This window comes from Haliotis rubra, unplaced genomic scaffold, assembly GCF_003918875.1.
Source record: "Haliotis rubra isolate DU_JTF1 unplaced genomic scaffold, ASM391887v1 Scf785, whole genome shotgun sequence".
Classification (NCBI taxonomy): domain Eukaryota; kingdom Metazoa; phylum Mollusca; class Gastropoda; order Lepetellida; family Haliotidae; genus Haliotis; species Haliotis rubra.
The window spans coordinates 283,401-355,489 of record NW_025767507.1 but is presented as its reverse complement, the minus strand read 5'-3'; the positions used below and the strand labels follow the sequence as shown (position 1 = coordinate 355,489).

General features: G+C 41.9%; 1 protein-coding gene across 2 annotated transcripts; it reads right to left on the bottom strand.

The window, feature by feature from the left end:
• Positions 1-40,185: 40,185 nt before the first annotated feature.
• On the bottom strand, positions 40,186-71,369 carry LOC124261021 (SIN3-HDAC complex-associated factor-like). Of its 2 annotated transcripts, none has more exons than XM_046695337.1 (5): positions 71,140-71,369; positions 69,765-70,019; positions 51,759-51,918; positions 48,725-48,899; positions 40,186-48,391 (listed from the first exon to the last, which is right to left on the bottom strand). In XM_046695337.1, the coding sequence occupies exons 2-5, from the start codon at positions 69,990-69,992 to the stop codon at positions 48,067-48,069; spliced, it is 888 nt and encodes a 295-aa protein (XP_046551293.1). In that variant the 5' UTR covers positions 69,993-70,019; positions 71,140-71,369; the 3' UTR covers positions 40,186-48,066. The 2 variants fall into 2 exon arrangements, with proteins under 2 accessions (XP_046551293.1, XP_046551292.1); XM_046695336.1 differs by lacking the exon at positions 71,140-71,369 and adding an exon at positions 70,393-70,540.
• Between the last annotated feature and the right edge of the window lie 720 nt (positions 71,370-72,089).

Sequence of the window (72,089 nt, the reverse complement as noted above, 5' to 3'; positions counted from 1 at the left end):
TGCGCAGGGCAAAACAAGCAAATGCACACACGGTGGAAGTGAAGCCACACCCAGATCCGCCTCTCTGGGAGATTTTAACTAACTTCGTAAACACCACGGCCTTGGAGAACGTGAAACCCAGAACAATCGATCCATAAAGGAAGTGCAACTTTTTAAACTTGTAAATGTGTCGCCGGAACATCATCCGCCGCTGTAACAAATGTCCGAATGTCCTTGGCGGACTGATAAAAACTGATTTCAATGCATGGTTGTCGACATCTGGTATTTATTCGACGTACCAACCTGTCAGACACATTGATTTCTTCTCCATTAAGTGGAGAATCATAACAACGAACAGCATCGTCAAATAGAACCTGTTTTGTACAGTGTAAGTACTTACAGACGGACACTGTCGGAGGTTGCATTCAAATAAAGTCTAATCTTAAAGTCTTAATGTCGCAGCTGTATACATGCCTAAACAAAGCACGGCGTAATCTTTCATTTTCAAAGACAAGATTACTGAAAAATAAACTTCTTAATGGCTTACGATATCTCAAGTATTTACATACTTTAACAATGCATGGCGTAACCTTTTATTTTCAAAGACAAGATTACTGATAAATAAACTTCAATTTCCCGAGCGTTTTTGTGATGCTCTGATCAATAGGAAAGCAGTAAACACAGTAGATTTCCGTTGAAGAAGAGTATGTTTCAACTGGTTGAATGTGCAGAGAATGAGAAAGGTATTTCACCGTACTGTCCATTATGTGGTGATGAAAGACCGGTTTAACAGCGAATATGTAGCGACGTATGACATTAACCCAGCAGGTATGGTAGTCAAGAATGGATGTGTTCCATTAGCCCTTTACGTTGATACATGTGCAAAACGTACAAACATGCACAAACATGTGCAAAACCTACGTAACGTAATTTATTACTGTATGTAATTGTATACTGACGGGCAAAAGAAACTTCCTCCTCGTTCAGTTTGATCTATCTTAAAAACAACAACAAGAAATCGAAGTTTGCAATTTATAATTGGTGAAGCAATGACATAGGCCCGTGCTAAGTACAAACGTTCGATTTTTAACAAGGCTGATAACTTATTCAACAGGTTATGGTCGACATGGGGTCAAACTAGAGAATTCACGATCAGTGGGTCCATTCGGGAAACACAGCAAAGCGTGAACAGAAGTTTCTAATAGCGAGTTTGTCCACCTCTGGATAGAATACATGCAAACACACGTCTTCTGAATGAAGTTGTGAGGCGTCTGATGACGTCAGCTGGGATTCGCCTCCATTTTTCGACAATGGCTTGAGTCAATTGCTGTACTGCAACTGGTGGATTCTGTCTCCGTTGAATAACTCTATCAATGTGGTCCCATACGTGTTCGATTGGCGATATGTCAGGAGAGCGTGCAGGCCATGCCAGGACGTTGACGTTGTTGGCGTGAAAGAAGTTCTGGACAACCGCTGATACCATAGGCCTGTAGTCTCCTTAATTTTCTCCATAATTTCTTGCCAACAACCCCGACCCGCCGATGGCATCAATGCTGTCGTCAGGAGCAAAATGTCGGTAACCAAATGAGGATCGAAAAGTTACGACGTGGGACCCTGCTGATCACGTGTCGCCTTGTCTATCCACGATAGACCGTTTATCCTGCTGTCAAACATGCAAGGTTTCTGTGGTCCAGACTCGATCATAACCGTGACATAATTACACTAATGCAGTTGCGTAACACGTGACCCAGAATACCCGACATCTACATAACCTATTCAATCAAGTTATGTATTGCATAGTGATTGAAAGTATATTCTTTTGCGCAACTTGTATAATAGTGTATAACTAGTTTAACTACTATACTCATGCCAATAATGGTTGTCACCCCCTTCAATGTTTTTAATTGGAGAAGGGGTGTGGGTGTGAGGTGTGTGGGGGGTTGGGGTGGGGAGGGGGGTGACAACCATTATTGGCATGAGTATATTCACAGTTGGTGATACCAGTGATTATAACGCATCATGTCAGTGCGGGAACTGAACAAGGTAAAGGGGGAAGATTTGAGTTTTGGACCAAATAATCCAGTGGTTGACATCATGAAGAACGATCTACACAGTTGGGATACGATGACAGGTGTCAACCAAGTCAGCGAGCCTGACCACCCGATCCCGTTAATCGCCTCTTACGACAATCATGGGTTCTGTAACCCGGTCAATTAGATCAATTCTAACCCGGATCTTCACGGGTCAACGGGAGATAGAAGAACCGTTACAAGCAATCTCCAGCAGCAGGGTTCATGATCTCACCTGGACACGGTAAACCAGTGATGAACAGCATGAGCAACGATCGACGCAATTGCATCAGCATCAGCTAAGTCAGCGAGCCTGACCATCCGATCCCGTTAGTCGCCTCTTACGACAAGCATGGGTTGCTGCAGACCAGTTATTACCCGGATCTGGATACGGAAAACCAGAGATCGATCAGGTGAAGGTCGAACTACGTCGACGGAGTAAGAGTGAGTGAGTATGGTTTTACGCCGCTTTTAGCAATATTCCAGCGATATCACGGCGGGGGACACCAGAAATGGGCTTCACACATTATACCCATGTGGGGAATCGAACCCGGGTCATCGGTGTGACGAGCGAACGCTTTAACCTCTAGGCTACCCCACCACCCCCGACGGAGTAGGAAGTGGTACGAATACACTGAAGGTGGCACGTGTGTTCGTGAATGCCATTTTACATTCAGTCGCCGTTGCCCTATGTCACGATGCTGCTTGAATATTGTTAAGGGTTGTAGAGTGAATTTTGTTTTAAACCGCAGTGGGTTAAGAGGAACACGGGACCCCAATAACTGACTTCAAGAAGCCCCATTACTGCTGTCGGGAATCGAACCAGTGCCCACATGCACAAAGCGATCTTAGAATTACGATAGTCTTATCTCCCATACTACCATACTCTAACACACACAGTCGTACCGCTAAGATCGCTTTGTGCAAGTGGGCCCAAGTCTTCAGCGTGACAAATAGTACGTGTTTGATATCAACAATGTTCCGTCGGGATAAGAGGTCCCACATCTTGACCACCCGATTCACAGTTTGGTCCACGCTTTCAGGGGAGCTGATGAACTAGAGCCTCTATCGGAAATCGATCTGGACATCGTTACTAGCGATAACGTTCCATTTTGTGTGGGGATATTGTCAAACCCGGAACTCACGGGATCAGCGGTGTAAATCAAGACTCACTCACTGTCAGCTACCCGATCCCCCCAATACCCCCGTCCCTCCAATCCCCGAGGAGGAAGTGTAGGTTCACGGTTATAAGTAGAACGTTGAACTGGACTCGGTCAAAACATGAATAAACAGAGCAACTCGACAGTTTGGCCTTTAGATCGCTGAAAAATAAACTCTGATTAATCGTTTCGGTATGTTTGGGGTTAAAATTATCACAAAGAATATTTCCACTCGGCAGTGACAGGCACTATCAGTCAATATCATAGGCCGGGGCTGAGTCATGGTTATGTGTGTCAAAGAGGACAAGCCAGGGACAGCATGTACTTTAAAAAGCAGGTACTCGTCCGTAACTTTGTGTTCGAGAGTTAGACCCACTTGTGGACAAGTTTCATAAACACACTGTCAAGCTGTGGGTGTATACTGATAAACACCAATTTTGGGCCGTCCAGTATAGATATTTGAAAAATGTGTTGGCAGATATAAGTATTTATGGAATGTGTCGCCTAGATGTGGTACACAAGTCAAGAAGGCCTTGACTTTCTCCTCTGTTTAAGGCACCACACACACCTCCAATCACGTGTCTCTCTACTGACCCATCCTCTCCCCACGTGGTCGACGACACCCACATGGTTGGGGCAGCTAGGCCAGCCCTTCGACTTAACCCACTTGTACACACAGTTACTGAAATATACTCAAGCTACAGTCACGCTTTAAAATAAGCCGATTAATGACGGACATGGGGGAAAGAGATTGATCTCTGCATTGTCCTGACGACTACACATATCTACATGTATACCACATCCCTCTGCCTCTACTATAGACGCCATACCTCAACCGCTTGTCAATAACTTCACACTGCGTTACCTACAAATCATTCCCATGAGTATGTATGGAGTCTACAATTGCTTACGTCTATGAATGGAATGTTTGCGTAGCTCTTCCCAGCCCGCTTACGGGCAACGTCAGAGGGCGGAGCTACTCAATCTCACAGCCTTCTACGTCATTGTACTGTTCATCAGCCGCAGCGGCCCGCGCATGACAGAACACTACAGTACAAGTAGGTCGCCCTCAGTACCGTCGGGCGTCTGACCGCCTACGTAGTGACCTAGATACTTTCGCCGGGTTACATCACCATGCGGCACTGCGGCCCGAGCCGGTAAGGCTAAAATGATCGCCTGTCGTGAAGTTATAGGCACATGTAGACAATCTGTTCCTCGGGAATGCCAGTAAGGAGAACGAGCAGGGCACCTGTCACCCGTTTTCGTGATACAGTTGAAACACCTCGTTGAGACAGTTTCACGTTGTGTTTATCAGAACCATTGATCTTCCCAGTATCGCTTTATTTCAAAACTGGCCCCAAGATGGAGACGTGAGTCGAAATCAGCTTTCCCCACCTGGGCGTTAAGATCAAAGTGATCACCAGCGTTTCTCGACAGGTGTGTCCCAAGATCACGCCCCAGGTGTCGGGACTGGCGTGTTATGCCCGGAGTTAGCCTACGTGATCAGAACGTATCCCCGGGGTACAGCGCTGTGTCCGGCCGCCTCCCAACTATGGAGGAAATGTCTACTATCTATGCACATTCCTTCGACCGTGATATTGTCGCGCCTTAAAGACGCTTTGTGGTGTAACATATTGGAGGGGATGAAGCGTATTACTTCCTCGATATCGGGGAGGTGTTGCCTCTGCCTGGGCGGTGTTTAGCAGGTCAATTATGTGTATGGCTGACGAGTGACTATTTATACACGGATAAGCGATATTTATGTTTACTTGTTTGAATATACTATTATTTGTAATTGTCTGCATACACTTTATCACATGGAGATAAATTATGAATATTTACGCATGTATGACCGCTTTATTAAGTAAATCTCATGTGTTTACAATACTCACTGTAACCACCGTGAGACAATACTCACTGTAACCGTTGTGAGACAATACTCACTCACTTTAAGCGTCGAACCAATACTCACTCACTCTAAGCGTCGTTACTCACCAAGTCGATTATTTACACGATAGTCGTTTCCTGCTGACTGGGTTCAGTCCTGTGCTCAACTAAGTACAATAGCCAGTCCAGGTTTTGCCAACTTATTCAACTGGATATATAAACACTAATCAGTGATTACACATCTAATCACTTATGAGACTAAGCGTGTGAGACAATTGCACTTACTTAAGCCTCGTGAGACAAAACTCACTCAAAGCGTCGTGAGACAATACTCACTCACTCTAAGCGTCGTGAGACAATGCCTGCTTGGCCGAAGTGTCCCATGTAACCTGTCTGTCCGAAGTGTCCCCTGTAACCTGTCTGACCGGTGTCCCATGTAACCTGTCTGACCGGTGTCCCCTGTAACCTGTCTGACCGGTGTCCCCTGTAACCTGTCTGACCGGTGTCCCCTGTAACCTGTCTGACCGAAGTGTCACCCTGTTACCTGTCTGACCGAAGTGTCCCCTGCAACCTGTCTGACGGAAGGTGTGCCCCTGTAACCTGTCTGACGGAAGTGTCCCTGTAACCTGTCTGACCGGTGTCCCCTGTAACCTGTCTGACTGAAGTGTCCCCCCTGTAACCTGTCTGACTTGGAAGTGCCCCCTGTAACCTGTCTGACCGAGGTGTCCCCACTGTAACCTGTCTGGACTGAAGTGTCCCCTGTAACCTGTCTGACCGAAGTGTCCCATGTAACCTGCCTGACCAGAAGTGTCCCCTGTAACCCTAAGTTCCTGACCGAAGTGTCCCCATGTAAGCTGTCTGACTCGGTGTCCCTGTAAACTGTCTTGGACTGAGTGTCCCATGTAACCTCTCTGACCGAAGTGTCCCCTGTAACCTGTCTGACCGAAGTGTCCCCTGTAACCTGTCTGGACCGAGGTGTCCCATGTAACCTGTCTGACCGAAAGTGTCCCCTGTAACCTGTCTGACCGGAAGTGTCCCCTGTAACCTGTCTGACCGGTGTCCCCTGTAACCTGTCTGACTGAAGTGTCCCCTGTAACCTGTCTTGACCTGAAGTGTCCCCTGTAACCTGTCTGACCGGTGTCCCTGTAACCTGTCTGACGGAAATGTCCTGTAACCCTGTCTGACCGGTGTCCCCTGTAACCTGTCTGACCGGAAGTGTCCCTGTAACCTGTCTGACCGAAGTGTCCCCTGTAACCTGTCTGACCGGGTGTCCCCTGTAACCTGTCTGACCGAAGTGTCCCTGTAACCTGTCTGACGTAAGTGTCCCCTGTAACCTGTCTTCGACCGGTGTCCCTGTAACCTGTCTCTGACCTGAAGTGTCCCATGTAACCCCTGTCTGACTGGTGTCCCCATGTGACCTGTCTGACCGAAGTGTCCCCTGTAACCTCCGTCTGACCGAAGTGTCCCCTGTAACCTGTCTGACCGAAGTGTCCCCTGTAACCTGTCTGACCGAAGTGTCCCATGTAACCTGATCTGACCGAAGTGTCCCCTGTAACCTGTCTGACCGGTGTCCCCTGTAACCTGTCTGACCAGTGTCCCCTGTAACCTGTCTGACCGAAGTGTCCCATGTAACCTGTCTGACCGGAAGTGTCCCCTGTAACCTGTCTGACCGTTGTCCCCTGTAACCTGTCTGACGGAAGTGTCCCCTGTAACCTGTCTGACCGAAGTGTCCCCTGTAACCTGTCTGACCGAGGTGTCCCATGTAACCTGTCTGACCGAAGTGTCCCCTGTAACCTGTCTGACCGAAGTGTCCCCTGTAACCTGTCTGACCGAGTGTCCCCTGTAACCTGACTGACCGAAGTGTCCCCTGTAACCTGACTGACCGAAGTGTCCCCTGTAACCTGTCTGACCGGTGTCCCCTGTAACCTGTCTGACCGAAGTGTCCCCTGTAACCTGTCTGACCGGGTGTCCCCTGTAACCTGTCTGACCGGTGTCCCATGTAACCTGTCTGACCGGTGTCCCCTGTAACCTGTCTGACCGGTGTCCCCTGTAACCAGTCTGACCGGGTGTCCCCTGTAACCTGTCTGACCGGGTGTCCCCTGTAACCAGTCTGACCGGTGTCCCCTGTAACCCTGTCTGACCGTGTCCCCTGTAACCAGACCCACCCTGTCCCCTGTAACCTGTCTGACCGAAGTGTCCCATGTAACCTGTCTGACCGAAGTGTCCCCTGTAACCTGTCTGACCAAGTGTCCCCTGTAACCTGTCTGACCGAAGTGTCCCTGTAACCTGTCTGACGGAAGTGTCCCCTGTAACCTGTCTGACCGGTGTCCCCTGTAACCTGTCTGACCGAAGTGTCCCCTGTAACCTGTCTGACCGAAGTGTCCCCTGTAACCTGTCTGACCGGTGTCCCCTGTAACCTGTCTGACGGAAGTGTCCCCTGTAACCTGTCTGACCGAAGTGTCCCCTGTAACCTGTCTGACCGAGGTGTCCCATGTAACCTGTCTGACCTTGAATTGTCCCCTGTAAGCAAAAACCCCTAAGTGTGTCCCTGACCTGAAGTGTCCCTGTAACCTGTCTGACCGGTGTCCCTGTAACCCTTGTCTGACGGAAGTGTCCCCTGTAACCTGTCTGACCGAAGTGTCCCCTGTAACCTGTCTGACCGAAGTGTCCCCTGTAACCTGACTGACCGAAGTGTCCCCTGTAACCTGACTGACCGAAGTGTCAGCTGTAACCTGTCTGACCGGGAAGTGTCCCCTGTAACCTGTCTGTACCGAAGTGTCCCCTGTAACCTGTCTGACCGAAGTGTCCCTGTAACCTGTCTGACCGAAGTGTCCCCTGTAACCTGTCTGACCGGTGTGTCTGACGGCTGTGTCCCCTGTAACCTGTCTGACCGAAGTGTCCCCTGTAACCTGTCTGACCGAGGTGTCCCCTGTAACCTGTCTGACCGAAGTGTCCCCTGTAACCTGTCTGACCGAAGTGTCCCCTGTAACCTGTCTGACCGAAGTGTCCCCTGTAACCTGTCTGACCGAAGTGTCCCCTGTAACCTGTCTGACCGAAGTGTCCCCTGTAACCTGACTGACCGAAAGTCCCTGTAACCCCTGTAAGTGTCCTGTAACCTGTCTGACCGAAGTGTCCCCTGTAACCTGACTGACCGAAGTGTCCCCTGTAACCTGTCTGACCGAAGTGTCCCCTGTAACCTGTCTGACCGGTGTCCCCTGTAACCTGTCTGACTGAGTGAGATTATCTCATCGTTTCCGACTTTCTCAGTGGTACATTTTAAGGCTATTCACCTCTTCAAATGTTTTCCAATGTATCACTGATGACTTCTGAAACATTTTCAAGATCTAAGTCGTAAACATTTCAACCACATGACCAATGTCTATCTGATTAAGAGCGGACAATCACCAAGTACCACGCCCCTCAACTGGAGATTTACAACACTACCCCGCCTGTTACCGCTGTAATTCATCATTTGGCTTCACACCTAACAGGCGCTCATGGTCTGTATCGCAGTCCCTGATCCTCTTTGTTTTCCCTTCCACTCAGCCCTCTGAATGCTCTAAATGTAGCCAGTCTAGATAGTCCGCATGTTTAGGATCCCACTGAGGCTCCTTTTCAATTTAAATGAAATTAACTGTTTCTATCAAAATGATTTATATTCAGGGACTAAGTGTTACTCTAAGCGCTCTCCGTACACGGGAAGCCATCTTGCCCGCTATGAATTGTCGCCTTCAGATGCGACTCTCGGCCGTCTCGGATGTCCCATCGGAAATATGCATCTCTTGATGTGCCCTGCCACTTCGGAGACCAGTTATGGAATTACTAATGTCTCTGCGTGTGTTTGTGTGTACATACACAACGGGGCTCATCAAATCGCTAGGTCCCCTTTTCCCTCGCATGAGTGAGTGATGTAAGGTTTGCGCCTGAATCACACACACACACACACACACACACACACACACACACACACACACACACACACACACCACACACACACACACACACCGTCTGTCAGCGTATGTATACGGTGAGAGTGGCAAAGGAAGCAGACATTGTAAAGTAGGAACTGAACCTTGGTCTGCAGTGACCTCGCGGGGCGGTGGGGTAGCCTAGTGGTTAAAGCGTTTGCTCGTCACGCCGAAGACCCGGGTTCGAATCCCCACATGGGCACAATGTGTGAAGCCCATTTCTGGTGTCCCCCGCCGTGATGTTGCTGGAATATTGCTAAAAGCGGCGTAAAACCAAACTCAGTCAGTCAGTGACCTCGCAGAACGCACTCTGTGCTTGACTAGCTGTCGCCTGACATTGTCTCCACTTTGAAACCCTGTAGAATTCCTGAGTAAAGCAATGTTTAAGGCATTTGACTCAATACGTACTATTCTTCGTACCATCGTACCCCGACGGAAGTTGCTGGTAACCCCAATCGCAGGATTGTCTGGTCCAGACTCGATTACGAGATGTCCGCCGTGAATTAGCTAGAATATTACGCGTTGCCATTAGCTGGAATATTACTCGTTGCCATTAGCTGGAATATTACTCGTTGCCATGTAAAACAACAAACCAATTTGACAATAGATCTTGTCTATCCAGTTTGGGATAGTAATAGCATATGTAGCTGGAGTGTGCTGGGTATCACACCGCATTACACAATATGTGCGGAAATAACTCGACGCCGTGTGCGAGGTATGGTTGAAGTGATGCAGGCCTGGCACGTTTCCTACTGTGGTGATACCCACGAGCATGGTCCTCACAAAACCAGAACATAGCCAGGCGGACCGGGATTCGAACCCCCGATCACACCGCGCTCGAATCTCATATATAGCTTCTTACTGCCAATATAAGAGACTTTAGCGCCTGCCACGGTAACAATAAATAACGTCCGTTTCTTTTTTGACAGGGATCGAACCCACGACCTTCCTCTCTACCAGGAAACTCTCTGCCCACTACACCTTTGGTTGGTTGTTGTGTAAAGCCGCACTCATCAATACCCCAGCTATATAGCGGTACACTACACCTTTAGTATATAATCAACGTATTAAACAACACGTACTAGTAATTGGCCATGAGTGCTGGTAAGGTTGTAAGCATGCATACGGGCACTTGAGTTGTGATATACCGACGCCATGTTGGATTGCCACAACTCCAGTGTTAAGTGGGCATGACGAGGCACGGGTTTCTATTGTACAAGTAGAGACAATCTGTTGCAGGTTATTGCCGATAAAGCAATTTGGAAAAGTCAAAAGTTCACTCACACCAGCTGAAACAAATGAACCATGAACGTTTATACCGACACCCACCATGTTGTACGGATGCACGGTTTGATCTGTACAATATGGGAAGAGTGCCTCTTTCCATTACATACAGCGTAGTTAATCGGCAGTCATTAGCACGAAACATTTAAACCTCGTTAAAAGATGACTTGTAAATATTGATCACGTTCCCCTTGAGTATAATAAGACCCCTTCGATACAAGCCTAGATCACCATTCGGAAATCTTCGTCATTTTCCGTGAAGCATCAAAAGCTCGACATGTCTCAGTATGGTGCGTTCACGCACCAAGACACATATCGACACATTAACACATGAAGTTTATACATCGAAAAGACACATGCGTAGGGTAATTAATACAAAATATTATTTCAAAGTCTATATAATAGTGAAAGTGGTATACATGCGTGAGGTTGTTGATATAAGATATTAGTTCCATTAGCGGGTTGCAGGTTTATTCAGCCGTCATACTGATTATTAACATAAATATTAAAACCATTAACTATTGTAAAATACATGACTGGTTCTCAGTCCCATTTACCCTAGGTGCAATTGTCAAGCTGCTGATAACCTGGATCTGTATGGTTCGGTTGTTATATAGTGGGCTTAATTGGCAAGAGGTCTTCGTAACCTTCGTATTGATTCTCCCGATGATTTAGCTGAGCTTGGAAACCATTTACAACCACTACGAAAGGTCGTCAGACAGTCCAGGGTGTCTAGAACCTGATATTCTGGATGGTGATGAGTTGCTGAACACGAGAAATTCCTGGAAATGTAGCCTCCTCCTCAGTTATATCCGATTATATTGACGGAATAGCTAGTTAAATGTAGATGTGTTAATACTCACAGAAACCTTAACCAGATTTGTTATTTTCGTGACAGTAGTACGGATTCATCTTTTATCAGGGCTTGTTTGTTTGCTGTGTAACGCCGCACTCAGCAATATCCTAGCATGGCGGCGGTCTGTAAATCAACGAATCTGGACCAATCACTCCAGTGATCAACATCATGAGCATCACCCTACACAATCGGAATACGATCAACCAAGTCAGCGAGTCTCATCACCCGATCTCGTTAGTCGCCTCTTACCAGAAGCATGGATTGCTGAAGATCAATTCAAACCGGATCTTCAAGGGTAAAGCGTGAACCAGGGGCCATGCCCCAGCAGTCCCTGCGTCCCACACTGGAAGATGCCATGTTGGAAAACGGGTAGACTAAGGATTAGTCTCTGAATATATATAATTTTGATAGTAACAAACAAGCCCATTTAAATTGAAAAGGAGCCCTAGGTAGACCAGAGATTCAGAACCTGAGGAAATCTACACTTGCTCTATTAAGGGCTGTAGCATTGCAGAGAGGGCTTTATAGGGAAAATAATGTGGTTCAGGGACTGTGAGACAGACAGTTCTCTAAGAAAGACACGTCAAATATTTTCATCGCTCCTGAGGTTCAGGTGTCCATTTCCGGCTATGGAAGCTGAGAAGATTTCTTTTTGAAGATGTGTATTTCCATTATGCAGTCTACATACGGACTTGCTGCATTCTCCGACAAATACAGTGAATTAGACTCTCAGGTCCACATTAATCCACAAGTAACACGCCCTCTCCAGATCCTAGAGAACGAAAGGGTGGAGGCTCTTATTGGTCCGTTGGAATCATAGAGGTTTGAGGTCATATTACATTTTGATTAATGGCGTTGAATTTATGAGATTTCTTAAATTGGTTATCATCTAGCCTAGTTTGTCTTCCTTTCACTGCAAGATTTTTCCGTCTTGAATGTTAATTGCAGAAAGTGAAAAAGGTCCGTTTTTCTATTTCAAGACAAAATGTAACACAGCTAATTCTGAAGAGCTGAAGGGAAGTGATTGTCTTGATATTTGAATATGACTTTTGTCTGTGACCCAAGTTGCCGCTTCATGTTACATTTCAAAATTCATTTTCCCTACAAACATTGGTATTTTCAAAGATAGTTGAAACTATTAGTCTGTCTCACAGTCCCTGAACCACATTACTTCCCCACAGACGAGCCCTCCTAGTCTGTCTCACAGTCCCTGAACCACATTACTTCCCCACAGACGAGCCCTCCTAGTCTGTCTCACAGTCCCTGAACCACATTACTTCCCCACAGACGAGCCCCCTAGTCTGTCTCACAGTCCCTGAACCACATTGCTTCCCCACAGACGAGCCCCCTAGTCTGTCTCACAGTCCCTGAACCACATTACTTCCCCACAGACGAGCCCCCCTAGTCTGTCTCACAGTCCCTGAACCACATTACTTCCCCACAGACGAGCCCTCCTAGTCTGTCTCACAGTCCCTGAACCACATTACTTCCCCACAGACGAGCCCTCCTAGTCTGTCTCACAGTCCCTGAACCACATTACTTCCCCACAGACGAGCCCCCTAGTCTGTCTCACAGTCCCTGAACCACATTACTTCCCCACAGACGAGCCCCCTAGTCTGTCTCACAGTCCCTGAACCACATTACTTCCCCACAGACGAGAGCCCCTAGTCTGTCTCACAGTCCCTGAACCACATTACTTCCCCACAGACGTGCCCCCCCTAGTCTGTCTCACAGTCCCTGAACCACATTATTTCCCCACAGACGAGCCCTCTCCTAGTCTGTCTCACAGTCCCTGAACCACATTATTTCCCCACAGACGAGCCCTCCTAGTCTGTCTCACAGTCCCTGAACCACATTACTTCCCCACAGACGAGCCCCTCCTAGTCTGTCTCACAGTCCCTGAACCACATTACTTCCCCCACAGACGAGGCCCTCCTGGTCTGTCTCACAGTCCCTGAACCACATTGCTTCCCCACAGACGAGCCCCTCCTAGTCTGTCTCACAGTCCCTGAACCACATTACTTCCCCACAGACGAGCCCTCCTAGTCTGTCTCACAGTCCCTGAACCACATTACTTCCCCACAGACGAGCCCTCCTAGTCTGTCTCACAGTCCCTGAACCACATTACTTCCCCACAGACGAGCCCCTCCTAGTCTGTCTCACAGTCCCTGAACCACATTACTTCCCCACAGACGAGCCCTCCTAGTCTGTCTCACAGTCCCTGAACCACATTATTTCCCCACAGACGAGCCCTCCAATGTAGTCTGTCTCACAGTCCCTGAACCACATTATTTCCCCACAGACGAGCCCCTGCAATGTAGTCTGTCTCACAGTCCCTGAACCACATTATTTCCCCACAGACGAGCCCTCCTGCAATGTAGTCTGTCTCACAGTCCCTGAACCACATTATTTCCCCACAGACGAGCCCCCCTGCAATGCTAAAGCCCTAAATGAAGCAAGTCTAGATTTCCTCAGCTTCGGGAATATGAATCTCTGGTCTCCCTGAGGCTCCTTTTCAATTTAAATGGGTTTATTTGTTACAATATAAAAAATATTATATTCAGAGACTAAGCGTTAGTCTACTGAAACTGTCTGCGTATACACACTAACATACAATCAGTGCCATTTGGAAACGTGGATTATAACACAGCAGACACAAAGTATACGCATTTATTTCCCATGTTTATTTGGTATCGCAGCACCTGTGGACATACTAGACAAAGTCAATCAACGGATATCTATCCTGGTCAATGAAATTAGTCATCTCTCATCGCGACGTTCGCCACAGTGTGACGCTCTTAAAGGACGCATGTCACATGACTTCACCTCAGCGGGATGTCGTACAAGCGTATCATATATCAGATCATCAGAGTAGCTTTAATTACCAGGGAAACTACTAGTATTCCCCGTACTGTATGGTGTAGTTCCTGCCTGTACAGGCTTTGAACCATTTAAGGGTAATGACGTAGTTCAGCACTGCCAGCTTAACGTCAACGTATATCAAACGTTCTTCCTTGTATTAACTAAGCAGCATCTCCTTATCGATGTCAGTGGACGTTTTGACTACATGGGTACAACCATATCTGAGTTGATCAATTCTAATTAATTCATCTGTTCTTCATTCTTCATGTATAAATAACCCTACCATAGTTTTTGTTTACATCTAGTGAACAAGAAATGAATAATCGAGTATAGAGTTATTCTTGGTGTTGGAGACCATGACCCTTTGCCCTCATCAACATAGACGTATTTGACGAGTAAGCTATATACCACATGTCACTTTGGACGCTCAGATGATATTAACATGTTGTGAATATAGAAATTAAAATTAAAATATGAATATTTTTGCAGGGCAGTTTCTTTGACAATATTATTAACCATTAATCCAGAATATCTGAAAACAGAACCTAAAAGCTTTTCCCTCGGCCTTCCCTGCCGAGCTCGAACAGTCCGTGCGTGTGTAAAATCCATTAAAGGCATGTGACCAGTCACATGATCGGTCATTGACCACATAAATTGGGTTGAAGGCCACGAGTAATGAACCGTACGGTAACGATGACTACAAAGGTCGGGAGGAGGGGGAACTGTAAGAGGGGGGACTCCAGACATCTGACGCCAATCGAACCATAACAGGTGGAAGGAAGCGGTCTTAGAGTTATGTTTTTGACATGGTTATAATATTGTTTGAAACCTATACCGTGTTTTGTACATTTCCCACCGCTATGTAACTGTATACCTGATGTTGGTGAGATTTTCGCTGGCAATCTGACGCATATGGAAATTATATGTACAATAAACACCAACTGGATAGCATATGGTCTACGTCATTTTGAAAAAAAAATTCTAATTCTATATGTGATATGATGTATATACCTCATATATAAAAATATAATTCAGGATCCATTTGGTGAAACTGAAATTTAAGAACACGTTAACGTAATTTGAAACCTCAAAAGAATAATACATATGTATATGAATATAAAAGTAGTGCTCCTACCGATATTAATGGCGTTGCTCAAATGATGATGATGGTGATGGGCTCGAGGATGAAAATAATGCAATGAAATGTATTCTATTTATCATATACAGTGTATATATATAAACAACACTTCCTTCACCTGCTGCCGATAGTTAAAATAGCTGTACTTCTCCTTGATCATGGAAGCATGCACAGTAGGGAAATTAATGCAGGGACTGTGAAACAGACTACCATGCAGGGCGTCAACGGTACAACTAACTATGGACTTGACCTTGACGCTGCCTAATCTGGTGGAAACATCTAAGAGGGTCATTTTGGGAGAAGAAATCTCACGAAATAATGAGTGTCTGCTGACTTATGTCCGGTCATTGACCACGTGGAAGAATCATAACAACAAACATATACTAGCAACATTCTGTTGTATTGACCAGTCACGTGGCATTCTCTTTGATGTAGCGACGGAGAAGCCATTAGCTTGGCATTCCCTATGGTGGCAGTATATAATGACCTGGGGTGGAAATAGGTTCAACAGACGAGTGTACCTTCTGTGTGTATGGTGGTTGAATCGGAAATGCAATCTGATGATATTTACGTGAATCTGATATCATTGTTGTATACTGAAATCTCAAGATGACTGGGTGCTCTCTAGGACAGCGTACCGCCAGAACATGCATCATGTGCCGTGTTATCTTTGGTTACACTAATATAATGCATTAATTGGGTTTTATGTGTTCTTGTAAGAGGAAATACTTCTTTTCTGAATATTTAGATGGCCTTCTTTAAGCCATTCAAAACAAACATGTTAAAAGTTCTGCTGAAGAATTCCCCCAGTTACCCCAGAACCGACTGCAGTGCATTCTACCTGGTCGAGGTTATCGGAAGTGAAAATATTTAGCTATATGGATATGTGAATACACAACGCGGTGGCAGAGCGGGTTAGGCATCTGACTTTGTGTGCTGGCGATTACGTGCCCGACTCTGAGAACGTGGGTTCGAATCCCAATTGGACTCCCAAAAATACTAGAATCTGTACTTTACTAAGAAAGTGCAATCCCAAATAAACATATGTTATAGATGAATATGGGAGAGCACCTTAATGTGTGTCTACTTAAGTATCTAACTGCAGCTTGCACACCGAACTATTCCTGAAATACAGTTAAACACCAACTCATTACAGCTAATTCTACGACTGTACTGCTGGTTCTTCAACCACTAGTTCGACTTCCGCTACTGAGAAGCCTCGGTGTCTGAGGCGGCGGGATTCCCTGTGTAGAGCCGCGTTTCTTTGGAGGGCAAGAACAAATTTAATCTGAGGTTCGAATCCCCGACACCCCAATTATGGTTGTTGTTTTGTCAGCGTGAGATCCGTTTTCGTGGATTTCAAAGAACGGCATCACATCAAGATTTCGTCATAGATAAGCTGACATGCCGTTATGCATATGTGAGAAAAGCATTAAACCATTAGCCAACACCCACTCATTCTTCTAATATTACACTTTCTACCACTACAATGATTAGCAATGTTCTCAACTGCACCACTTCAACTAAACAATAATTGAAAATAGCACACGTGTTGCCCAGCCACTACTACCGCCACTACCACTACTACTACTATTACTACTACAACTATTACTACTACAACTACTTATACCGCTACACTTCTACTACTCCTTCTGCCGCTACTACAAATACTACTCATACTACTGCTACTACTCTGACTCGAATGGCGTCAAGTTAAGATTACTTAAAATTGTTTATAAATGTCCTCGAGTAATGTCTCGATGTTGTGATGAATGATTGCCACCACTCTACTGCGCCGTCATATTACCAATGACACATGGGAGATGTCCAGAGAATTCTGACTGAAGAGCAACGACACTCAATTACGTTATCCAACTGGTAGTGATTCGTGCTGCAGGCGACTTTCGTTGACATTGATGGATAAAAGTTAATAAGGGCGAGCAATGACATTTGACCCCCCTCGATGTTACCGTTGGTGTGCCTGTAATCATGATGTCGTTGTGTATGGTGTGTTTGTGTTGGAGGACGTCGTTAGGATACGCACAATGTCAGTGTCTTAAAGATGTGGTTCTGAAGTCAGTGAAACTGGGGTTACTGTGTATGCCGAAATACATGTCATGGATGGATATTTTGTCTGATCATTACTAATGGGATTTAAATAAAAGTGTCACATGCAGTAGGCTTCTTCTGTCCGTCAGACCCGCTCCGTGATGTCCAGTCCTGGTTGACTGGTTGTTGTGGCAAACCTTCTACAACTGACAATCAATCTTGAAAGAATTATCATTAATACACATCCTTTCGTCACCAGCCCGACGGGTCTATCTACAAAGATTAACGCTACAGTGGGTGGTCATGTGCGTCCACTCACTCCAGCTCTGAAAGGACAATTGAGTTGACGATACCGTCAACAGGTGCAGCTTTAAGTTTGTGAATGGACCGGAATCTGCTTCCAGAGTCCGATCCCGCACATACCAGTGTCCAATAGCCACGACAATACGGTGTTTTGGGCACGGATGTACGTATTATACTTAAAGTGATACCAGATCTTTAACGGCGCATATATAGTTTATTGATCCGACTCGGATACATGCTTTACACAAGGGATAAACGCCATGTCTTGGAACCCTCTCACAAACAAAACATTTACTGTCATGGAAAAACCAGAAAACAAGTGGGCGCCTTTAGCCAGATGAGACAACATTTGCCACGTGGCAGTTGTGGAGATCGTCTTTGCCACATCTTGCAATATCGCGACTGTTGAAACAAAACTCGTTGGCACCTGCAATGGAACCAAAACACAATGTCAGCTGAGGAAAAAACGTCCTACGATTAGGCTATTATAAATACAAATAAAAACTCAACATTTCAACCTCGAAGAAAAGCACTTTATATTTGCCGTTTATTGTACTATTACATTTCCTCAATAATGAAATAAGTTCAGTGTCACAAAATTACCACCAAAAACGGTTTTACTATATGATAATTTGTGACAACTGCCGACCGAATATAGAGAGAGTGCTCCTTTAAATCTGAAACCTGTAGTTCACACGTGGCTGCCAGGGCAGACCGCGGCAAGCCAATGAATTACTACAACAGTGTTTTAGTACTTGACAGACGTCGATTAATCGATGCAAATCAATTTCTATTCTGCGTGTCCATTTCTGATGAAGTGACCGACGGCTGTACCTTATAATTAGGTCAACGCTTATAGGTCAAAAGTCAACTTCCGTTCGCATCCGGCAAACAAGGTGTGGAGACGATGGATAAGAGAAAATAGGTCACATTAAGGGAGCGGAGTAATACATTGATGTCTATTGGTGAATTCACATGTTTACAAGTCCGCTGGTGACCTTCGGGCAAAGTGTTTGTCATGTCGTCTGCTGCGGTGGGCAGACGACACAAACAACTGTCGTGGCGTAATTACAGAGCCTCTTCGGACGTCAGTTCATTGATGTAGATATCTGTAGAGATGCTCGGTAAATAAGATAAATTGAACGGTGTTTATGTCTCTGGTAAGAATTATTGCAGAAGATCGTGATGAGGAAAACTGACTCCAAGTGTGAGTTGCCTGTTGAAATACACCGATCTCAACTTGATGTTCACCCCGATTACTATACCCCAAGTCCGAGTACAAACCCAAAATGGACTTCTATACACATTCCATACCACAAGTCCGAAGAGAATTACAAAATGGATTCAATCTAATATACATATACATTCTATGAATACACAATGTCATTTAGAAAGTGATCAAACGTAACACACGTTATATCTGAGATAACACTTTCTCAGTACAAGTACTTTCGTTGGGTTGATACACATCCGGATTCGAACTCCTATCTCGGAGTCAGGCACCTAATCACCAGCACACAAAGTCAGCCATCTAACCCACTCAGCCTCAGTGGAAGCTGCGGTGGCTAAAGTTACTGAGAAAGTGTAATCCAAAATATAGCATGTGTTGCATACACATCCTATTTCCCAAGTTCGAGGAAAAACCAAAAATGGACTACTAGAATTCAATCTGATATACATACATATTCATCTTTATTTAATTTTAACCCCGATAACTACATCCCAACTCCCAATAGAAACCCAGTGGAAAATATTTCTACGACAAACTGGCTTTGGTTTATTCGTTTATCTCTCTGACAACGTGAGTACATATATAAGTGACGTACTTGTAGCGTCAGTATTGTGGGGTCACCTAGGTATGAAGGGTGTCAAACATGTCTGTGTGTCAACAGGCGTCACCTGGTCTGACGATGCGTGACAATGTGACCATGTGAATGTAATAAACATTTTGTTTATGCCTATGTCATACAAATTGGTTCTTTTATGAAAGGGTCGACTATTAGGCATGATTAAAATTGAGATGTTTTGAAACACTTTTAGTCTCTCAGCTTCTATGTGATCCCTCCACAACGAAACTGAGTGTATGTAACTTGCTAGTCGACATTTGCCTGTTAAGGATTGTCTCCCGAAGGAGTCCCAGGATCCTATGATTCTCAGATTCACCCAGTTTAGGATTCCAGCTCTGCCAACGCTAAACGTGTTCTCGTTCGTTCCATCAATGTGGTACACGTCTAAACCCTCAGCCACGACTGACGTCTTCCCGACCTGCCATATTGCTGATTGTGGCGTGAAACAAAACATACTCGCTCTCTATTCTCTTTGTGTATGTCATCAGCAAAACGTTATCAAAATGGTTAGGGTAATTTTAGGGGGCGTTCAGGATGGCATCAATGTCACATAGGCTATTCTGTGTACAGTGTCTTTAGTTTGAGTGATAAATTTGACGATACGTAATGCGCTCCTGCGCCTTAATAACCTAAGTACACTGTGCCCCTTGTCACCGGAAATCAATCGCCACGTTGCCGTAAACGGGCTGCCGAAAACATGCATGTCGTAATTAACGACATTACATCCCACGCAGGAGGTTTGATTGGCTCACAAGTATCTGGACACGGTTAGCAATCGCAGTGCGTGGTTATTTTTCACATTAAGCCTTCGGATGTGTTTTAGGATATTGATTTCAAGGGAAAATGTGTCTGGTTGAATTTGTTCGTTATGTTGCACTGCAAGACGTTCCGAGAGGTTGTCACACCAACTGCGTTGTCTGTTTACACGACTGGTGTTTCCTGCGTGGGGTTAATGTGACGTCAGAAAAGGATATGTGTAAAAGATAACTAGCCATGATGGTTTACCAAATTACATTCCGTTACGTTTGTATCAGGTTGAGTAGACTGATTAACGTTTTGATATGAATATATGTACACCGACGGTGAAGAGAAAGTTCCAAATAACGATTATTTTTATTACATCTCACGACAGATAAAAGTCATATTAATCTGATAATTTTCGAGTTTGCCATTACGGGGAAGATGTTGTGGCATGTATGCCCCAATGTCCGACAGTCGACGAAGACGTAAGCTTATGCAGATGCCGTTCACGTCCCCGCCAGATGCTTCACACAAACATTGTAAATTGTAGCCTCTTCTTGTCAGGTTCGATTGCTCATGATGGTACAAGACCTCAAGATCTTTGTTTATTATTGAACGACGCCCTCAGTATTACAGCTATAAAATGACGAGTCTGTAAATAACTGAGTCTGTACCAGACAATCTAGTGATTGGGGTACGATGAAACTCCGTCAATCAATCACCGATCATAATCTCGACCCATCGGCGAGCATAGGTCACTAAAAACCAGTTCCATCCGGGCAACCCAACGTGATGTTGATGCAAACCCTACCCACTCGCTGAAGTCTGTTGGTTACATCAGCAACACCCACGTCGTCTCCTCGTCCGAGCCAAGGACAGCTGTAATGTCGGACACACCTCACGAAACTGCTCATCAATAAAGCCGAGGACAACAATGTGTTCACCCTGTACATGTCACATTGTTCGTATGTTCATTTCAACGTTGTCATCAGCAATATTCCAGCTATGTGGCGACGGTCTCAAGATGATCCACTTAGACCAGGAATTCCAGTTTATTGAAGTCTTGGTATGAAATCCAGAATTTTTGAGGCTGTATTGTACGTCAGATATTTCAGATTTCTTTGGCACCGATGTAGAATAATTATTCTAACCTCTTCGGTCTCTGCGTGACAAGATACAGTTTTACTGACAACTAACTGTAACTCGCACACGTACTGGAGTTGTCATTCCTTATGCTAATTTAGTGTTTGGAAAACTGAGGCAGATATACATCATCGAGATCGATAGGTAGCTTCTATTACAACTGCACATACCAGACAATCCAGTGATTGGCATCATGAACACCGATCTAAATGGTATATGATCGCGTCAAGCATGTGAGCGAGCCTGATCACAAGATCCTGTTTGTCGCCTGTTGCGACGAGCATAGGTGATGAAGAATTCTGTACCGGATCTTCCATCAGTTTAGTCTTGTCTAGTCCACTCACGACAAGCAAAGAAGACCTCGGGACCCGATGGCACTTATATCAATGAAGACAGGATTATGCGAGTCAGACATTACCGCAAAGGTTCTGACGCTGACGTCAAATGAGAGCGAGGTGCGTTTTAAGCCGATTTTAGCTTTAATAAATAGATAAATATATAGTAATAACAATACCGACATGTTAACGAAGTTGTCAAGAGTTTGTATTGTCTTTCTAACAACGTGTACAGAACATGTACTGAGAATTCCTGATATTTATGTCTGATTAATAAAAGTTCATGACTTAGCAACAGGTCATGCATGAGACAGCGGGCAGGCAGTGCGCTCACTTGGCACAACCGGACCGAGGACAGTAAATATGTCGAAGCGTAGGATATTCTGACCAGTCCCAGGTGTTGCTGGTATGCCAGCGATTAAGTATCCAATAACAATTTTAACACTTGCAAAGTCTTACTACATGAAGCAGTATTTCATATATGAAGGAAGAGACGGGTGTCAAGCTTCTACTTCCTGTTATTCAACAAGCTTTTTACGTTTGCTGCTCCTTGTGTCCTGTTATGTACATTTTGAGGAGACCGTTTTGGCAAAAGGCGATATACGTCACCATCAGCACGTAGACCCGTCATCCATTTTCGTTTTGATAATGAAAAGCTCCCTTGTAATCGAGGGCCGATCCACAATCGTTCCGTGCGCTATGTATATCATAGCTTAGAGAGTTTTTAACGCTATGGACCTTTTGTGGACAGGCCCGTGATTGAAAGACTCACCGAATGTTACAGAACATGACCTCATGGGGCTGCCGGAAAAGTGAGGTCCTAGGTACCTCATGTTGGATTGAGCCGACTCCACATTACAATGAATTACATTGTTTCATTTTGCATAGATGATGATGTTTCAAGCTTCACTGACGGTGTTGATGATGTTTCAAGCTTCACTGACGGTGTTGCGGGTGTTCATATCATCAACCACTGGTTCGCGTTGCATTGGTGTGTTTACAAGATGCCGCGGAATATCAGCTAAGAGAAACAATTTTGTCATACGCTGGACTACCCTTTAGAGAATGCAGTATTGTTTTCTGTTATTTCTTTTCAAAAGTGGCATATGAGTGGTAGTTTCATTCGACACTTGAGTGGTAGTTTCATTCGACACTTGAGTGGTAGTTTCATTCGACACTTGAGCGGTAGTTTCATTCGACACTTGAGCGGTAGTTTCATTCGACACTTGAGCGGTAGTTTCATTCGACACTTGAGTGGTAGTTTCATTCGACACTTGAGCATCTCGGTAGTTAGTCATTCGACACTTGAGTGGTAGTTTCATTCGACACCTGAGTGGTAGTTTCATTCGACACTGGTGTCAACTGTTACTACTATACAGACTCTCAGGTGGTAACATTGAATCATTCCTCCTTATTATCCAGATTTCTGCTTTGTGCGCCAAATACCGTGTCTCTGAATAAGTATTTTAATTTTAGATCAACACTTCTGTTAACATTTGCTTAAATGAAAGTGTTAGATTGTTCCAGATTCTGAAACAAAATTCCTTTATCATTCACAGGGCGTCGTCAACGTTGCAATCACGACTAAAATGAAGACGTCGGCGAAGACCACGAGAAACGTGCTGAAAGGGAAATGTCTGGCATAAACTTATTATGTTTAAGCGAGTTAAGAACGCTGCCATGTGGGGGTTAGTTTGGGGTGCGTCTGCAAGCCCGTGCTTCTTGTCATGGTTCACAGACAGGAGGTTTAATGCAGTTATGGCGGCGGACATCAAAGGGATTGCGAAGTAATGAACATCATACACTCTGTTTGATATCACAGAGTCTCGCATTTTCACGCTTTATCTCACCGTGCGAGGGTTGATGCTTAAAAGGAAATAGCACACAAGGTTATCGTCAAAGATTACAAAGTTATCAAATTGAAAATTGATCGCTTATATTAACTTTGAACTACTTTAAGTGTCATGTTTCGGATATCCCATATTTACTCAGACAACCATTCTAAAACAAACCAAAAGATGTCAGCAACGTCATGAGGTATGTTTTGAATACACATCGATGGTTTGAGATCGATACCTACTACTACCTAGCTAATTATTATGGCCAGAAAATCTGTTTCACATAATTTGCCAAGAGTCTTAATTTGTCATCGCCATTGAAATGGCCCTTCTCCGCCTGTTTAGCATTAAGCTTTGCCGTGCCCCTATCGACAACCTCTTAAAAAGATATTATACGCGCAAAGGATACAGCATGGACGATCCGACACTATCAGTTCACAATTTATTTTGAAGAACGCGACAACGAAAAAAATATGAAAAGGACTAAGATCAAAGGAGTAAGAAGTATAAAACATCTGTGGAGGAAATACCCGCCTGTTGCCAAGGCACTTAAAGCTTCATCCATCCAACGTTTAAAACAAACCACACATTGTTTTTGTTGAATGCTACTTCGCTGAATTCCGCCATTGCGTCCTGCTGGTATTGCCATGGCTACGTAACTTCGACAACAGTCCCGAGGGAAGCGTGCAGCACGTGCATTTGCCGCGAGATTACACACTAAGCAATCACGTGCATTGCTGCAATGTGTTCCTGTCGGAAATTGATTCGCTTCTCGACACTTGCTGCACGGGTAAAACCTGAATTGATTTTGAAAAAAATGATCCAAGGCGTTGACTAAAATTACGGGAAATAGATTATTAGTTTTTCTTTGTAATACTGAAGCAACAGTTCTGCACGTGCAAATAATCCCAAGTCAGATGGGTGTTTTGTTGCGTGTATCGATTTTTGGAATTTAGGATCCCCAAATAACGACCACAGCCGCTTGATGATGGCCAAGAGATTTGACTGCTCGTCTCCTTGCAGAGCTGGTTGCCCAATTTCACGCAGACTCGCTGGGCCTGATCATGCTGATGGTTAGGGATTCCAAGGTCTAATGGCGATGAATTCTATGAAATGCCATTCCACTCTGTTCAACGTTGGTAAATCCATGCTCCATGTTATGATGAAAACGGTCACTATTCTGTAATGTGCTAAACGTGTTATATTGACCTAAGTTTCATTATGACATTGATTATTCCGGGCGTGGTGAATGAATTCTCCTCATTTGTGTTTTCTACCTCGTCATTAATATCTTCAAATTAGGATTGTAACACTGAGTGGGTATACTTTTACGCCGCTGTAAGAAATATTCCAGCTTAAGGAATATAGTAATTACTAAGTAGTTTGTGACTTGGTATACTTGAACTAAATGATAATAACATCCTGGTTACATTTACAGACAAATAACAACGGTCGTTATATATATTTCCGTACTGTGTGCTGAACTTCAAGAATTGACTCGTACATTTTTGTGGTTATGGCGATATCAACGTACATGCCTGTGCACGCATCGGTGTTTACTGTTATAACTCAATAAAAACATGTACATGTTGAAATTAAATTCTCATAGATAATTACGTTAAAAAAATAGCAAAATACTTATGTAATCAATATATAGTGTAAACGTCAGTACTAGATTATTGACATCGTCCAGCGTAATAATCGAAAAGAAAAAACGCCCATTCTGTTATCAGCCAATCAGGAAGCAGTATACCGTGAGTTAGCGTGGCCTATCTCTTGGTTTATGGAAACAAAGCAAACATCTTGGTTAGAGAATCAAATGCCACGGTATCTCAATTTATGTATTCTCAAATGAGTCACAAGGTGAGGAACTGACCACAAGCTGGTTGGTTAGACTGTTGGCGAAAACATTAATTGCTCTCGATCAGTGGCCCTTTAACTATAGGGCGTGTAGGTCCAGTAAGACCGGTCCAGATCCTACCTCTAACCTTGTCACCAACTGTACCCATGTCCGCGACTGACCAAGCGACACCTGGACCCCGTCCTGTACATAATTCGTCAGAAGTGTCACTTACAAAGAATGAAAACCCAACCCAAACTGATGGACACTCTGCAGAACCGTAGCTCAAGGCCAAACCAGACGTCATCCGTCTTCGTCTGATGTTTTGGGTTTGCGCAATGTAATTGATCATTTCCACACAAAAATAGTGATTGATTTAAAGAAGCAAACTGAACAGACGCCTGTACAGAGTATTTCCCGTCCCGGGTTTATGTCATGTGACGGTCGAACGGCTGCCAGCTGTCAGAATATTTGCATGATCATTCTGCCATTATACCTGCCAGGGCGTCACGCCTCCGTCGGTCTCGTATCGTTATAATAATATCAATTGTCCAACATTCAATCGGGGTAATGTATAATAAACGGAAAGAGCTCGAAACCAACACAAGGTGCAACTTCCTCATTATCAAACTTCTGTATTTGCTGATGTGGTCAACCATGCACATCTCTACGACAAAGATAATTCACACAGGATGTGTCAAAAATGTATGAATAAATTATACCGACAAGAGTCACATATAGCCTAATGTCGAGTAGTTGTTGTTGGTTTATTTTAAATTACAGGAAGTGAGAAAGAAATCTGGAATCGATGCTGTGACTGACGCCTGTGACTTGATCGGCTATATAGTGGTTGTTCAAAGCATGTTTACGTGTTTAACACGCGCGTCTACGCCGTTCTGGTATCATTGTGTTGTAGGTGTCATAATGTAGTTGGTGTTGGTGTCATTATGGTGTAGGTGTCATAATGTAGTTGGTGTTGGTGTTTAATAGACGCGCGTCTACGCCTTTCTTACCCTGGCCGGGAGTAGCTGGTATGAGTGCACTAAGTTTATTGGCGATAGATCGATAATATAAATTGTCCTCTATTCTTAAATGCATCAGATATTTAAATAATAAGAGAGGCCAGCTGTACAAGAGAATACCACATTATACCTCTGCCGGCTTCCATGAGCGGTAGACATCACACGGCAACATACGAAATTGCTGCATATGTTACGCAAGGTCAAGGTCGATCCATGGACAAAGGTGTTTCTTATATAATGGTTTCGCCCTGTTTTGTTGCTTCTTGTGGCGGGGGAGAATATTGATTGCCTATGGAGACGAAAATGTTGGTGTTAGGTGCTGATGTAGTGGTTGTGGATCGTGTTTTTATGGCGGTTCTTTTTGTTTATTATTTCTCTATATGTATATATTTGCTTTAGGTTTGATTTCGGGGTAATTGTGGTGTGGGTGTCATCATGTTGTTTCGTTGTTGGTGTCATTGTGATGTGGGTGTCATTATGTTGTTTCGTTGTTGGTGTCATTGGGTGTGGGTGTCATTATGTTGGTTCGTTGTTGGTGTCATTGTGATGTGGGTGTCATCATGTTGTTTCGTTGTTGGTGTCATTGTGATGTGGGTGTCATCATGTTGTTTCGTTGTTGGTGTCATTGGGTGTGGGTGTCATTATGTTGTTTCGTTGTTGGTGTCATTGTGATGTGGGTGTCATCATGTTGTTTCGTTGTTGGTGTCATTGGGTGTGGGTGTCATTATGTTGGTTCGTTGTTGGTGTCATTGTGGTGAGGGTGTCATTATGCTGTTTCGTTGTAGTTGTCAGTGTGGTGTTGGTGTCATTGTGGTGTGGGTGTCATGTTGTTTCATTGTTGGTGTCATTGTGGTGTGGGTGTCATTATGATGGTTCGTTGTTGGTGTCATTGTGGTGTGGGTGTCATTATGTTGTTTCGTTGTTGGTGACATTGTGGTGTGGGTGCCATTATGTTGTTGGTGTCATTATGTTGTTTCGTGGTTGATGTCATTGTGGTGTGGGTGTCATTATGTTGTTTCGTTGTTGGTGTCACTATGTTGATTCGTTGTTGGTGTCATTGGGTGTGGGTGCCATTATGTTGTGTCGTTGTAGTTGTCAGTGTGGTGTTGGTGTCATTGTGGTGTGGGTGTCATGTTGTTTCATTGTTGGTGTCATTGTGGTGTGGGTGTCATTATGTTGTTTCATTGTTGGTGTCATTGTGGTGTGGGTGTCATTATGTTGTTTCGTTGTTGATGTCATTGTGGTGTGGGTGTCATTATGTTGTTTCGTTGTGGGTGTTATTGTGGTGTAGGTGTCATTGTGGTGTGGGTGTCATTATGTCGTTTCGTTGTTGATGTGTGATTGTGGGTGTGGGTTGTCATTGGTGTTGTTTCGTTGTTGGTGTCATTGTGGTGTGGGTGTCATGTTGTTTCGTTGTTGGTGTCATGTCATCATGTTGTTTCGTTGTTGGTGTCATTGTGGTGTGGGTGTCATGTTGTTTCATTGTTGGTGTCATTGTGGTGTGGGTGTCATTATGTTGTTTCGTTGTTGGTGTCATTGTGTGTTATGTTGTGTTGTTGGTGTCATTGTTGTGGGTGTCATTGTGGTGTTGTGGGTGTCATTGGGTGTCATGTTGTTTCGTTGTTGGTGACATTGTGGTGTGGGTGTTATGTTGTTGGTGTCATTATGTTGTTTCGTGGTGATGATTGTGGTGTGGGTGTCATTATGTTTCATTGTTGGTGTCATTGTTGATTCGTGGGTGTCATGTTGTTTCGTTGTTGTTGTTCATTGTTGTGTCATTGGTGGTCATTATGTTGTTTCGTTGTTGGTGTCATGGATGTCATTGTTTCATTGTGGGTGTCATTATGTTGTTTCATTGTTGGTGTCATTGTGGTGTGGGTGTCATTATGTTGTTTCGTTGTTGGTGTCATTGTGGTGTGGGTGTCATTATGTTGTTTCATTGTTGGTGTCATTGTGGTGTGGGTGTCGTTATGGTGTTGGTGTCATTGTGTCGTGGGTGTCATGTTGTTTCGTTGTTGGTGTCATTGTATGTTGTTTCGTTGTTGATGACATTGTGGTGTGGGTGTCATTATGTTGTTTCGTTGTTGGTGTCATGTTGATTCGTTGTTGATTACATTGTGGTGTGTGTGTCATGTTGTTTCATTGTTGGTGTCATTGTGGTGTGGGTGTCATTATGTTGTTTCGTTGTTGGTGTCATTAAGATGTGGGTGTCATTATGTTGTTTCGTTGTTGGTGTCATTGTGGTGTGGGTGTCATGTTGTTTCATTGTTGGTGTCATTGTGGTGTGGGTGTCATTGTGTTGTTTCGTTGTTGGTGTCATTGTGGTGTGGGTGTCATTATGTTGTTTCATTGTTGGTGTCATTGTGGTGTGGGTGTCGTTATGGTGTTGGTGTCATTGTGGCGTGGGTGTCATGTTGTTTCGTTGTTGGTGACATTGTGGTGTGGGTGCCATTATGTTGTTTGTCATTGTTGTTGTCATTGTGGTGTGTGTGTCATGTTGTTTCATTGTTGGTGTCATTGTGGTGTGGGTGTTATTATGTTGTTTCGTTGTTGGTGTCATTGTGGTGTGGGTGTCATGGTGTTGGTGTTATTTTGGTGTTGGTGTTAATATGATGTATGTGTTGTCATGTTGGTTGTGTTTAAGGAAGATTCAAAACATTGTGTTTCAACAATTATTATTTGCATTAGTAGAGCATTATCATTCACATTGCAGTAAATAGTTGTCATTGGTAACACCCGTGAAGATTCGGGCCAGGATTTGTCCTCAGCAACCCATGCTTGTCGTAAGAGGCGACTACCGGGATCGGGTGGTCAGGCTCGCTGACTTGGTTGACACATGTCATCGTATCACAATTGTATAGATCGATGCTGTTGATCACTGGATTGTCTAGTCCAGACCCGATTATTAAAAGGCCGCCGCCTTATAGCAGCAATATTGCTATGGCGTTACAACAAACAAATCATTTGTAAACCTATTTCAATTTGGAAGTTGGCATGTAATAATATGTCACAGTGTCACGACGTATGCCATCATGTGTAAGGCGGTAGCGTACTCAGTGCAACTGCAAGGTGTGGACGAATACGTCCGATACGTACTGACCCGATTTGAAGTCGCTGTAAGTTTATTGCAACACTTTGGATAGAAGGGGCGGTGTGGTAGCCTAGTGGTTAAAGCGTTCGCTCGTCACGCCAAACACCCGGGTTCGATTCCCCACATGGGTACAATGTGTGTAGTCGATTTCTGGTATCCCCACCGTGATATTGCTGGAATATTGCTAATAGCGGCGTAAAACTAAACTCACTCACTCACGCACTTTCTGTACAACATTACCAACTCACTCACTCACCGACTTTCGGTGCGCTTACTTCCCTGTACAACAGACGTGTGCCTCCACTCACATCCAAGGCAGCTGCAAGGTCTAGGTTGTTAAACCCAGAGTACTACGCCTTACATATAGGCGTGACTGGTTCCTGAATCTCCTTACGTCTGTGATGACAATAGATCATATTGCACATCTTTGAATACATATTCCCCCCGTAATTAGCAATAATCGTGATCTTACATCAATACTCAGACAATTAATAAGTGCCAGCCAGACGGGTGTTCATGACGGGGAATAATGCTTCAGCTTACATCACCGTGGAATGTGGGTGTGGGCCTAAAGACCCACATCTTTAGTTAGATGTTCAAACAAACAATGGAAGGTTTTTGTTGCAGGGTAACATTACTTTATCCGAGCTGCTCACAACCACCACTACTGTGAAACATCCTGAACTTAAACACTGTCTTCCGTCAATGTTTGGGGACCCTGCGCACCCCCGAGTAATTCCAACACCAGTGTTCGCCCCGCCCCGTGTAGAACAATGGCTGCCCTTCATCGAAGAGTGATTGTTTTGACGAAGTGAGCTCGTCTTTTGCGGATGCCCTTGCTTGCGTAAAGACACCGCATTGCGTCACTCCGACAATCGCCTTATGCGGCCGGCCTTGCCTAAACAAGTGGCTCCGACTTCAAGCCAAATATATCGGGGAGACACGGATATTGATTTTCTGCGTCGATTTAAGCTCGACAGGATCGCGTTTTTTGAAGATAGACGATCTGGCCTTTCTGTTACTTAAGTCTAAGGGACGATCATTCACCATGCAGTGGCATCCCAGGCTTAAAAGCTTCAGAGAAAAAAAAAATTTGTGATGCAGGCGGGTTTCTTCCCTTTACATCCTAAAGTGTTATTGCAGAATTCCTTGAGACAGGAAATTTGTTGATGTCGTGTGGCAGGCAGAAAGTGACAAGCATTAATTTACCAATCTGGTGACGTCAGTCAGACATGACGTCAGTGCGATCGTCCGATGCTAGTTTTAGAGCGGGTCAGACGGCGGGTCGTTACCGTGGAGCAGAAATCCTGGCAGCGCCTGACGGAAATGTAAATGTGATATGTTATGAACGACAAATCGTTCATTATAAAATCGAAATGAGTAAGAAATACGTTTTATATAAATTAACATTCGACATGAATGCAGTACTTAGATTAAGCTCCATCTCCTAGCTACCTTTCCCCTCGACCCTTCTCTTTTATCTCTATTCCACCCTGCTTCCCCCGAGATCAGATCTAATCTACTTTGTGATCCTCAGCGTCGTCCCTACCCTCCGACCACACCCTCTGCTTGCCCCTTACCCACACCCTTAGCTACCCACAGGGTCCAATGTCCCATCTCTGCTCCTCCCGTCAGCCCTTGTCCGTTTCCTGCCGCCCCTTACCCACCCCTTCTTTATCAACACACACACAATCCTCATCCTTCCGCACCATCCCCCCCTCCCCTCACCAACGCCATTCTCCTTCTGTGGCACTCATTCCCCCTTCTATACCCCCTGTGTATTATCCCAGTCTGCCTCTCCCTCACCCCCACTCCTCCTGTATCTTGCATGGGCTCGGACACGTGGGTACACGTGCACTGGATGGGGTGGCGTTCGACCTGGGGCAGTTACGTGCTGATAACTAGGCCAGCTGGGGAGGCCGGCGATGCTCTCCCATGGGTTAGCCCACACGACATCCACGTCGAATAACATACCTAGAAATTATTACAATACTATGAATAAAATATATTCACCCCTTTACAGCGCTCTTTTCCCCATTCCACCAGAATTATTGCAATAAATAAATAATATATACTGATCCATTTACAGCGCTCCCTTAATGTATTCAATTTCACCAGAATTAATAAATTTAAATTTAACGTTTCTCTTTGACCAATATGCAACAGACACGTTACGTAACAATGCTCAACAACCGCTCTATGACGCGATGGTCATTGTGATTTAGCATCAACATTAAAGCTTTTTAACTGATCTAATGATCGCCTTAATTGCTAAGAGTAAAGCGAGATTTTTATCGAACCTGAGTTTGGTTTGCGGAGGCTTAAATTTGCATTTGGCTGAATGGCATGCAGCATGGAGGTGCCACATTAGGTTGACAACATGGGCAGACCCAACAGCAGTGTTCTCTATCGATCGTGAACATGTTCATACCGCGTCGCTTTCAGATGGGGAGCGCCATGCTATTTTGACCTAATTTCCCCCAGAGGTCAGCCATGTTTGTAGAACGCAGGTTGAATGCATTTACTCACTTCTCAACGTCTGTTCTCCAGTAGCTAACCGTATTTACACAAACGCCAGATAATACTATGATCAGGAACTGTGTTAATGGGATTTGGTCTCCCCGGAGAAAGCCCCATAGCGCCGTGGCCTACATCCGCGATTGTGACCTACTTTTCCGCCTAATATATTACAGCAATTTGACCTGATTAAATGATGACTAACTCGACCTGTTTAAGTGTAATTATCGACTGGGATGATACTTCCACCTTCTGAAAGAAATTGATATCAGTCTATCGAATAAATATGAAATGCCTCCGAAACGGGCTTTGTTTTTTATCTTCTCCGATATCAATATTTGTTCTTCTCTGAAAACAAATATAGAGATGTGTATAGATCGTGGACAGGACAATAGATGAGGTGGCTTCTTAATGTAGCCTGACCCACGTGGGATGGATAATGTGTGTCATGAAACGTAAAATTACAAATATTGTACATACAATAAAACCTTAGGTTGAGGATCCTTTTTCTATTAAAGATGTAGTCGTATATGGCTGTTTTTGTGTATAACAGCAGGCTGGTCTGTATTCAGTATTCTAAACTAGATTTGTTTAGAAATAGGTGATGTAGATATTCCTCCGTCGTGGTGTCACAACGTGCCCCGGCCGTCGTCGTGATATATCACGTAGTCAAGTCCTTACAGTTTTAGGACTCATTCCGGATTAAGTGAGTCTCGCTATACGCAGGTCCCCAAATACAAACACCCCCCGGCGGGGTTACACGGCAAACGGGATATGGAAACTAGACACAAAGACGCTCGTTGATTCTAAATGTATTTGTTATCACGTATTAAAATACAATGTACATCGTTTAACATCCATCAATGTACATTTCGCGTGGATTTAATGTAATTGAGAAATAATGGTTTGCAGGTGTGATATGTGCGTTGATTACAGGTTAAATAGGGATCGGCTGTGTAAGCAAAGGAACACATACTGACGGAAAGAAGTAACGTAACATATACCGATATAGAAGGCAAGTATTACAAACAGATACTTCAACAAAACATCGACAAAACAAGCCTAAGTATCAGTTCCGTCAATATATTACAGATTGTGTGATCCAGGGCTTGTCGCGTGGACAGTGGGAAGAGATGGACGATTGGCTGTATGATCCTCAACAGTCAGCGATATGATCCAGGGGGACTTTTACGGGGAACAAGGTCAGGATGTGATATATGACTCCACGCCCTGTTACGATATGCCCAAGTGTGCTAAGGATGTGCTGAAGACGTTTAAAACTGACTTCATATTTCATCTCCCTGTCTGTTTTGATATCGTGTCCCTTCCGCCCTGATCTGCTCTCGTCTGAAATATAACGACACTCGCGAATGATTTACGAACAATGTGAACTATTTTGCCCGCCATTGGATAAAAAAAGTCGTTATTATCATTTAGGACAAACCTTTTACTGTACAAAAGAATAATCACGAACTGTTATTCAGGAGTGAAGAAAGAGTCTACGAACCTTTAAGTGAAGATCGAACGAAGTAATGGCGTCTTTGTTTCAAGGTACCCTCCGGGCAATCGGTCATTACACGAAGACACGTATGTACTCGGCTGCTGGGCAAACTGTTATAGTCAACGTTTTTTATCATACGGTAGACAAAGACATTAAACAGTGTTAACAAATTGACCTCTATGACTCGAGGAAAAATAAAAAAGAATTGATTGCCTACGCACGTGACAGCGTCGTACGACTTGAAACCAATACTGCGTTACTGGTTACGGTTTGGTGGAAGTGCATCTCAGTTCACGTGCTCTGGCAAAATGAGGTCAGATGTGACAAATGTTTGACTCACGTATTAAGAGATATGAATATTTTCAGTTCTCAACGGACCATTGACTTGACAAACGCCGTGAGAATTGTCCTTTAGTAGCCTTTGAATGCGTTATTTCGACAAACAAGATTTGCTTCATTTGACGACGGGAACCTTCTTATGAATGTGACTTTGTTTCTATCAATATTAAAGGTCTCATGACATTTGTGTACATTACGATGTATTGAAATTCATCAATATTACGTCAGTATGGTTGGGCAGACTCGATTATTTACTGACCGCCGTCATATAGCTGAAGGCTAAGTGCGACGTAAACAACCAACCACGGGAGGGGCTTGTAACGCTAAAAACCGCCATCAAGGTATGTACTGTCACTGACGGGTGGTCTTAGCACTACATGTATATCCTTTTACATAGTGCTAAGTCCCCGTTAGTGACAATTATATCGTGCTAAGACCCCGTTAATGACAGTACATACCTTGATGGCGGTTTTTTAGCGTTACAAGTCCCAGTGTGTAGCACAGCTCATGCTGTCAACCCCTGGTTCTCCTGGCTCAGGCTCGATAATCCCCAGACTGACGTTATGTATAGGACACCACGGGCACCTCTGGCTTCAGACAACACCCGGTCACGCATATGTACTACGTTCGTGAAGGTCGGGGTTAGAAGTAATCTCCATTAACCCGTGCTTATTATAAGAGGCGACTAACAGGATAGGGTGGTCAGGGTCGCTGACTTGGTTCTCTGGTCCATACTCAGTTATTTACAGACAGCCGTCATAGAGCGTTGAACAAACAAACAAACAACTTGGATACACCCTATAGCTGTAGCACTCAGATTAATGGTACACGAGTTGATACTAAGTCTTGTCAAGTTCTGCTATTAAACCATCCTTCCATCTGGATTATGTTTGCCTCGAACTAGAACGTCTGGAATGATCGTGATAAATATCTTTTGTATACACGTTCGTCAGTTTATAGAGTAATCGCTTTTACATGTTACAAAACACACACACACACACACACACACACACACGCACGCACGCACGCACGCACGCACGCACGCACGCACGCACGCACACGCACACACACACACACACACCTCAGACAGTCAGACATTTGGGCAAATCCACATCTGCCCGCCTGCAACGTGATGTTCCCAGACGCATCACGAAAGACACCAAGGATAATGACCTTTTTCTATATAATTCGTAGTCCTGACATTAGTGAAAGTAAGTTTCAAGAGACTCTTGTTACACATCATAACTATTGCGTAGTGATTAGAACTGTTTGGATTTCTTTCAGTCCCAACCATGACGTAGGACTGTCTGATGTAGTGATGTAATATACTCATTTAGGACATGGTGGTCAAAGAATCCAGCCCGGATTGGGTATGGGCAGCGTAATGAATCCCACTGCTGTACATGTGTGTGTTGAAGCATGAAATCCGCAAGGATCAGCAACTGCAATCCACAACTGCATCTTGTCACGCAGGTGTCACAGAAATCTGGGTCTCAAACTAGAACGTAAAAGCCTGAAGTATTCTAGATTTGAGACCATCAAGCATCCATACCTTGATACTGATATATGAAGCTTATTCTTTACTCACATATAGTGGTTTGCTGAGCAGTGTTTGGCGTCGACTCGACATAGTGACACCCAGTCATCAAAGTTACTCAGTATAGCCACTCTATAGTCGTATGACGAGGAAATATCATTGTTGAACTGTCTGAGGGCGTCAGTTCGTCAACCATCCTGGATTCTGCCTTTGTTTCAGGTGGGCGGTTGGGTAGCCTAGTGGGGAAAGCGTTCGCTGTTCACGGCGAGAGCCTGAGTTTGGTTATTCACATAGAGTAGTGTGTAAAACGGATACCTAGTGCTATCTCCAAAATCTCTTGGTTTAAGGGTTGAGGTTTAACTTCCACATAACCCAAGAGAGAGCCTATGTCAGCCTATCAAAATATACTCATACATAGTCTTCTGTAGTTCGAAACTGGCAGACATGATCCGCTTTTAGAAACCGGAGTTCAGTGCAAGAAATTTCTATTGCCTTTGTGATCACATATGTGCACGTGACGTAAGCCCCGGATGCGGCCAGTGACGTAGTGGTACCTGTCGCCAAAGTCCTCTTATCACATGAAAAGATCCCAGAGTCAGCAAACACTTTCCCCGATACAAAGCGGATCTTGTGTTCCAGCTGTCTAGTGTTAGGGTGTAAATCAGCTGGCCATCAAGTCATTCTCCTGAGACAGATGTCCATCTACTGTGATAAATAGTGTCATGTTAGTGTTAACTGATGCACATTGCCTGGTGGACTACGTCAGTCACAGAGCCACGTGGAGACATGGAGTGGAGCTGGACTGTGAACACGCGACCACGTGGACAGTGGTGAAAACAAGTTCTCACGTGAGAATTCGAGATCAGATGACTAGGAGGAAGTTATTACACTCAAGTAACGAAGTGAACCACAAAACATCACTCGAATGAGTGAGTGAGAGGAGTGGGTTGAGCCTGGTGGAATAGGGTGAAGTAAAGTGAGATGACAGAGGATTGCCTTGAACTAACTGAGCTAGTGAGTGAGTGAGTGAGATGGTAATGTTTAACCCCACGTCAGCAATCTTGCATATATTCGCGGCCAAATGACACGAATGTCTCTAATGTTGAAAATGAGTGTCAACATTCCAGATGAGACTGGAGTGTCCTTGTTATGCTGCACGTGCTCGTGGTGTTTTCGCTGTTCCTTGCAACACATCAGTGTGAGTGAGTAAGTCAGTTTCGTTTTACGTCGCTCTCAGAAATATTCCAGCTATATGGCGGCGGTCTGTAAACAATCGAGCCTGGACCAGTCAATCCAGTGATCAACAGCATGAGCATCGATCAACGCAATTGGGATACGATAACATGTTTCAACCAAGTCAACGAGCCTGACCACCCGATCCCGAATCTTACCACAGGCATGGGTTACTGAAGATCAATTCTAACCCGGATCTTCACGGGGGCACATCAGTTTGAACTAGCCGCCTGGAGCATGTCGTAAGAGGCGACTAACGGGTTCAGACTCGTTAACTAGTCTGCCAACAGACCCTGAAACAAATATATCCAAGAAAGCCCATGCAAGTCTAGAATATGTGGCAAGTCTAGATTTCCAAAGTTTCAGGTCTGAAAATGAAGAAAGTCTCAGGGTTGCTTTTTATTATATATATATTTTTATTATGAACTGTTTTTCTAAAATATGTTCATTTGTTAGTCTAACTCGTTAACATGCTTGATGCATGTCGTCGTATCCCGACTGTGTAATCTGGTGCTCGTGATGTCAACCACTGGAATTTAAGTATTTCTGGGCGTGGCGTCCAACACCAAACAAAAGTCAAAACACACTGCCAAGAGGCAGCCCGATAATTGTGAGTGGTTATAGTGGATGTTTGGTAGTGGCTGTGTTTGGAGTCTCGATCTTTAATATATTTCACTTGTCAGTGAAAGCCTGTGAGACCAAGGTGTCTTATAACTTGGTGAAATTCTTTGCAGGGAAGGTGTTGGTGCTGGATAAGTATTGAGCACCACTATGGGAAGAACCCATCCAGGATTCGAACCCAGAACATGGAATGAGCTAACCTGACAGATCACGTGGGAGAAAAGCCCCATATTCCCTTGACCATGGTGAAACGGAGTAGACCCTCCTCTACAGACAGTTACTTGAATCATTATCTGGAAATCGAACCATGATCGCACCTTTAACTATAGCACCCTGAATTAGCTGAAGACCAACTATTTATGGCTGCTGTAGTTAAATGTACCATTTCCACCTGTCATTGTCTCGCTGAAGACCAGTACCCGTGAAGGTTCGTATTATAGAATTGATCTTCAGCAACTCATGCTTTGACGTAAAGGGCGACTAACGGGGTCGGGTGGTCATGCTCGCTGACTTGGTTCAGATGCCACCATATCCCAATTTCGTAGATGCTGTTGATCACTGGTTTGTCTGGCCCAGACCCTATAAATTACAGACGGCATATAGCTGGAATATTGCTGAGTAGGGCGTTAAACAACAAACCATGACAAGCTGAAGATCAAGCCAAGCAACGTATATCCTGCCCCGATCGTAGGCTGTTACGGGACCACCAGTCCCCATTACTACATGGCTGGTTGAGGGGATGAGTTAAGTGGATTCGATGGTCACACTGTGTGACCTGACTCATGCGGGCTGTGGTGATTAGCGACTGCGTGAACCATAATGTACGCCAGCTGGTTTGCCTGGGTCTGACTTGAGGATTTACCATGAGTGTCTGGACGTATGAGTGACAAGCCAGGTCCACAAAGTGATTACAGAATCAGCCATGGAACAGAGTCTGGCTTAACTTGCACAAGTCTCTAATAAATAATAGTTTAAATGATAATTCTATGAATAAAAAGAACACATTGTCCTTCTGGCAGACTTGCGTCCTCTTTAAAGAATAGAATTATTATGCATCCATGGGCTTAGCATTCAGTACAGCCTTGGAGCAAGGCTAAATCTGACTATACCCCAAACACATATGGACTGATGGGTAGTCAAAACACAGGGACCAACGTCTAGCTGACATCATTTATGTTAAAAGCTACTGGTACCAGACATAATAGTTCCACAACTCAGACAGGTCTCGTGTTTCTGACAAGTGCACTACTGACTATTGTCCATACAGTCTCAAGGTCTAGCCGTAAACCCCGCTAACAACAGGCTTTACGTCTAGAACCAGCTTGCAGTTCAGGGTCCCTATGCACTAATACACATCCCCCACCCATAAAAAAGGGGGAAAAAAGAGAGAAAAAAAGAAACGTTTGTGGCATTACGGGCTATCGGAGCTATGTACTTCAATCACAGGCATCGTAGTGCTATGGCCGTTTTAAGGATTGGAACCCTGCCCTTTGTCCAGACACACTTAGTAGTCCAGGCCTTTGCAGCGCTAACAGGCCGCGTAAATGAGGATCCGGATTAGTAGTGGTTATTAGCAGAAAGATACAGCATATGGGACACCTTAGTCACATCTCCTGAAGTGTGAACTCTAGTATTCAATTTCCTGTATCTAAAACTTGCTTGAGGCATTCTACTGCTCAATCAACCACAGACATGGCCATTAACCGACATTGTCTCAACCCACCGATATACATTTACTGATGTAATCTCTGCAGTAAAAAAGAACTGGAATACTGGTATTATGTAGAAATAATGATGGTAAAGATATGGTGAGATTGAATACACAACCTACTGCTGAGCAGAACAGCTCATGTGGACAAAAATTGGTCCTCCAAAATTATTGCCACCTGAAAGCAACATAACAGTGTTCTGGTATAGACATTTGACCAGCCTGAAGGCTCTCTACAATGTCCATTGGCCACAAAGTACTGGTATAGACATTTGACCAGCCTGAAGGCTCTCTACAATGTCCATTGGCCACAAAGTACTGGTATAGACATTTGACCAGCCTGAAGGCTCTACAATGTCTTGGCCACAAAGTACAATGTCCATTGGCCACAAAGTACTGGTATAGACATTTGACCAGCCTGAAGGCCCTCTGACCAGCCTGAAGGCCCTCTACAATGTCCATTGGCCACAAAGTACTGGTATAGACATTTGACCAGCCTGAAGGCCCTCTACAATGTCCATTGGCCACAAAGTACTGGTATAGACATTTGACCAGCCTGAAGGCTCTCTACAATGTCCATTGGCCACAAAGTACTGGTATAGACATTTGACCAGCCTGAAGGCCCTCTACAATGTCCATTGGCCACAAAGTACTGGTATAGACATTTGACCAGCCTGAAGGCCCTCTACAATGTCCATTGGCCACAAAGTAAAGTACTGGTATAGACTGACCAGTGATATTGGCCACAAAGTACTGGTATAGACATTTGACCAGCCTGAAGGCCCTCTACAATGTCTATTGTCCACAAAGTACTGGTCCAGATATTTGACCTGTGTCTTAGGTCACAGGCAACAGGAGGCCCTCTACAGTGTCTATGGGCCACAAAGTACCGGTATAGACATCTGACAAGCCTGCCAGGTCACAGGAAACAGAAAGACTTCTACAATGTCAACTGGACGCAGACCGTCACTTGTCTGTTCTTGAAGTAATTCATCTTGGTGTCTGTTTATAAAGCCTCACACACTCACTCATGCAAAAAGTTTGGACTAGACAAACCATTGGCTGATCTTGGACCAACGTTCTACATCGTCATGCTGGATGACAATGATGACAAAATAGCCACCTCCACAGACCATCCTACATATCTGCAAGTAGAGATCTCTGAGGACTTTGTTCTTATCCACCAACACAAACGTGGCTTTTTGGACACATATCCATGTGTTTTGTGTTCATGGGTTACCACTCTGGTGACACTTAAAAGATATATCTTAATGACCTCATATTACCGGCTTCAATAAAGAGAAAGACTGAAACGAATAGTTTTGCAAACGTTTATTGATACAAAACCCTGAATGACCAAGGAGTAGAAAACAATGGCGAAAAATGAATTATGAATAAATGAACAAATGAATTTCTTATGAACAAATGAATACAATAATGTATTGTTCCTCTAAGGAATGTTCTATTGATGCTATAATGACAGGTGGAACAAACATTGACCAGCCTAGACCATGGTGGGACAGATAGTAGTCTCCCCTTAGGTCACAAGGTCACCACCAAGTGGCAGCATGATCTAAGGGGAGATAACCCCTTCTGGGTGGGAAAGAAATTAAATTACAAAAGAGAATATCTAAGACAATTGAATAACCTGGTCAAGGCAAGACAGATTAACATGACAATGACTTGGAAGCGAAATATCTTAAAGAGATCTATTGTAGGCACAAATTGCAGAATTCACATGGAAGCCGATCTGGTGTAAAACAATCGAATTGTACACTCGCACATACCAATGAAACGTTTAAGACAATTTTGACACTTAGGTAACTTGATAATTTTAGCACCCGAAAATGATTAAAATTCAGCAGAATTAGATTTATCGATTCTGATCAGGAGTATTAAAGATTTGGACAGCCCTAACTGATCATCAGAGGGATGCAGAAGGACTGAGGGCATGGACAGGTTCATTCACTAGCTCCAGTCACTGCAGACACATGATGATTAATAGATATCGTAAGTTAGCTAATGCCTTGAGGATCACAGTCACACACACACAAACATGTTCACTAATGAATTTGTATATTTCAAATTTCCACCAATGAAATTGTCCGCTTGCTCATGGATGACTGATGGAACAATGTCATGATTGTCTCCATTTCATGGCTGATGGATGTGACAGATATAGAACGACAATAAATAAAGTTGGTCTGATATGCAATTGGTTGCAAAAATAAGCACAGCTATATTTTGAGTATAAAAATCTTGCTTGGTGCATAGATATTATTGCATTTCATTGACAACCAAGTTCAGTAATGGATGGTGACTGGAGCTAGTGCGAAGTCTTGACAGACCTCCTCTGTGTACAACAAACAGGGACACGACCACGCAACACGAAAACCGTACTTCCAGGGCTCATTTCAAAGACTACTTCTTGAACATTTTCAAAACAACGAACTCAAAGACAAACAAATTTGGTCAGTATCTGCTGTCACTGTATTATTCATTACAAGTTTGGGGTGAATTCTAGCCTAACAATTTTCCTGTACAATTCCATGTCAAGTATACTGTTTTTGAGCTATTGTCATGTTTGTTGACCTTTTGAACTTCTTGGCGGGACTACAGATTTGATTAGTATTTAGAAATCAATTGATTAGCATTCATGACCATTCAGTGTTTAAATTACTGACAAACAGGCACAAAATGGGCACACAGGGCCCTGTTCCACAAGGTGATCTAAGCTCTGGGACTAAGTGCGAGTTAATGGTCAAAGCACTAAGATGGCTTTGTGGAAGAGGACCGGACAGTGCTACAATAACCGTTTGTTCTGACCATCACTCTTACAACAGAACATTCATTCATGTATTTCAACAGAACCAAGGGAAGCAGTGACACTGACAAATGTCCCTTGGTTCTCGACTAAAACATCACACATGTGGCAAATATTTTCTCCATTACACTTTGTACAATAGAACATAATAATATGCAACAGAACATTTTCACTCCTTGTTTATAATGGAAATAAACATTTGCAACATGGGAAAATATCATTTGGATAGGCCTGCAACACAGAACATGGAGACTACAGGATGCATCAACACACAACTAATAACACATGTTTTAGGACTGCATCACTAAAACGTTCAGATCTCCGGAAGTGGTTACATGTCACAGGGCAGCCACGACACCACAACAATATACCAGTACTCCTGGGGAAGATGCCATTCATCAAAAGTCTGCAGCTCATTTCAGACTAGTAGTTTATGTATTTTGATTTTGGTACAGAACTAGCCTCTCCATTTTCACATATCTTCCATGACTGTCTGTAGATATAACTCATAGCTGGGTAGTAGCACTAATTCAAAGGAAGTGGAATAATAAATTCTCACTGAATTTATATTTTCATGTGATCGAATTGTCATGGAAACAGCTGGATTTGGGTCACACTTCACTCAGGAGTGGGGTTTACGCTTTGAAGGGTATTCAAGCAATATACCTGGCACTGGGGAGGGAACATCCAGTAAAATCTTTCATTTAATGTTGAAACACTGAGCTAAATCACATCCGTTGTTTGTTGATGTCATAAACTGGATGTCAAATAATGAATATTTGGGCACACACCTGTGCTATATATTTTTCTAAAGGCATCAGAAAGAGTGACAGTGGACTGGTGTATTGCTGAGGAAGCTGGCTGCACTATGTATAGAGTATAGGACCACATCAAGAGATCTAACTGATCGCTAATAGTGAGGTAAACTGGGTCCAGTCATGACAACAACAGCATTAAGTTAAATAAATAAATAATGTCAATAAATACCATGGTGATGTAGGAATACTTAATTTATGACATCTTCTGACAATGTGTCAAACATGACAATTCTGGAGTATTTTTTTATATTTTTTCTCTCAATATTTTCAATACAAAAAATAATTCAGACATTTCCCCATGACAACGAAATGCCTAATGTGGAGCAAATAAATAATGGAAAAAAAACATAACTGGCAAGGTTTTTTTTTTCATGAATTGAGGCATTGCACAGTCTATATTAAATGAAGATATGGTGATATATGCTCTTGGCATACACCTCGTTCTGATCACTTGATAAAAATAAACAATACAAATTTGTAAAGTACATTCTTGTTCCTACTGTCAATCAGGGAATGCACAACTTTCAAAATCATAGGAATTTAAGAAAAGGTCAATTGTGGTTCATTTGGAATCAGTTACTAGTGTATGAATATAAACCCAAACAAATGGCTCAGAGAGCAGATACTTTTCAAAACAAATTTGGCAGCTCAGGTTCATGAGAATGGCTTGCTATGATAACAAGTTTTGTGACAAATACTCTTGCTATGCGCTGTAACCTTAGTGAGTGATATGCATTTGAAAGTTGTCTTAAGACAAGATAAGTGATACTGTGGTCATTAGGGAATCATTTATATTCAGAGAAACAGCCAGTAATAGACTTATGCAATGATCACGTGAAAGAGGCTTAAGCTTCAGGGAATGATGCACACAGACACATAGAAATCACCATGAATTCATTTCATTTGATAACCACGACAACAGATTATAAAGATATACAACTTTCTGGTAGCATAGTCTAATTTTTTAACAGTTGATCCTGCATAAGAAATGGTCAAAGGAAATGAAGAGACCACTCGTCAGTGACGTTTCCATGACGATGAATATTTTATATCAAGTGGCCATATGCAAGGCATCAAGTAAGTTGAAAAAGAAGACTTGTGTATATTCTGCAAGAACAGAGCTTTATCTTAACAATGATTCTGACAGAAAAAGTAACAAGATTTCTTAATGGTATGATAAATTCCTCTACCCATACAGGAACTTGTACACAACATATTCATCTGTTCAGCCTTGCACAGCAAGAAGGTATCTACCTTGTCAAAAAGAAGCCTTCTTGTGTTCAAACATGCATATTTTAAAATTTCATTAAGAACAAAAACATGTTTGGTTCTTTTGAAACTTGTTTCCACATGTAAATACTGACGTATTGGGATGGTCAAACATTAAATGAAGTTTTAAAACAGGCAGGTCAGGCTCAACCACCAGAGAGCATCTAAGAGCATTCAACAGTAATTAGAGATTTTTTACAGGCTTCTTTTAACAGGCGTAGCATTCTTAATTTACCGTTGTCGATTGACATTTCACGAAGCATGCTTCCGTTGATCTACACAACGTTATTTTCAAAGTCAGTCGTTCTCATGCCAAGCCTGTTAAAACAAGCCAGTCAATATATCAACTCTTTGTTTCATAACTATTTAATATAACCCTGAGCGAAACATTTGAACCAGTGTTCCAACTGAATGAAACCGCCAAGAACTGTTCATTCTATCTAAGTACGACAAATATTGATCAACTTATGATTGCGCGCATCATATTTATGACTAGATGATGCCTTGTAAGTGCAACAACAGACTACCTATATATCTATATACAATCAAGCATGCACATAACACACGTCGTCATCGCAGCCAATACGCTGACATCGCACCTTAATAAGTTAGGAATCCGGGGCAATTTTACACAGATCTATGTACAATTAATGGGCACACAATTCAATAGTATATATTAGTTTCTTAGCCCATAGGACAAACCAAGTATGAATCCACTGACACATGTAATAAGTTAATTACCTGGGATATTCAAGATTAGTGTTTTGATTTCGAGGACACAGTAACTCATTAAATAAATCTACAATTCTCTGTGCCCTCCAAAATAAAGCAAATACTTGAAAGACACATGCACAACTAATAAATTAATGGCACCCATATCAACGAACCTAGAAACAATTAGTTACTATCATGTGACTAATTCTCTCTCACTGCAACAGGCTTGGCAAAATGTTGGGGAATCTTCAACAGTTTCAAAACAACTACTGTGACGGAACTGAAAATGTGGCCAATTTCAACAAAAAATTTAGAAAGCTTATACACCCATTTATTTCTTTTGTTTCAGAGAATTAGCTCTCCTACAAAGTTATATAATAATTAACGTTGTGTCCGTGCCTGTGGTTCAGGAACTCTAAGATACATGACTCAATGGACTCAAAAGCGATTTGTCCTCATCTTGAGTAAACGGTGGATTTACATGAAATTAATTTCAAGACATGTTACGTAAACAACATTGTAATTCAGTTGTTTCTAGAAGAGGGCACCTGTCAGACCCTGGACCACTGCCTCACTGAGTAGTTTTCACCAAACACACTGTAAGCCATACAACATCATAAATATATAGGACTTTCCTATCTACCCAGTCATCTAACACAGGGTCTGATGAGAGACTAATATTGATATACATAGCCAGTATATGAAACTTTCAGCAACAATGTATAACAAAATTACCACTGAATACATATCAGATAGGGAAGAGCACACTGCATTGAAAGTTACTTTTAACACTTTTACAAATTCTTCCTCTGAAGTAGAAAGTGTGTCCACAACGAACAAGGAAGTAATCTTACATGTTAGTGTTACAGTGACAATTTTTACCCCCAATACGGTCTTATTTGGACAAACTCGTTTTCTGAAACAAGAATGTTAAACTGAAAGCTTTATCTATGATTAAATTGATAAGGAACGTATATTTACAGTTTGATTAAGATTTAAGAAGAAATGTATGCACCATACGCCTACTTCAAGACATCTACGAAATAGTTGTACCTAGATATTTGATGAGTATTATTATATAAAAGCTAAGCACTTAAGGTACAGGGGTAATTTTTCCATAAAATATATTAATAGAAGCTCAATTTATACAGTCTGGTGACTACTTCATAATTTTCACAGGGTAATAAAGTCAAAATTGACAACCTGATCACCGAGATGTACATGTTTCAAATCTCAAGCCATACAAACTTGTTCCTATACCTATGGTGGAAAACTACTCATTGTGCAGAGAAAAAACTTTCCAGAAAGTCAGGTGAATTATACAGACACACAGACTAAACCAACCACATAGGACACATAGTCAAAATCAAACCTTGAGAAAAAGCTGAACATTGTACAATTCAGTTCAAATTTAAACAATCCTCTCGGAAGAAGACAAGTTTGGTGCATTTCCTTAAAACAAAAATGATTTCATATCAACAAATAGAATCAACATATACATGATAGAAAACTTAGAATTTTAAATAAAGATTGTTTGTTTAGGCTGAATGTCATAAAAACAAACCTTGACTCGGATCACAACAACTTATGTAGACAAACGTAATAGAAGACCACCTCTGTCCAAACAGAATCAAGAAAAATCCCACACTAATCATTAACCTCATTTTCATCCATAGAAAATAATGCTCTAGAAAGTAAATGATTCATCAAAGTGTGTAAAAATACTTCTGTTTTCATGGTAATTGTTCCCAATAATAAAAATCATCATTACATAATAATAGACTTCTTCAAGATCAAAAGTTTTTCGATGCATCAAAAACATTTTCAGTAAAACAGAAATCAAAGCAGATTTTGTTGATCACGCCTCAGCATGGGATCTTCCTTGTGTTGACAGAACCAAATAACTATATACATACATACGTGTAAACAGTGGACATACTAAACTGGTAGGGTAGAGTGCCAAACCAAGAAACTATGCTCTTAGGACTAAGTATTTCTTTTGGAAAGGCATAAAATTAACCGTTCTAACCACCAGTTTGACCCTGTTTTCTGGCCAATCATAATACTATCAGTTATATTTCCACACAAATGGCAGTTTAGAGGTAATTATTCATACAGATTTTCAGATGATATTCCATATGACATGCTGCTTTAATCTGCATTTCAGCTGAAATGTCCTGAAGAAATGTTAAATTTTCCACAACTCCATTCCAACAGTTGCTTTCTTTTAGGCCTAAGACATCCTGATGGTACACAAGTTGTCACCGAACCACCGAACAAAACTGTAACAAACTGAAAAACACACACATTTGTAACATAACAATATGTATACTATTTTACACTTAGGAATAGGGCATTGAAATCTTGCTTGTGCTTATCATGGTGATAGCTTTAAGTTATGTCGTGGTGAATATTGGTCCTTCAAGAGAGAGATTGTTGGGAGTGAAGGAAAATCCTTCCTTGGAAGTCTGTGTACAGAAACCACCATAGCTTCAACAGCATATTGTCCATGGGTGACGAGGGATGCACTCAGATGAAGCTGATATGTAGTCTTTGCAATATTATGACAATGTCAGGGAATACAGGTCCGGAATAAATTAAACTGGCCTCATCGTTAACACTGCCCTAGCTAAGATGAAATGATGGTTCGTAATAAATATTTCGATGATATTTGGACAACTGCTTCTTATATTTGGTTTGACCGAGAACGCCATGTGAGCAGTAATCTCATACCCTTGGGGTTGGAGATCGTGTAAATGAATATTGTAAAAAAGGGCTTTGGGCTGTACATCATTTAGCACCCCAGTCAGAGGGGTCAAAGACAATGCCACACTGATGCACAGGAATATATGATGAAAGCACCAAACTGTTTCGTCAACTGAATAGCGAGCATCAGCAGCGAATACACAGAGTCAACATCCAGTTTTGATCCATGAATCGTTGCGCGGAAAAGGCTCTGACAAAAAATCATATTAATGCCACTACTGGCTGGGTGTGAACTGTAAATGAAGACTGTTACAAAATTGCAAAGTTGAATACAGGGTTGGCAGTTGACAAGAGTGGATCGTTGATGAATGGAACAATGTACACAACCCTTCAATGGCAGCAAGTTTGGGGAAGGCAGGCTTTGGATCCACAAATTTTTCGGTGTACGCATTACACAAGGATGGAATAGTCCTTTAGGCATCATCCCCTTCAGTGCCAGTAGGAGTATTTCCACAGCTGTGAACTTTGTACGTATCCACCATGGTCATCAGCTTCACTGGCTAACTGACAGAGGAGAGTAACAGTTCACAACCCTTATTCTTCCAACTGAAACTTCTCATGGCGAACCTACAGAGGTACTGTTACTTTCTACGTTGCAACAAGGCAGTTGAGCAAACACAAGTCATCATAATCCATTCAGAAACTTGCACACGCGTACTATCCAAGACTCTCACACTGTAAGCAGACAATGGTTTGATTTTTTTTTGTTTTTTTACAAAAGAAAATGGCAAATGGCAGATTCTTTGTGCAGAAGTGGAAGGATTTCCTGAGATGTTTGCCTCACGCTGAATCAGATCACTGTTAGCTTCAACATTCCATTGCCAATGCTCTGTGTGTAAAGCTGGCCTCTAGTTTCGAAGCAGCACAAGTGAGTCTCTCTAGTGAGAAGTTGGGAGTCATGGATGATGCTGCACAATCTTGGTCTGCTGTCACACGAGCATCCAGGAAGTCATTGTCGCCGTAGCTCTGGCTACTTGCGTTGCTCTCAGTCTCAACAGATTGGCTGCGATGTATTTCTGTCTTCGTGGTCACTTTGTCTCCTCGACAGGTGAAACAGGGCCTCAACAACTTGGGGTCCAGTAATACTTCTCCATTTAATCCCTTGAAGATGATTCCACAACACACTTGAGTTCTACAACAGAACAGATGTCATATATAACATAAACAAAACATTCTATTCCAAGTATCCAAAAAATTTATAAGCAAGAATAAATGACTTTACAGGTTTATGTTTCAAGCATTATGTAATATCCTTGTTGGAAACTCCAAGCTAGGGCGGCACATATTACACCTGTTTATGCAGAGAACTCAAAGGACAAGGGCTTATTCATGTGCAACTACAAGGACAAGGGCTTATTCACATAGGGCATCAAATGATTTTAATGGCTGTAATGAAGTCATGGAACACAAACAAAAGTTTAATGTCTAATCAAAAACATAAAATCCAAAATGGCCGCCTTCTCACTTTTTCCAGTAACTGAGATCTAGAAAGGAGCTGACTCGAGGGTGAGCAAGACTGGGAGATCTCTTCCTGTGCTTGGAGCTGCTGCTGTCTCGTGAATCCTCATTGTCGGACTCGTCACTCAGACTTAGGGAACGCTTTCGAGGAAATGAGACGTTTTGACTCAATGTCTCATCACCTGCTGACACAAAGAAAAAGTTGTCAAAACAAGCTTCATGATTTCCTGAAATGTGATTGAAATGTTTTTAACAAAGAGAATGAATTAAACCAAAATTGCACAAGCTGTTCTACATGGTCTTTGTTAGATAAATAACTACAAAATGTTCATTTTAATTTCAAGAGAATTCCCCAGGGAGTTTATGGTAAGATGTGATTCTTTCAGTAATTATTATAGGAACTACTAAAGGGTAGGATGAAAAGGACTGATACCCTTTAATGGTTATAGTCTGGGTATTTCACTTGGATCATAATCCTTCTTTGAGTGAGTGAGTTTGGTTTTATGCCGCTTTTAGCAATATTCAAGCAATATCACGGCAGGGGACACCAGAAATGGGCTTCACACATTGTACCCTAGTCTGTCTCACAGTCCCTGAACCACATTATTTTCCCTACTGCAAAGCCCTCTCTGCAGTTCTAAAGCCCTAAATAAAGCAAGTCTAGATTTCCTCAGGTTCAGGTCTGAATCTCTGGTCTCCCTGAGGCTCCTTTTCAATTTACATGGGCTGGTTTGTTACTATCAAAATTATATATATTCAGAGACTAAACATTAGTCTAATTGTACCCATGTGGTAATCCTTGTATGAATCAAAATTCACTTCTCACAAACTTGGCACAATAACACCTTGCCACAAATAATAAAAGTAAACAGTAAGCAACAAGTCTTCCATGAAACACTTATGGGATATTTTGATTTGTATCAGTAGAAGGAGACAAGCACTTGTTCATCTACACTCAGGAGTATCTACACACCCTGTGAACAGCAAGACAAACACTCTGCCACCACCCAGACAGCAGGTATAGACTATAGTACACACAACCTAAATCACTCTGGGGCTTATCTCCGCCCACATTCCACTCGAACCCACACATGTTTCTAATATCACTTACAAATTGACCTGACCTATGTTCATTTTTGGTAAACTGGGCCAGAATTCCAAACTGAAACACTGGAGATGGCAGCAACCAGCTGGAGAAAGAATCCAGTATTTCAGTTTCAAACTGCGATCAGTGTTTCCAAACATTTAAAAACAATGGGTTTTGTGATACGTCCCCAATGAAACACACTCACAGTAAGTGGCATACTACCCAACTTACTCATATTCACAGTGGAATGTCCACCTTAATGACAATCAAGGGCATACAGTAGGGAATGACTCCAGTAATTAATCTGCCCCACAGTCCCGATTAAAAGGGTTTGACTGGTTGGGCAAATTCATCTATTTCATGAGCACCTTATGTTAGAAACATAAGGCATATAATCTCCAAAAGATTTTCAAAGTCAAAACTGGAGAATGGACATTGCAAATTGGTGAAGCAGGGCCATCTTCTACACCCACATGATTAGATCGTCAGGTGTAACACTAATGAACAGACAACAGCCAATGAGTTTCAGATTTCCTAACAGATGTCCCTCAACCACCCTCCTCTAGCAACAGTACAGGGAACAGAACTGCAACTGTGGGTAGACTCTCCCCTACTGAGTCCCAGTCACCACTCAAATATGTAGAAAGGGTGTGGTCTGCTTCTGTGGAGCTGGTGCAGCAGGCAGGCAGCTCTGTCGACCCTCGGCCTGCACAGTTTGCCCCGAGCAGCTTCATCCACAACCCTGTATTCTGCTGCCTGAGGTTACTGGGTTATTGTTATGATCTTGTGGGAGTGAATGACAAAGCATGTTATAACCTGCTGCTCAATCCTGCATTGTTGGGATTCCCCTCCTAAACATGTTGATGCAAACATTATCTAGCCGTGTCACGATACCTGTCTCACAGGGACGGGGTAGTAGCTACTATTTTGTAAATCTACATGTGGCGTAATAAGCAGGCCATGGCAGTTTTAATATTAATATTGAAAACTGTGAGACTGTTTCACTGGTGACTTCCTTTGTTGCCAAGCAACCCATCAAAAATATCAGTTGATAAAAAGACTGATAAAATCAACATAATTTGAGATTATGCAAACAGATGATAAAATGAATATATTTATCATTAAATTAGCACACAGACAAATAAAACAAACATTAATGTTGCCATGTTTTGCCATAACATAGGTTACTAAAACTGAAAATATTCAACTGCAATATAATTCATCAAATCACTAGGTGACACAGAACTGCAGTGAGATGGCCTCAACACAATCCTAACTGTTTTACTGCACTTCAAGGGCTTCTACATAAGCTTACTTTCAACAGTAGGCTGTGCTGTAAAGTGTTATTTTGTTGATAGGGGGTTAGAGCTCTATGTCTGTAGGAGTAATCTCAGAATGCCAGCCCCTTGTAACATGAGTTTTTTCCACTCCTTTCTAAGGGGAGGATGGATCTTTGCTTGTTTGAACTTTCATGACCATCTATGTCTTCTGGCTGTAGGTTAGCTTGTGGAAAATTACTTTAGCACATGCTGAGATAGAATTATCACCCAGACGTATCATGTGACACCATCCAGTTTGGCCAAATCGACAGGACCACATCCCCTCATGTTATGCTGTTCTCACTTCTTATCATGACAAGAAAAATATCTTTAGAACAAAAATCATTCAATTCATAAGAAAGATTTTCATCCTTATATCTTCCTTTTTCTCTGTAAAACAACAAAATTTTCTCAACAAAATACTAAACATTATTAACTTAAGATGAATGAGCAAGTGTTATTGCAACTTGACATATTCCTGAACTATTCGAAACATGAAAATAAAGATTTGACTGGAGATGTGAATACTCATTGCTGTCATTACAAGCAGAAATATTCACCCATTGGGCTCCCCCGCCACCCCTTAAATAATCCAGATCAAATATGAGCCAGACTTCCTCAACCCAGATTTTCACCTGAGAATTCATCTGAGAGTTGGCCGGGACTGGGAATGCTGTAAGTTTTTCTTTTCTCTTTGTTTTTCTTGATCTTCTTGTGTTTCTTGAACTTGAGTGGACTCTTGTTCTTGATCTTGAGGGCTGACTTAGTGCCAGGACCTGCCCGAGCATCCACTACCTGTAAACACACAACAAATAGTGCCAGGTAACCTCAAAGGTACATGCAAGTTTGTCAACCTAACCTGTTTACTTTCACTGCAGACAAATGTTGTGCGTGCATCATGTGTGTATACAGTTTTGCCGATGTGAGAATTGGCTACGTTTCATGCAACAACTTTCTCACACGTGAAAAACTAAAATTGCATTACTCTCATGAGTAAGTTACCATTCATAGAAGTTGTACATATGACAATTACCTGAAAATACATATTAATTATATTAAAACATCAGTATTAATCACATGATTGGCAGGAAACATGGAGGAAAAGTTCCATTTGAAGACAAGACACAAACAGTTTGTTGGCAGTGATGAAGCCGCCACTGGACGGGGTCCAACAAGCAATGTTGTGAATGAGTGAAGGTTGTACGCAGTATCCACTTCTGAGATGTTTGTTTTGGATAACTTGGGGCCTGTTAGAAACTACCCAGAAAAATCACTGAATGGAAACTCCACCTATCTGACATAGTGCCAAGAGTAGTTTTCTAATGAGACCACTGATGACTGGCATGAAATAGATGCGTAGAACAAGAGTGTGATGTGCACACACAGTACTGTGGGTTGAGGAGAGGGTGGAGGTGAGGGTGGAGGTAAGGGTGGAGGTAAGGGGTGGAGGTAGGGCAGGAGGGGAAGAGGAGGAAAGGGGGTGTAGGGACAGAAAAGAGGAGCAGACATCAGTCACATTGAATCTTGGTGTGAAAATTATACATAAACAAAACTAAACAATTATCACATTATCAACACCATGAATGGGCATCATAGTTTGTACCCATGTAAGAAAATGAACCTCAGTTTGGGCAGCAAAACACCACTATAGTAGATCTACTAGGCAGCAGTTCATACCATCATTCATATCTAACTAGGCCACAGCTCATAACTAGTGCTTTTGTAAAATAGGTGGATTCTTTCATAAAACAACCAGTCCGTCTCGATTGTAACTACGAGTGGCCATGTCTATCTCTGTCTACTTGGGATCTTGTCTATGAAATGTTGAGAGTATGCAGGTGGGACAGAGAGACAAAAATGATGCCAGACACATAGTCTAGACTCTGACAGCTGAGACAGATGGAAAGGTAGACAAAAGAGTGATGAAATGAAATGAATGAGGAAGGAGAAACCAGTGTAGTAAAAGATCCTGGAATTATTGTTTTTGAAGTTAGAATGTGCAAATGTCTAAATCATGGAATACTAACATGACTTTGAGCATTACGACTACAAGGACCCTTGACCTTCCATAGCTGACTACTATCAGGTTGTTGAGTGGTTTGAAGGGCAACAAAAGGTAGAGTGGGGTGGTGTCTAATACTGTCTATAGTGGGGCAGGGGGTAAACAGTTTAGGGGAGGCTCCTGGCAGGATGCAGATTCATCCCCATGCAATGCAGTCTATGTCATATTAAAGTACAAGCCAGCCGTGGGGCAGGCCAGTGAGATCGACATACTAACACACTGACCCACTGTGTCTGGCCCACTGCCACAACACAGCCGAACATTTGCAGATTTATCACGCTTACAAAACTCATTGTTCCTGTCAAGCGGCAGCCACTCAAGTTACATGTTTTAAGCAGCACCCTATGAGTCAATGTTTATAAAGAATGCAGCAGTTGAAGAAACCGTAACACGAGCAAGTGCAGTGCACATGTAAGGCTGAGCGAGCATGCATGCGAGGTGGCTGCCGGCACTGCTGCCGCTGCAACACGTGGTGCTGCAACTGATGGCTTGCTGCTGCATCTGCGCAGACATTTACCCACTATCAAAACAGGTGCCCTGTTTGCAGTCGGCATGCCGACCAACTACTCTCCTTTGCTCACACACAAACGGCTGAATATTTTGCCTGTGTATTGAAGAGGTGAAGGTCACCCTCGCCCGAGAGTCGGCTCCCAGTTATTCACTCATATCAATCCCACTATTAATATTACACTTTACCTCTCAACTTCATACATTATGCTAATGATAATTTATTCTAAATTATAAGTTTAAGCCTGACAATTTCAGCCTGAAATACAGTGGTAATCAGACACATGGTATCCCTTGAACATAACATTATGTGGAATTCAAACTTTTGCCAGAAAATAATTTAATTACTGCCTATATATATAAATGACCGACAACAAAAACCACCTCAACACATGAAATGCAAAGCAAATAATTTCTAAATATACATTCCTTTGAAATTGACAAGTAATGAGAGGCTTGGATGATCTATAGATGAATTATGTGCTTCCTTGTAGGAGAAAATTAGACAGCAACGTGTTTTTTATCACAGCACGAGTTACATCTGACAAAATTGCACTTTTCAGTCTGCATGCTGCCACCGAATCAATTACCAGCTAGTATTGATCTGTCCCTGCCTCAGAATAGTTTGACCACAGTAGTGGCTGGGCTATTAATAGACTGTCGGACACTAAAACCGGCGGTAACACTAGCTCACAGATACCTATGCAGCTACACAGAGGTGATTTCAGCAGAACTACAAATTTCTACACAAAATGCATTAGTACGGCTGGAGCATGCATCCATGTTTGTAGACATGGCCCCTAATCCCCTGAAAGCCTTCTGTGCCAGTCAGACGAGTTCAGCTGCATAGGAAATTATAATGCAGCATTGGAGGGCATTCACCCTCCGATCTGATGGCTCTCTTCTCCCACTGTCGGCGGCAGACGCAACCTAATTTGGGGTCTTGCATATTCAGAATGGTGGCATGGCAGACTGGAGGGCTGGCTTTGAACAACCATGAAACCTGCAGTGTCAAGTATTGGCTGAGTGATATTCTGCTTCCTACTGAAGCCCAACACTTGGATTAACCTCGTCCACAAACTGACATTGAACTAAATACTTGCATCACTGCACGTAAATATTGCCGAAACAAAAACTCAATTGCTTGGGAGGGAAACAGGAAAACATTGATTTTGGGAAACTGTTTCCATTATATTTACAGCTTTCCACAGCCTGAACACAAATCATGACACCTTAACTGAAGAACTTTGTCCAAGAAGTAAATGATCTTGAAGGTGCTGAAAGTCACAATGTGTTTGGCTCACTGTCACACTGAACACACTCTGAACTTCTGACAAGAATGGTGCAAGTGAATCATACATCTTGTACACCAACACTTAAGTTGTAACAAGCTTGAGATTTGATCTGTTTACACCAACATAAATATTGATGTTGTATTCAAACCTCATTTAAGCTGAACGACAATCCACATTGGCCAGATCAAAGAAACATCAACAGCAGCTGCTTTAACAACATCTATTAAAAGACCCAGTGCTCCCAAACCACAGTTTCAGTTAGGGGATTTACCATCAGATTGTTTGTACAGCAGTTCCCCATCTGATCATTTTACATGGCTATCCTTAACCCCTGCCATCAGTAATAATTTGACCAAATTGCTTCCTGCCAATATGGCATCCATCAGGTCAATCCAACAAGGCGACCAGCCTGCATCTTTTGACCGAATTCCAACATGCATATATTAGCCCAAATCAAACACCTCAGAACAGAGGTGTTAGTCTGGCTGGCGGCCGAATGGACAAAGGCAACTGCCCATGCTGCAGGTCAATGGCCCTGATTGCAATGTTGCCACAGAAATAGATTAGCTGAAAATGGAGTAAGTCGAGATAGGTGGTGATAGTCATGTCCGCCAACTGCTTAGCGACACCTGGCAGAAGGAAAAGCTGGAACAGACATGCTCTACACATCCTCAGGCTTCTTTACCCAAAATAGATTTTACCAGGTCAGGAGAGTTTTTTCAGCATGCAAGAAATACTTGTTACTGTACTGGAAAGAATGTACAACCATGATGAGTTTCACAGTTCCACAAGATGATGCTAGTGAAATGGACTGTACTTGATACTACTCTTACAGCTTGTCAAAGTCTTAGGAGAAATGTTTTCACTGAGAGAAGGTAGTTTCAACAAAGTAGAATGAGAAAACTTGAAAAACAGTCGACAATAATCTGTTTCCCCTTAAAATATAAAACATGTTGTTTTGTTTGAGAAAGAAAGGTGTTCAGTGCTGCTGACTTGAATCATCATGCAGCCTCAGACAGCAGCCATCAATACTATTGAGCTGACCAGCCAGAGACTGTGTGTGGCAGCTGACCATGTTATCAAGGGATACTTCTTTTCTGTCAACATGCCACATTCAATTCATAGCCAATTAGTCATGTTTGCCAATTACCTGCCAAGCAAGTAGCTTCAGAATAAGCCCCACACTGTGAAGTCTGTACATCCATAAATTCCTACCAAAATTGAACTGGTAATGAAATGACAAAAGTAGAGAATTCTTTCCATCAGTTGATAAATGTGACTGGTGCTATTTATTTTGAAAACAAACAAGACAGACCAGGGATGCCCTTCCCTTCCCAGCCAACCCACTCCAAACCTGTCAGATATCAGAGACTGTATGTGATTGTATGTGCCCACGAACCCTCCATTAGCAGCTTTCACCCTGCACACTTTTGTCATGTCAGCATATATATATTTTTACCTGTGTCATTCTCTGCACCATTATTCACATTCTGTCACACCTAGGTCAACTGTAGTGAGTTTCACAATGCTGCACAACATCAAAGGAAGAGTGTGATGATGCCCCCATCATCACATATCTTCTATTCCATCACCGTTTTATTTGATGATCGCTTGGTAAATTATCAGGTCTGGACAAAAATATCATGTTTGTTCCACTGAAAACTCACTCAACAATATCACATTCGACAATATGGACTCACAAAATACCATATTTGCTGAATTTATCACCTCAAGCGATTTGAAACTTACCAGGGTGGAGTAAGTATTAACTCAATTTCTAAGATGCTTTGGCAAGATCAAAGGCAACAACTTTTTGCATGACAGTCACACTGTGTATAGACGTCACTAGACCATTCTCGTCTGCCCCATTGTTATTAAACATAGCCTTGGTAACCAAGCCTCCTCATACAACTACAACAGTTCAGGTCAAAAGTTGACTTTATTACACTTTACATCGGTGTAGAGCGAACTGTATTTCTTTAACACAGCAGGTCAAAGTTGTGTTAACTGAGATCGAGCAATAGCGACCAAACTTAGTTCAACCAATGACACAAAACAACCATCAGACAGATATACTCCTCTTTTATGTTGATATTTTTTGTGATAATCTTTAACACATAAGACATAATATATTATACATAAGGGTGATGATTGGATATGTTCTGCAGTCCATCAGGAAGAGGTAAACACATTTGAGGGGCAGTTGAACCTGGATGAGTGCTGATGTTGTCCAGGTGTGCCTGGCCCTGACCTAATAACTTGCTGCCTTCCTACAGCTGGAATAGTCAGTCCTGTCTGTGTCGAACATTCACACAAATATACAAAAGGTGTGTCTGGACATGCAAGTGGTTTGGGCAATAGTTGTTTTGGAACATGAATGAGTTTTAGTCTGCAATACTACTGCTATGTCACAGGTCTGTGAGCCTGGCAGCCATACAGCTCAGTGGCTCACCAAGAGTGGCATGATGACACCAACACAGCCAGACTCAGTTGGGGAGATTTCTCTCTTTTCAATTAAGCAGCCATTTTGTGATATTCTGTGCTGGGATCCCCATGGGGTTTATAATGTTTTGAAATGATTTTAGAATATCTGAATAATATCATGGTGAATAAATGGCCATGTTTAACTTGGCATAAACTCTGAACATCCAAACACAAGAGGTAGTGGGGGAGCCTGGTTTAACACCAACATGAACATGATATACTTATTGGTGTCCGCTATTAAGAGGGGGATGCTTTGATAATTGTTTCTTGACAGTAACCCTGAATTTGAGTTATTACAATCAGAATTATACGGGGACAAAAACCTGATTTAGTCTTTGAAATTAAGCATGTTTCTGGAGTGAGAGCCTGATTTAGCCGCATTATATGCTGCATAGGTTGCTAGGGAACAATTTGAATCTCGAATCCATGGGTCAACTTGTCTGAAAAATGACAGCAGCTTAGCTTGAGGATACCTGGAGCCCCATAATTTCCTTTACTGACAAGGGTCCTTACATTTCAACACTTCTTAGGACTGAATCAGTTTCTATGTTCTGATGTCCCTACTGATCTACCAGACCTTCTATGTCAAGGACTATGGTCAACTGTCTCCAACTGTGGCATAACCCAGAAAAAAAACAGCATGAAATATTAACAATAGTGCTCCGTACCCTGCTGACCTGGCCAGGATGAAATGAATCCTTGCTAGAGATTTAATTCAATCTCATTCAGGTGCAAAACAACCTGGCAATACTCGTTAATAAAACTGATATTAATATTGAATATGATGGCCAGCTCATATCATGTCTAATGGTAATCCATTCACACACCATCAACCCTGCAATAAGGGACGCATCCCTGGGGTGAACCTGTGTTGTTCCAAGTACAAATACACTGGCCACTGGCAAACTGGTAACTCGGGTTCACTGGGGAGACTGACCACTGGCTGACACCTTGGAAAGGTCGGTCAGTTGTTGGGGACAGAGGAGGGGGAGAGGGGGGAAGGGGTCATCCATCATTTGGTCAAACAAGCGGACAACACAGGAAACGAGAGAAAGGAATCTTTGCTTTTGTTCTCCAGGGAATGTCCATCCCACACTCATTTGTATTCATTAGCTTGGTTATGTAGCAGATTATGCTAAATTACATAGTTAATAAACCCTTAAATTACGTTGACATCCAGTAATGAGAACCATAATTGGGGTTTTCTTATGACACAAGAATACCATTAAGGAAAGTTTTGTCATTTTAAAAAATATTTTCTGCAAAACCATTCAAAAGAACTTCACTTGATCTTACAGATTCATAAAGAGATTGTAAACAAATTTACACAATAAAAAAGTTCATTTACCCATGTATTCTGTATTATGTCCAAATCACCTAAGCTTCTGTTTGATCTGAGTTCATACCAAGAATTTCAAGTTTTATCAGTTCTCAACCCAGATGCATTCACCCAGGCCAGGAAATGGGATTATTCAATTCTGCAGGTTGAAGAGCCATCTGAGGATTCCTTCAGGTGACAGACTTGCCTGCCAATCAAGGCCAGTTGAGACAACTGATGAAGGTCAGGAGTTCACAGCTCCCTTCATCATCAGCCTTAGCTAGAAGCCATCTTGAAGTTTCCAGGCTCCTGCTTTTTCACCTCATTTAGGTCATGTTTCCACCTCACTTGGGAGGCAGGTTCTTCAGCCTTGTTTGATGAACATCATCTCCTCGGTCTGTGTTTTCAATACCCACTGACCAGTGGCCAGACTAAACAAATGGGGAGATTTCATCCATATGGTGGGTCGAGTAGACCTGTATTCCTGGTCCAGATACCAGGCTAGGAGTATTGATTTTCAACTCCTTCAAACCTAGGCAGACTATTCAGACATAATTCTAGAATATTGATGAATTCAATTTCCTCCATGCTGATCACCCACAGTGGCATGGTTTCAAGGCAATCAGGGTTTGGCTTTAAGTCAGTACAGATCACAGCAAAGTTAGTGAAATGTTTCTGTATCAACCTAATGAAACTGAAGGTCACCCTTAAAGACAAACCGGACATGGATTTCGACGTTTAATTTTATTTCAAACTAGATGTTTCAGTACTTGCTTGATAAATGTACTGACTTGTGTACTGTTATTGATACTGACTTGTGTACTGTTATTGATACTGACTTGTACTGTTATTGATACTGACTTGTGTACTGTTATTGATACTGACTTGTGTACTGTTATTGATACTGACTTGTGTACTGTTATGATACTGTTATTGATACTGACTTGTGTACTGTTATTGATACTGACTTGTGTACTGTTATTGATACTGACTTGTGTACTGTTATTGATACTGACTTGTGTACTGTTATTGATACTGACTTGTGTACTGTTATTGATACCACAGCTTCTAAAATGTATCATAATGTCAGTTTTCTCAAAATTTGAATTTTCAAAATGCAAAACCACATATTCATAGCTGAACAATGTCAGTGTCCTGTCTAGAGCATAGATTGAAGTTACCTTAGGCGTAATAACTAGACAAGACAAAAGCAGCCTGTAGTTTTCTAATAATAATATCGCCTCGAAAACATCCACAAATTGGCTCTGCAACGTCAAATTATGATGGCTACATGCATCTTTGCTCGATAGCAGGGTCTTCTTGAAGCTAGGCCCATAGCACAGTGACACACATCCAAGCATGAAGCATTCTCCTTACATTGATTTTTATACCCATCAGAGAATAAAGAATTCACTGTAAGGGTCTCCCTCTCACACTGCAAGACAATAGCCAGAAGGTTTCTACGGCAAAGGGTCATACACATCTGTTTCATGTGGGTCAGTGCTCTCTCTGCAGTAATTTTTAATGATTTGATGCTTGACACAGGTAAAATATGGATTTTCTTTGCTTGTGCATCAAAATGCATGTGCAGAGCTTAACAAACCATATGTCTTGCTTGAGTAGGACTATTGTGACACTTCTCATAAAAAGAAATTTTCAGCACTTAATGGTTTGGAAAGTGTTGCCTAACAAACAACTCAAGATTACTTTAACACAGTGATTCTTCAATTCACTGGCCAGAAGACTAACATGAACTGAGAATACTAAGATATGTGATTTGTTCTACCTGAAGCATGTATGAATATGAATAGTGACAATATCATTATGCTGCTGTCAACAAAAATCAATACAACAGATTCTGAAAACTGTAAAGCCATGGGGAGAGCTGGGATCATTCAAGACTTGGGAGGAATCTTCTTAATTGAATATTATTGACGATGCTGCAAAACAGGCAGTGCACAAAAGCCTTCACGAGCCAGTGTTATTCCTGTTCAGTCACTATGAATGTTAAGCGCATGAGACTCACCGTCCAATCAGAATCCCACATAGTATTTTGAATAAATCGATGCCAGATCCATTGACGGCAATCTACCAGTCAGTGAGGCACTGAATAAACAGATCGATCGACTTGGTACTTAATAAACTCACCAGGCAGACAGTACTAGCGGCAGTACTTCAGCACTTGAGGCATGCAGTGATGCGCATTGAGGTGGCATTCTCTGCAGTTGAGAGACTGTGCAACTGTTGGCAAATGCTACCATAATGAATGAATTTAGATGCAGCTTAAATGTGACATAATTCACACTGATAGCAATCTCCTTGTTCCCAGAACACTTTATTTCACATTCAGCATTCACTGTAACATGTAGAGAAGGTCCATCCCTCAAGTTTGTGACTGTATTAGAAGGAACACGTGAATATTTATATATTTATTAGTGGTTACATAACAGGATTTCAGGGACCCGATGTGTAATTACATTTTGAACACATTTTGCAATTGAGCAGTTTCAAAACACAAACATCAGTATCTAAAGAGAAATTATTGTACCAGTTCATACATGTTTCAATTGCTGTAGATAATGTCCACCATTCAGCAAAGCATGTCTAAATCAGATGATGACTGACAGGGCAGTATCATGTGTTTCTGTACCAGCCTGTACCAGTTGCAAGAATAACCTCAGCAGATGAAAAGTACCAAGGATTAACACAACATCAATAGGAACAATGGATTCATTAAGACACAATGACCTGTGTTACATCACAATACTAATGAAGTCCTATTCAGTTACTGAAACTTAAAACTGACAACATGCCTAAAGCAATCAGACAACCACTGTTGATTAGTCCTAAGGCTGAAGTAGTCAGGGTAAATTGGTTTATTATGTAATGTAGATCCCTAAAGCTAAACCTCCACCCTGCCATGTGGTCACTGGCTCTCCCCTGTTGAGGGAACAGAATTGAGGCCTGGCCTTACATGAATGGCCAGCTGCTGTGTCAGTTTTATGAGGCATAATCAGACATCCTCCCCCACTACACTCTAGCTGCCAAATTTGCAGGCAATTAACTGCAATTACAGTTGAGTCCACTTCCTTGTATTGCTGTGGACATCTGATATAGGTGTTATCACAGCCAGTATGTAACTGTCTCATGTGTCAGTCCTGTTTAAAGGACATTCCTAACACCAGGATTAAGATGGTCATAATGAGTTACATAAAAAATTGTTAAAGTATTCAACTCACAAAAACCCTCATTTTACAAGACAATGAAACATAGACAATATTATAGAAATCGAGGGTTGACACTTGTCCTGAGATTAGTGTCAATGTGAATGTCTACTTGGCTTCTCCTTAAATCTAGTCTGAACTGATCTGTGAACTAACTGGACTTGAATCATGGAGTCTAATGACCTTTGTTACTCATCTCCACATACTGATATCTATTTTCTTCTCTTTATCTTTGTCCATACGTATTAATAAATACATGCATATACCTTCTTATCAATAATCAGTAACACAAAAAAAATCTGTATCTACAGAATGCGGGAAATTATGGTTGAGCAGGGGTTTGTGTGTTTGCTTGTATGGTACCTGAATCTAGAACTTGAGGACCCCTTGACTCCCAAACTTGATTTCAAAAACAAATTGCATACGTTGTTCAGATTGAACTGATACATGTATAGAAGTAAGAAATATACTCGAAGAAACGTGGCTTCAGTGATAATGAGATGACAACTCAATCCACTTCCTGGTGCTGTAAATACCTTGACATTTCATAATACATCATGTATAATCATTTACATTTCTTGGATGCATATTTTGTGGAATGAAAATCACTGACAGTGACAGTTTTCCCCTGTCTGTACTTTATTTAGAGATGGGAATACACCATACTTGCTGCTGGCATCAGTGTCTGAATGGTTGATAAGGATCAGTGGAGGGTGGGGTGGGTGACGGGAGGGGGGCTGTCTGCTCTCCCTACAGATGGTCATGAAGATAGATGATGGCTAGTGGCCATCTTGAATATGTAAGTAGACCCAACCCAACAATGTAACAATCCCATATGTCACTGGCTATTTCCCAGATTCAAGCTGCCAAAATAATGAATTCAAAAAATTTGAACCTCACAGTGAATTTTATGGCACTACAGGGATTAACTCAAAAAGATTCAAATTAACAAAACCATAGATATAAGTTCCATCTGGCAGGAATCCCCTTCCTAAACTGGACTAGTGTTTAGTTCTGCTTGCAACTCGGCATAAGAGCTCATATGGATATTAGTCACTAACAATTTATGACAACAGTACCTCTGTGGAATTTGCCATGACCATTACTGGTCACATTCCGACAATAATTTTGATTATTGAATGGCGTAAATCCATTAGTGTTACCAAGCATAGCTACAACCTACATGACAGCAATCATGTACAAAGGTTTCAGCATAACAGCCCATCTACATGTACTTCCTAGCTAGAACTGACCACTGTGGGTCAGTGGCTGTCCATCTGGAAACTATCACGGCCACATTTACAAGTATTCCTTCATACAAGCTGTACAAATAACCATTAGGACTGTCCACATCACTTGAGTTCATGCCAATACTAGCACAAAACAACCATGTTATTAAATCATACGGCTCCATTACCTGGAGATATGCTCTTCTGTATTGTTTTAGTTATTGTAACTGAGATTTTTCATTCCTTTATGGGCAAAAAATGAAACAAATCTATTTTCCATTTGTGATGGTATAATGCTGAACAATATATCTAGATGATAGATACTCATCATATTACCATTTCATTTACTCCCAGATACCGTCTACTTCAGGAATTCAGAAATTAATGATGTCTCAAATCAAGTACCTGCAAAATTGCTGACTGTGCAGAAAAAACACACTTTTTACCAATTCAATCTGTCTGCCCACACAGAAAGGATGGCCATCAGTCCTTAATCACACTGTTAAGATCTAGATAGAAAGTCATCGGATTTCATAGCAATGATGACATAATCATCATGAAAACACTGTAATCAACACCACCTAAATCTGATTACATTTTGGCAACCTGAACTAGCAGCTCTTTTCATTGGCCACTGACTTGGTATCTTGGCTCAGTGAATTTAATCTAAGTGCCACACTGACTAAAATTGGAACTCTCTGTAATTGCAGGCGGCAAAGGACCAATCTATTCCCTGCTGCCCAGTCCCAGAAGATTCTAAAGCAAAGCTAATCTTAGACCCATCCTATCCCTCTGTTATCATCCCCACCATCATCTGTCTGCTCCCCCTACTTCCAACACCCCCTGTCCCCCTTCCCCATTATCCCAGCTACAGACTTCTCACATTCCATAATACACCGCTCTAACCTTTCAGAGCAGACATGACCTCTCACCTTCTAGGGCCATCTTCACAAACTGTGACCCCATCTATGGTGTTTCCAGGCCAAGCAACTGATTGGCACAGCCCAGTGCAAAGCAGGATATGGTCAAACCCCTGATTAGCGGCTATTGTTAATTATAAAGTGAAATTAGATGTCCATCCACAGACCTTGACCATAATAAAGTGGACAGTGCAGAGTGGCAGTTGGGGCTTATCCATCAAGGCAGCCTGACAGTGTTATGATACAAGGCGATACTTGAAACTTGCACATGCGATAGAGTAATTTGGACAGAAAGCTGCAATTGCGTTCCCCATCTCCTGGTGGTAGAAGCCAATTGGTTTATGCAGATGCCCACTGAGATTGAGACTGAGACTGACTGAAACATCAACTGACCAGAGACTGATAGTTTTAGGCTGCAAGAACAATTATAAACGCTGGAGTGGACAACAGGTCTAGCTTTTGGGAGAGCTTATCATTCATGCCTGTGTCACACAGAAATGTCATTAGCAATTAGATAATAATCACGAATTTCACATCTGAAGGACTCATTGTAGGATGATTCCCTGAGGATTTCCACCCAGGGGTGGATAATTTTTCCACTATACCGACCGTTTTCTTGCTGATTTTTTAAATAAACAACATAATTAACATTGGAAAGTCAACTGAACACCGGTACAGTGGGATATACAAATTTGCTTGCCTGACAGAAAAAACCACTGGACTCTGACGTTGGGCAATGGGTTATTTCCACCCCTGCCACCTAATTTGAATATCCCCCCTACATACATCTGAATACCAGTTAAAGACAACTGTAATTAACAGACAAGGAGCAGCATAGAATTACCTCCATAGGCTCAACAAATATACTCAAGGAGCTGAAAAAACAACATTTCTTTCCTTTATTAACTCTAACAAGATTTATCATTAACAAATATTCCTCTGAAAAGAAAATGTACACTAAGTAAATGGGTAGTTATAAATCCCAATTACCTAGCTACAAGTATTTGACAGGTAGTCTTGACTCCGAGTGATCAATTTCAGTGTCAACACACCATGATTGCAGACAGGTTGACAGCCCACCGACTTGTTACATATGGATGCAATCGACATGGTAGACACACAATGTCAACCGACAGGTCAAATACAGATTCCACCAATCAATGACTATCAACAGCTAAAAGACTAATATCTCTCAAAATTATGCATCAATAACCTTCATCCGTCACAATGACATGAACACCAAATCAAGTACTGACATATTCCACAATAATCAAGCTTTTCTTTCTCATTCACTCCGGGCATGACCTCTGCATTCACTGAGTGCCTTTCTCATTTGCTCGATAAATACCCACAGTATGACTAGGGCTGGAAAAGCAAACGGCTCCATACACCGCCATTTTCAAACAGACTTCAATGTATAGGCAGTGTGCATGTTGAAAAGCAGGTTGTTGCCTAAATTACATCCTAAGTGACAGTTAGTGCCATGCAGTCTTTAAGGACAGAAAAGCTAAATATTGTGGTTCCGTATCTGTGGCACAGAAAATTAAGGTTGGTAGGCAGGCAGTAGTAGTTATATTTTTAAGTTTTGTATATGTTAGCTTGAAATAACCTTCCACCTATCAATAGTTGGTTCCTGTAACAGGTTTGTGTCATCAGCTATAATCAGCCAAGACAGGAATATCTTGTTATGTTATATATATTAACATCTGACAAATCTTAATTAATTTTCAACATGTTTGTTAAAGGCAACAAACCAGCTCTCCCTATCTCCTACAATCTTGAATAACTGTTCAATCCAACAAACCAGCTCTCCCTATCTCCTACAATCTTGAATAACTGTTCAATCCAACAAACCAGCTCTCCCTATCTCCTACAATCTTGAATAACTGTTCAATCCAACAAACCAGCTCTCCCTATCTCCTACAATCTTGAATAACTCCTCCCTATCTCCTACAATCTTGAATAACTGTTCAATCCAACAAACCAGCTCTCCCTATCTCCTACAATCTTGAATAACTGTTCAATCCAACAAACCAACTCTCCCTATCTCCTACAATCTTGAATAACTGTTCAATCCAACAAATCTACTTTTCAAAAACCAATGGACCACTTTCAATAAAAATAATAACATCAACTCTGATTAATTTTTCAAAAATACCCTCCTTAGATCACATGCCTGCCTTAACAATACATGTGGGAAACATTACTTCATCAAGCGTTTATCAGTATAAAGCTGTTAAAACATTTATCTTAAGTTATAAATTTCAACTGAAACATGGTGACTAGCGAGAATCATCATCGTCAAGACAACGAAAATCCTAACAGATGGCTTCAGAGTGAATAATCTGGCAAAAAGAGCCATCTGACCTTCAGATCAATAATTAAGGAGCCATTATAAGTCCAAAATACCACAGCAGTAGCAGTGTCAATGACCGCAGCAGCAGTCACAGAAATTCCACGTTGTCTTTCAGTAAATTCTTGTACACAAATCAGACCAAGCAATACTGAATATTTCAACAACACACTGGACCTTTGAATGTCATGGAAGAAATTATTTTCATTCACACAAACTGCTAAAAATATTTTTCCTGTTAGGTTCATTCTTATCTGGAAAGACTGAATATTATTAATACATTTAATCCAAATATAAATAATGAATCAATACCTAGCCAAAATATTTTCGGAGAAAGTGTTATTCCCCGAATGTTACTGCTATCAGTGGTTATCTCCTTGTTACTCCACTGACAATGAAGTACACAGTTGTTGGTAATATCCGAACTGCCAGTGTCGTAATGTCCAGCTGTTGTGACCTACATTGAATGACAAGTGCTGTTTACCATGTTTCACTCCTACACAACCAATGAAAACCCTTTGACGTCGTCTCACAATTACTTCCGTTATATTAGGGGCATACTCTTGGGTGTAGAAATTGACGCCCTCTGCTTCAAAACATGTTTACCATCTCATTGAGATATACTAAAGTTGCGTAACAAAGAACAGAAAACTTTAACTCAGTAATCATGAGCCATGAAAATATGAACAAAAAACAGTTCCTTCAACAAGTATCACATTCATTACTTGTAAATTGGGTGTCAAAATTATGTGATATTATTATTATACACATTTGTATTATTATATGTTTTGTTGCTCATCATATATATGTGATTCATTGTATATCTTGTTTATGTAGTTTATAGAATATTGTCACTGTTTCTGTATGGAACGTCTGCACAATAAATATTTGATTTGATTTGATTTGATACAGGAGAAAGTAATTCATAGCGACTCATATACTTGTTCGAAAATAGTTGATTGCTTTGTATACATGTTGCACTTGTCCTGACAAAACCTGATATTTTAATATAGAACAGGAAGAGTTGCTATATGCATGTATATGTATGGCATTTGTACCATGTGAGAGAGGGCTATCTACTGATGAGGGTGGTGTCAGGTTACACCTCCTGTGAAGGCTGTGTAGACATTGAGGAGTGTGCTGGGTTGGAATTCCACTAAGCTACACATGGTATACTGCCTATCTGCATACATCTAGTGTAATGGCCCCAGGCTAGCTAAACATACAACATGGAATTCATGTGTGGTTTGGATCAACATTTGTCAGATCTGATACACTGTGGCTGGCTGGCTGACATCTTAACTTATCAAACATAATGTGCTCCAACATTTCAAGATATGTGTGAATGAAACACAGAATATGATTGCGAACATTAATTATACGGAAAATCTCCATAATTACATCAAATGACATTTAAATGATACATTTCAAATCTCATTTGACAGAACTGTAAATAGTTCTGTCACAATAATCTTTTGTTTATCACATTCGAAGAACATGCTTAGGAAAATAAGCCACACAGATGTTTACTTGTTGGCCGCAAAATTCCAAACAAAAAATTCCAGTCATGTTATAACACGTGGGTGTCATAAAGGTACATGTCAAAATACTTTCCAAGTGCATCATAACATACATTTCTATAGATGCTGTTTTCCTAATGATAAGCCGCAGCCAACAGACCCTTTCCCTGGCCCATCCCAGGTCACAGTGGAAGGTTCAGTAGTAGTTTCCACATGACCGACTCTAGCCTACACTCCACCAACCAACAAGGCTCACAAGTATGTAGGTCACATAGTTCGTAGTATTTGCTGTATCAACTACTTGAAGCATTATCTGTAGATAGTAGGCACTACTGTATGAAACCAAGTCAAAGAGTCACCGCTTTTCAACCAGATGAAATATGTGGAATTCCAAAAGATAAAATTTCTGTGCAAAGTGCAATTGTGTCCAAATCTGAATTTATAAATCAGGATCTAGCGAAGAAGGAATATGCAAAGAAGAAAGGTTTTATGGCTATGGAAATAATAGCTTTATTCTCACTACAGGTTGGTGATGAAACATGCATATGATTTGATGCAATTATTCTATTTTTTCGTAATATTAAAGACATGAAGTGACATCCAAAGTGTCTCAAACTTCAGGACCCAATAATCATTTAACCATTCACATGACAACCACTGCTGGCAAATGAGCTAATATTCAGAAGTTTACTGTCAAAAGCATTTCCAGAGAAATTACACATAAAATATTTTAACCCAAACCAGCTTCTGAATTAACACTTAAAACAATGTATTTAACTTGGATAAAAATATTTTCCCCTCAATCACTGACATTCCTAAGCACAAGAGAGCAATGAAATTTACATTTCAGCCTAAATATACCAAAAATATAAGGAGTGAAAAATGAAAGAAAAATTTGAGACCAAAACTATCATCAAATAAGTGTGCTACAAATAATACAAAATGATAATGCCATGACCCTTAGATAAAGAAATCAGTTCCATGAATTGTCACAACTCAAGTTAAGAAGTCATTTATGACACCATTAAATGAAATACGAAACTATAACTCGAGGCCCATGTCCTATTAAATGAAGTATACTTATTAAACAAATTGACAACTGGGACATTCTGAAGTAATAAATGGCAATTATGTAATATATTAATACTACAGGCTTACTCTAAATTCATGGAAGCTAACAAATGATCTGGCTATGACTTGGCTTTGTTCTGCATAAACAAAGATACTGTCATCCGGGTGAACCTACCCCCACACAAACAATGACTCATCTTGTCCTCAGCGGGATTGCCATGGGGACATACAGCATTAAGTCAAACATTACAGTTACGTAAGCTTGTTAGTTGCCAAAACATAGACAAGTGACAGCTAATTACTGGCATGATTTACTTACCTTCGTAAAACAACCAACCAATTTGAAATCCAAACATGTCAAATACCCTGCTTTGTTTACACTACTAGTGAGTAACAAGTGCAATGGTACCTGTTATGGCATGTGGATGAAACAAACATCCTTACAAGAATAACATTTCAAGCCCTGTATATATAGATACATACATACAGCTGCCACTAAGAGAGGTCAGTTGAATGGTGCTGATCACTAGTGATGAAATATCAGTATTAATATGGGGAAAACCTGAATATCAATGTCTATGACTATCGAGGCATAAATGTTATCACAGTGGTATGTTCGGAGACAGAAATAACAATTTTCAAATGCGAATAAACTTACGTGATTCCAATGACGATTGGTGCCCTCAGGTAACTTTTTCCATCTTTTCACTAACAATACACAAGCATTGCAGATTTCGCCACTTCTCTCTTCACGAATTCGGAAGCATTTCTCAAACTCTGCTTCATACTTGTTACTGTCAGTGAATCGGGAGCTAGATGATTTTGCTCTACAAATGCAACAACCATTGATGCTGCGGTAGATTTTTGGCTTGTGGAAACTAAACATGATGCTTGTCTATGGTAATTTCCACACCTGAAATTGACAACGCACAGCCTTAGACACAGCCTCGTCCAACCAGAATACTACATCAAAGCAGTGAAATGACACTTGTAGTTCATTATGATTCAGAAAATGAATCAAACGCCCACAGATTTGGGTTACTCACACCACCGGCTCACGCGCCGAGCAGCACTATCATAATGAAATTCACATTCCCTGACATTCTACTTCACATTACACATTTCGTCTCTCCATGTGCAGTATTGCCACGGACAGGACACCTCTTAGTACAATTAGTATTTGAGACTTAGAGTTCAACGCCCTAAGCAAGTTCACCTGGTACGCTCGCGATAAAATCATGAGCCAAACGTGTGCTCGACATAAACCCCCGTTCTACCACACTTACCGTAACAATGATAATTCGATGGTGTCAGTAATTTGTCTATTTCAAATTGACATTTGTCAATAACACAGACTAACTACATCCAAACTGAAGAGTTACGCAAAACCCAACTGCTGCGCTGGTAAGGATGAACTTAAACTGACCTAGCTTAGGAGATTCCGGCTAAATTTATACACCATCTCATTTTCATGATTTATGCAGCCGTCACTGGGTCACAGCAAATGCATCCGCCGAGAAAGGTCTCGGTTGTTTAGAAGCTGACATCCTACAATCTGGACTACGAAATACCACAACAAAATACATTACTGACAGAATAAACGATTCTTCTTTCAATGTGAATCTCACGAGGGTGATGTCATGTTGATGAAAGGGTACATTTTACCGCCGAAAAGACGAACAAAGGACCGTCTTTGTGACGCGCAGCTGAAATCGTGTACATGCTTGTGCCACGAGGCTTCTCACCCACGTTCAAAAGTTATGACAGTCACCCGTTTTCACTGACAATTGTATAAAAGTTCATTTTCACACTATTTTCAACAAAACAATAAAATATTACCTGTTATTTTCGCGTTCCACACCCACTTTCAGTAACGGGAAAAACTTTTTGAAGTGAGCTAACGATCAAACAAGGTCAACATACGCAGTTCAAAAATTTGCTGTAACTTCACCCACCAAAGATACAGATCGTTTCAATAAATGAAAATATGTTGTAAACTGACAAATATATCCTGAATGAATGTTGTCACTTACCGATTTGACGACTGAACTGGGATCACAGATTTTTTCTCTGTCTTATTTCAAGTTGCCACGACCCTCGCTTCTCAGCTGTTCAATGAATGCGCATGTGCGGGGCTTTTGTGATGCAAATTACGACTTCCCACACTCACGCCCTGACAGACATGAAAAATACGAAAATACACAATGTCAGTTGATAAGACGTATACCACACACTTTTCTTAGCGGAAGAATGTTATTCCAAACGCTGTTAGAGAATATAAATATACTGTTTTTATATAAACGTGACCTCTTTCGCCGCGTGTTCATAGGCTCTGCGCCTTATATGGTCATGTTCACTTTTCCTTACAACTGATATGAGCAGCCAACAATCGCTAAATGACCGAAATCCTTCTGTGAAATAGACACATTGACAGCGGTTAACATGTATGCGCTTGAATTACAAAGATGACAGTTTCCAATATAATTTCATAAAATATTTCTACACGTATATCAAAGCTGTATGTGATGAACAAACATCTAATTGTCGTGTAAATTGGTCATTTTGGTAATAATTTAGGGAGGCGTGGCTAAAATGCCATGCAAAGGGAAACAACTAGTATCGCTTTGTCACTTTCGCTATGCGTAAATTTGGATCACACAATAGTTTACTTATTCGTGTTCGATCCACCTTGACTAAATAATATATTTATTTTTTCCAATGGTTTTAGGTATGGCGGTTATTAATCCAACTCCCATCTTAACTGAGAAACATAGCTACACTAACGAGTGAAAATAGTCCAAGTAAGTAGCGCCTATGTATAACGTCAAGACACATCTGACTACATAAAACTGCTTTAGGCCTACCACACTGCAACTGTCTTATCTAAAGGTTTACGTATGTTGAAAACCAAATTATTTATCACATATTCGTGAACAATATATTATCTGCTGAACGTTTTTGTTTGGACAATCTAAGTTGCGCT

Excerpts from the sequence above, each read along its gene's own strand:
- LOC124261021 (XM_046695337.1), bottom strand. The coding sequence starts at position 69,992 with ATGTTTAGTTTCCACAAGCCAAAAATCTACCGCAGCATCAATGGTTGT. Across the intron at positions 48,900-51,758 it reads ACTCTCAGATGAATTCTCAG|GTGATGAGACATTGAGTCAA; the intron begins GTGAAAATCTGG and ends TTGTGTCAGCAG. Across the intron at positions 48,392-48,724 it reads GATCTCAGTTACTGGAAAAA|AACTCAAGTGTGTTGTGGAA; the intron begins GTGAGAAGGCGG and ends GTTCTGTTGTAG.